Source organism: Rana temporaria, chromosome 11 (genome assembly GCF_905171775.1).
Source record: "Rana temporaria chromosome 11, aRanTem1.1, whole genome shotgun sequence".
NCBI classification, from domain to species: Eukaryota; Metazoa; Chordata; class Amphibia; order Anura; family Ranidae; genus Rana; species Rana temporaria.
The window spans coordinates 140,017,140-140,089,228 of NC_053499.1; positions in this window are offsets into that span (position 1 = coordinate 140,017,140).

A 72,089-nucleotide genomic window follows, 5' to 3' on the forward strand; every position below is an offset into this window, starting at 1 on the left:
TGATCGGTTTGTAAGGTGTGTTAGTCAAGCAGTATCATTCATAATAGACTGAAGGGGGATAGCCTATGTAAAGGTAGGCCAGTGAAGAGGGAGTTGCAGTATTCGGGGTGGGAAATAACCAAGGAGTGAATACCTTGTTTTGTGGTGTCGTTAGTCAGGAAGAAGCAAATACTGAAATTGTTGCGGAGGTTAAGGCAGCAGAATGTAGCCAGAGATTGGATGTGGGGGACTGTAAGAGAGATCAGAGTCTAGGATTACACACAGCACCTTGGTGTGTGTGGCTGTTGATCTCATTGATCTCATGTGATCAGGATGGAAAGTGAAGGAGCATGCATGCTCCGAACGTGAGCTCGTCCATGCCTCCTGTCCATTAGACATGTGCATTCGTTTTCGTCCGAATGCATTTTCGTCCGAATTTCAGGTATTTTCGTTATCGTTTTAACAAACGATAACGAAAGCACAGAAAACGAAAACCGAAAGATCCGACATAAACAAATGCTTTATTTTCATTTTCGTTGCGGTCGAATGTGCCTAACCTTAACTCTATTAGTCCAATATTATTCTACATAAAGAGAAAATATTCGACATAGAGAGACATGAAGATTCGACATAGAGAGACATGAAGAGTCAAATTTTTTCAATTTTTTTTTAAAGATTCTGTTGAATCTTTTTTTTTTTTTCTTAGAACATTCGACAGACACCATAAGCCTTCAATGACAGATTCGACATAGAGAGACATGAAGATTTGACATAGAGAGACATGAAGATTCGACATAGAGAGACATGAAGAGTCCAATTTTTTATTTTTTTTTAAAGATTCTGTCGAATCTTCTTATTTTTTTTTTTTTTTAGAACATTCGACAGACACCATAAGCCTTCAATGACAGATTCGACATAGAGAGACATGAAGATTCGACATAGAGAGACATGAAGATTCGACATAGAGAGACATGAAGAGTCAAAATTTTTTGTTTTTTTAAAGAGTCTGTCGAATCTTCTTTTTCTTTTTTTTTTCTTAGAACATTCGACAGACACCATGAGCCTTCAATGACAGATTCGACCTTAATTTGGATTTCCGGACGAAAGCATTTTTTTTTTTACGAAAAACGAAATAAATAAAAACGTATTTCGGGAGGAACTAAATAAAAAAAAATTCGGACAAAAAAGAAATTACGAAACAAAATATTTCAGTGTGCACATATCTACTGTCCATCACTGCTGATGTGCTTGTTGTGTGAATATCTTCAGTCTTTGAGCCTCGGGAACCACCGGAGCTGCCTGGAACTGCTGACCACCACCGCTGCCCAGCTGGACTACAGGAGCCCAAGCTACTTATGCCATGCACATTATATCTCACCAAAATGTGAGTTGATCTTACTTTTATTAAACATTGAATTTTAACTGACATACTGCACTCAGAGTGGTGCCGCTCCTCTCCTCTCTCTCTCTCACAGCCTAAGTAGAAAAGCCTGTCCAGTACCAGCAGCCGCATAGTAGGACTCTTGCTTTCTGTATCTCAAAGCAGAAGTCCGATATACCCCTACTATATCAGGCATATAGCGCTGCAATCAGCAAAGCTTATGCTCCCTGCTGATTGGAGAACTCTAGCTATGACCCAGCAGGGGGCGTGTCAGACCTCTGCTATGAGACCACTGCTTCCACACTGAAAGATAGGGTCCTATCTGCAGTGAACAGGCTTTTTCAGGCTGGGCCAGATTTTTTAAAGAAAACTATAAGATTTTGAACACAATATGTTTTGATGCAGGTGGAAACTATTTAGCTAATTAAAACTTTAATAAGGCATTAACTGATTTGCATGTACAATCAGAGAGCATATCACGATCACCCCCGCACAGTAAAGATTACCCAGCACACACATCCCATAGTGGCAAACAAAAAACAACTCTCCTGGGACCGGTACATGCTCAATTCATCTTCGCTTTAATGGACTTTTCTCCTCTATTAGTGGAAAAGGATCAAGCCAATGATATACCGCAACTAGCAGACAGTTAATTTTTAGGAGATATTTATCTTCATTCTATCCCCGGTGGCAGCTTTCAATTTTCTGTTTTATGTAGCCCTTGTGATAAAATAACAATAAGACACTTAACGATTGTATGCTTCTGCATCTTTACATAAGACTAACAATGAGCAAAGGGATCTCACTGATAAGCTTTGAAGAATGTTTATGAATCTAGAAGTCTCTGAAGAAGTGTTCTATCCATTATTACCAGAAAAAATAAATACTTTTAGATCTTCGGTAAAGCAACATTGATGATAGTATGCAAACTTTAGAAACAATTCACAGATCTTAAAGAATTCAAGTACATAAACTAAAATCTGATTGGTTATCACTTACTGCACTATACACATCACAAAAGTATAACTAAGGCCAACTCTTTTTTTTAGGTTGAGAAGAGAATGATTACATACCAAAATCTTTTATTTTTTTACCCTCTGTGTCCCATTTTGGTGATCTGACATGTGTGTGATAGCGATAAACCAGTGGTCTCCATTCTGCAGCCTAGGGGCCTAGGGGCCTTTGCCAGCATATGTCTGGCCCTTGGGGGCACTATTACTCCCAGTGACACAAATAAGGGGGGGGGGCAACTGACACCAATGATGAGGCATTATTCCTTCCCCTGATAGCAATGATGGGGCACTATTTTTCAGACTCAAACCAATACTGGGGCACTATTCCTACCTCTGACACCAATGATGGGGCACTAGTTATTCCCCCTTTACCAACAATGGTGCACAATTCCTCCAACTGGCACCAACATTGGGCACAATTCCTCCCACTGACACCAATACTGGGACACCATTCCTCCCACTGACACCAATGACGAGGCATTATTCCTTTCCCTGATAGCAACGATGGGGCACTATTCTTCTGACTGAAACCAATACTGGGGTACTATTCCTCCCTCTGATACCAATGATGGGGCACTATTTCTTCCCCTTTTACCAACAAAGGGGCACTATTTCTCCAACTGGCACCAACATTGGGCACAATTCCTCCCACTTATGGCAAGTGGAAAAGAAGATTTATTTTTTCTGCCGGGCTTATTTAACCTGTAGTTTTTACTTCTCAAGGATAGGGCTTATGTTTGTTCTGAAAAGGTTAATTTCCAAGCCCGGAAGTCAGCTGAGGTACACAAAGGTGTGGGGATGCTCATGACATTAATGGCCTAATATGGCCAGATGGCCATGTTAGGTCATGTAATTGATCTAATGTGACCATTATGGCCATATTTGGTCAATGATATCATGAGCATTCCCACCCCTTTGTGTACGCCTGCTGTTGAAATCCCCCACCCACAGTATATTGACCCTGGAATGACAGCTGACTTCTGGGTTCGGACATTTGGAGCAAACACAAGCTCACCTCTACTCACAAGGGTTACCATCAGGGCTCAAGTCCTGCAGGAACGCGTGGGAACGGAGTTCCTGCACTTTTTTTACAGCAGGAACGCAGTTCCCTTTGCAGGACTAGAGCAGCCGAGCCACCCGAGCCAATCCTTCACTGAGCGGCAATGCCCAGCTTAACTCACTGTTATGCCCCGTACACACCATCACTTTATGTGATGAAAAAAAACGACATTTTCTGTGAAGTAAAAAATGACGTTTTTGAAACTTCAATTTTCAAAGACGAAGTTGCCTACACACCATCGTTTTTCTCACAATGTTCTAGCAAAGCGAGGTTACGTTCTCACCACTTTTTCCATTGAAGCTTGCTTCATAAGTAGCTTCTGGGAATGCGCGGGTGAAAAAACGTGTGAAGTAAAAGTTGATGTTTTGAAAAACGACACATAAAATTGAAGCATGCTTCAATTTTTTTTGGTCGTTTTTTAGAAGACATAAAACGACGTTTTCCCCCACACACGGTCAATTAAAGTGACGTTTTTAAAAACGTAGTTTTTTTACATCGCATAAAACGACCGTGTGTACGCGGCATTAGGGGCAGGCGAACCTTAGTAATCTTTTATGTTACTGGCTGCTTCCTGAATATGGATTCATTGGGTAGTTTGCGGGTATTCCCTCACTTCCTCGATGCCGCAATGTCTCCTGGGAACTTTTGTCATTGTTCCCAGGAGACATTGCGGAGGTCTGCCGTGAGTTATCGCAGGATTTAGAAAGAACATGCGCTTTAGTAATTATGCATATGAGTGTATAATTTTTTTTTTTGGTGGGGGAGTGGATCTTGGGTGGGATTTCCCACACTTTTTTCCCCAGGACTTGACCCTTGGTTACCATCTGCAAGATGTCTACTCTCTAGCTCCTGGCACTGCCCATGTTAGCCTTGGAATTGCACTAGTCTCTTTACATCAAGGGTGTTTCCGCTCTTCTGGTTGCATTCATCATAACATAAAATAAAAGGAACTGGCAGGGGAAGTGGATCCTTTCCTAACTGCAGGTGTGAAGACTAAAGAGAATAGATTTCCCTAGCAAAGTTTCTGACAGACAAAAGAAACCGTTGAATGATTTAACTCTCCATCATCTAATAAAATCTGAAATAACAGTTCTGGGTTGACTGTTCCCTTGAAATCTCTCAATCTTCAAACCTTCTTGGCAGTTGGGGGGTGGAATATAAATGTGCGGATTTCGCTTTGAATCCGGCTTTGAGCTAAAGCTTGTTTAGATGTAAATAAAAGGAGTTTAGAAAATATCCACGACTGCTGAAGAATTATGAATGCCTCAGTGATTATTTCACAAAATATAGTTTCTTCTTTATAAACTTAGCTTGTTAAGAAGTAGCGATACTGCATAGCTATTAAATTCCTGTGATTAAAGATAGATTGGATTGGGTGGATTGTAATGGTAAAAATATTGAGCTGCCAGCGCAAATGAAGTCTTTTAATTGATTGTCTTAGAAAATGAACAGGTGAGCAGGTGTAACACAACACTCCGAGAGTGTTTGGAATGTAGAACAAATTCAATTGCTATGCTCTGGATTTGGGTTTGTGTAAAGCTGAACTCCAGGCGGATATAAAAGACTCAAATTAATACCGCTCTGTAATCATAAATACATCAGTAAAGATAGGCCCGTAGCTATGAAAGAAGGGAAATAAGTACATGGCTGGGTGGAAAGGGAATTTGTCAAAGTTGAGTTGATTGGTTTAAAAAAACGCTATAGTAGTGGTCACCTTCTGGATTGGTCAGTAGAAGCAAGCTGATGTGGAGGAGGGCTGTGGTAGGGTAAGCTTCAGTCCGAGATCTGCAGTCGTTGAATGAATGAGTGAATGTCCCTCCCTCCTTCTCGCCATATTTTTCTTTTGACTTTGGACAGCCTGGATTTAGGTCATATTAGATATTGACAGTTTGGGTTTTTTGAAGGTGGTTTAACCACTTGCTGACCATGCTATAGCCTAATCATGAATACAGCGTGGTTTTCCAGTTCTAGGATGGCATCATATGATCCCAGTCAGTGGCTCCTTACCATGTGATCAGCTGTGTCCAATCACAGCTGATCACAATGTAAACAGAAGCCAGTTATCAGCTTTCATTTCCTCATGCTGACTGCATGAGGAGAGGAGAGTCGATAACTGGCTTGTGTAACAGGGACATGGACACTGATAATCAGGGCACTTATTATTAGTGTCCTGATTATCAGTGCAGTCCCAACAGTGTCCATCAGTGCTGCCTATCAGTGCCCACTAGTGCTGCCAATTGATGCCCACAATGACTGCCAATCAGTGCCCGCCAGTGTTGCCAATCAGTGCTGCCAATCAGTGCCCATCAGTGCCTCCTCATCAGTGTCACCTATCAGTGCCGTCTACCAGTGTCCATCAGTGCTGCCTACCAGTGCCTATAAGTGCCCATCAGTGCCGACTATCAATTCCCATCAGCGAACATCAGTGAAGGAGAAAAATTGCCCGTTTGCAACATTTTATAATAAACTATAAAAAAAATCAGCCTTATTTTGGTTATTTACAAACAAAATTAAAACCCAGGGGTAATTAAATATGACCAAAAGAAAGCTCTAGTTGTGTGAAAAAAAATAATAAAAATTTCATATGGGTAGAGTGTTGCATGACTCACAATTGTCACTGAAAGTGTGACAGCGTTGAAAGCTGAAAATTGGCTTGGGCAGGAAGGGGTTAAAGTGCCCAGTAAGCAGGTGGCTAACCTAGTGTTTTTGGAGAAAGGTTGGGGAGTCTGGGGACTAGAACCAAAAGCGATAACCCCAAGCCAGACTCGGGATCGCCTCACAGTGTCCACAGGCAGGGAATTACCTACCTTGTCCCTGGATCCTGTGATGCCTCCCCGCTGTGTGATCAAGCTGTGTCCTCGCTCGATTAACACAGTGCCTGTGTGCCGCCGAGCTCCGTTCCCTGCGACATTACGACGCACGGGGGTGGAGATCGGTGCCAAATTCAAAAAAGTAAATACACACATTACATACAGTATACTGTAATCTTATAGATTACAGTACTGTATGAAAAAAATACACACCCCCCTTGTCCCTAGTGGTCTGCCCAGTGTCCTACATGTACTTTTATATAATAAAGGAAAAAATTAGGAACAACTGCGCTAAGGTGAAAGATTAGGATTGATAAGCAGCAATTAGATTGTGTATAAACAAAGTAAATAACGAATAAAAAAGTGTAATTGCGCTAAACCCAAATGTGCACTTATATCAAATGAATAATTGAAACATGTGACCAAGTGCATGTGCTAAACAACTAAATATAATAAAAACTGTTCTTTCTGCCTGGAAACTGGAAATTGTCCATAGCAACCAAAAAGTGTCCTTTTACACCAAAAGTGGTTTTAGAGCAGCTAGAAAACAGCGATAATAGATTAGAATCACTTGCAGAATTGAGCGATAGCGATTTATGGGGAAATTCGTCATCAAACAATAAAAGTAATGACAGCGACAATTCTACAACTGAGCAAATTTCAGTGTTTTTGATTTGATTACATTATTGAATATTTTTTATTATAATTACATTATTATTTGTTATAATTATTTATAGTTATTTATTATATTATAATTTATAATTTTGTTTTTCAAACTTTATCATACCCGGGATGTCTACTAGACTCTTGTTTGGGCAGATTTAAGTGAGTTATTCCTAAGAATTGCAGGCCTACAATATAAAACACCAAATGTCCATGCAAAATAATGGTACCGCTTTCAGCACCTAAAATCTGAAATAATCATACCGCCAGGGAGGTTAAATGAGGTGTATGCCCAAAGATTGATGCAATGAACATATAAGAATACATTGCTCCATAAAACAAAGGTGGACATCAAAGACAAACTTTATTAAAACGTCTATCAACTGTTAAAACCATGTTGCAACAGGATCAAAGCGTTACAATGAAACCGTTTCTTCAGCAAAGGTACAGCAATTAAGCATAAAACAATCATGACAGAAATAGTTGGGTACATAATGTTAAATGTTAAAAACCAAGAGAGTTGGCACACAACATTCTCTACGTGTTTCGGGAACCATCACTTCTTCAGGAGCAATCGCCAATCATCCGTCTATAAAGAACATATGAGTATGCATAAGTACCACTGTAATCTAGGTAGTCATAAAGTAGAGAATTTAGCCCAAATGAGAGCAAAGATCAAGGATTGATTGTCGTTACTCACAAAAATGGCTACCATCATGAGCACCAGGTGCCGACAGCCAAAAAGTCACTCCATGGGTGTCCACCACGGGAACTGAGGGGGCCATACCGATGCACAATGGGTTGCAGTATGAGGACCGCAAAGGGCAAAAGGAATGTCCATAAGAGGGTCACCGGTGGTCAAATGACCATCTGGGAGATTCTATAAGAAAGATATAATATGTAGTATTTCAGATGTAAGTATTGTATATAATTATGTTACAAAAGTATGAATTTTAAATATATTACATCAATAAGTAATTAAAACCTATACATATATAAGCTGATAGTGACATATCAACCCAAGAGAGAGATAGTAGGTGAATATATAGTGAAAATCGGTGCTAGTATTCCTGGATATTGAAGTATCCTAAATAAATATAATAGGGTGTAAGTGTGAAAAGTATTAGAATGACCATAAGAGATTAAATAAAAGAATGAAATAAAAACCAAAGTGCAGAGTGTAGAGATGGCCCTGATTCCACGTGACCAATAGACCTAAACTGAGGAAAGTTTAGGTGATGTAGTGAGTATTTTTTTTGGCAACGCCACAGGGATGGAGAAGTATGTGCGCCTCATTTAAAGTCCCAAACTCTTTCCCATAGTACAACTCCTGTTTACTTTCCATATGTGGGGGGAAAGAAGACCCTTGCCCCAGTGGAGGGTAGTACTTCCCAAAAAGCCCAGGAAAACCTGGCCAGCAGAGTTAGCTATTGCTTCTCTTACCAACTCTGGAGGGCTACATAACTAAACCCACATTGCCATATGCAGTAATACAGGGAATACCAACAGGGCACAATAAAAGCAAAACACATTACACTCACAACATTACAATACCTTCTTAAAGCGGGGGTTCACCCTAAAAAAAAAAAAAAAAATCTAACATGCCATCTAGCATAGTAGCGTGAGCTACAGTATGCCTTTATTTTATTTTTTGGCGCCGTACTCACTGTTTAATCCCGGAGATAAGTTTCAGTCTAGTAGGCGTTCCTAGTCAGAGGGAAACATGGCGCATCACACCTCATGGAAATAGCCGAAATAGGACGTGGCTCTTCACGCCGCCTGCGCAGTCAGCTCCGATGTCTGTGCCCAGGCGCCGTAAAGCGCCGTGAAGAGCCAAGTCCTACTCGGGAGGTGTGACGCACAATAGCTGGCCGTCAATCATTGTCCCCTCTGACTAGGAACGCCCATTCCCCGCGGGGAGCCTGAAACTTATCTCCGGGATTAAACAGTGAGTACGGGGCCAAAAAAATAAATAAAGGCATACTGTAGCTCGCGCTACTATGCTTGATTTAATGGTAGAATATTGTTATTGAGGGTGAACCACCGTTTTAAGCACCCACTTAGAAGATAGGCTGGGTCATAGGTGTGCGCAGCCTATTGCATTAGGGTGTGCCCCCCAAAGCCCAAATACACAGTAGAGCAGTAGATGTTGTCGGTAGAGCAGTGGACGGTGTCAGTAGGGAATGAGATTGGTTTCAGTATTATTTTTCTTTTTTTTAGAATATAATTATTTTTTTATTTTTTTAAAACAGCACACCCTGTGCGCACGCCTATGGGCTGGGTAGAGGTATGCCTACAAGAAAGGAGTTGCAATAGTCAACGAAAAGGTTAACAAGGGAAGTGAATGAGCAATTTGGTGGTTTCATTTGTTATATGAAGTTGCATATTTTGGATATGTTACAGAGGTGAAGCCACCATATTTACAATGTTCCAGTTCTTCACCTCCCTCTCTCTCTCTATATGCTGTGTCAAGGTTTACAGGAGTATAACATAAAAACAGATTGAAGTGCTACTTAATAACAATTACATTCTTTTTTAAAGAATACATAACTGGATTAAATGTAGGTCATCTATATATGCCTGGAGATTTGCTTTAAAAAAGCCTATGGTATCTGTTTAATCTCTTTCAAGAGAGTCATTGTTTTGACTGCAGCTCAAGAACGTGGTCTTAACTGACATGACTGAAAAGTGAGACGGAGCCTTTTGTGTATATTATCTGGAATATTATGGCAAATAGCATATGTTCCCCCTGGAGGATTCCTACATTTGTATGATATGTGATAGATGACATTTATACCACGTTTCACCAGAACAACTCAAATATCATTAGATTGTGGATTAACTGAACTGTCATCTACACAGCAGCGAGATGCATTCACGGTGGTTGATTTAGGGGCTGATTCTATAAGGTCGCAAGAACAGATGGTAATCCCAGTAGCTGACAACCTTCTCATTTAAAAAATCAGAAAGTGTTTTATAATGTCTAGTGCTAAATGTCAGATTAGCAATGGAGACAAGTTGAGCTGGAAACTTTAAAAAATACTTTATTTAAAGCTGTAACCAGGGCCGATCCGCCCTATAGGCTCACTATGCAAGCCGCTTAGGGCCCCGCAAAGCTGTGGAGGGCCCCCCAAATTACTAGAGGCCCCTCACCCCGCTTCTCAACTCTCTGGCTGCATGGGAGAAGAGGTAAGTCAGCACCCCCCGCTTCTCACTTTAATCTTTAATGTGAGGTCAGGATCGGCACTGGCTGTAACCGACATATATGAAGCATTAACTTAGGCATCAGCAGTACAAGGGTTGTTGGATGGTGACAGCTGATGTCACATCTCTATATACAGTGATAGCCCATCATGTGGGTTTTGAAGCTGTGGGTAATTTTTTGGAGTACAATTCAAACTTACCCAGACGACAAAATAACTTTATCTTGGAGCTTTTGAAGTTTGCAGCCTCTCAGAATTATTTTTGGTTTGGAGGCCAGTACTATTTACAAAACAAAATGGGTAGCTATGGGAGCTAAATATGACCCCAGCCCCAGAAAAGTTCGATGTGAGCTTTTGGTCAGAAGTTCTGATCGTGTGTAGGCTCCATCTGACTTTTTCTGCTAGAATTTCCGACAGCAAAAATTTGAGAGTGGTTTCTCAATTTTTCTGACAAGAAAAGTTCTTGTCGGAAATTCTGATAGTCTGTATATGCAATTCTGACGCGCAAAAAAACATGCATGCTCGGAATCAATTTGACGCATGCTCGGAATCATTGAACTTAATTTTTCTCGGCTCGTTGTAGTGTTGTACGGTTCTTGACGGTCAACATTGTGTGACTGTGTGTATGCAACACAAGTTTGAGTCAACATTCCGTCTAAAAAAAATCCACGGTTTTCTTGTCGGAATTTTCGATCATGTGTACGCGGCATTACATTAGCAGCAAGAATTGCAACTGCAAGATATTGGGACCAGTCAGCAGTGGCATTCGATTATGTTAAATAAAAACTGAATTGGATTATGATCAATGATAAACTCTCACGTACCCTTCAAAATAATCAAACCAAGTTCAACAAGATGTGAGACCCTTGGATTTGATACATGTTGGTGGCTGGTGAAGCTTCGGGGACACCTCTTTTACATATTCTGGTATTTGGCTATAAATGGATAGAATTATACAAATTCCTTCTTGATGGCCTTCCGTAAGGGCTTGAAAACATTGCTTTTTTCACAAGCCTACGGATAAACACTGGGCCATCCAACTCTTAGGCCCCGTACACACCATAGAATCTATCCGCAGATAAATCCCATCGAATGGGTTTCAGCGGATAGATTCTATGGTGTGTACACTCCGGCGGATATTTATCCGCGGATAAATCTCCCCTGGGATGGATTTTCAGCAGATGAATATTTGCTGACATGCTCAACAAATCCATCTGCTGAAGTTCCTCCCAACGGATGGATCCGCTCGTCTGTACAGACTCACCGGATCCATCCGTCCAAAGGGATTCCCCGCACGCGTCATAATGATTTGACTCATGCGTGGAATTCCTTATATGACAGCGTCGCGCCCGTCGCCGCGTCATAATAGCGGCGACGGCGCGACACGTCATCGCCAGAGAATTTCAGCGCGGATTTCAATGCGATGGTGTGTATACGCCATCGCATAGAAATCTGCTGAATTCCTCGAGAGGATTTAACCGCAGATACGGTCCACTGGACCGTATCTGCGGATAAATCCTCTCGTGTGTATGGGGCCTAACAGTAGGACGCTGCCTTAATCCCAGGCTGCGGTCCATGGTCAGGGAGTAGGGATAGGCTTTTTGTGTCCCCCCCCCCCCCTCCCCTCCCTTCTTTCTATACTTCTGTTTACTTCTTGCTTGTTCCCCTCTATTACTTACAGTAGATGTCCTAGTTTCTTCTTTTTGCTCCTGGGAACTGGATACCCCCAGCTTGTTGGTAAGCGCTTAGACGCGAGTTTCACAACTCGCATTCGGCGCTCTATAAGCATTTATTCCAATCCAATCCAATCCAATTGCAAACCAAAATTCTTAGGAAAAATCTTACAAAAAGTTTCAGAACATTTGAATGTCATTTAAAAGATTGTGTTTGCTACTTTAGCCCAGGAAGATTTACTGCCCTTCATGACCAGGCCTATTTTTGCAATACAGCACTGCGCTTCTTTAACTAACAAACACACAGTCATGCAGCTCTGTACCCAAATGAAATTGATGTCCTTTTTTCCCAGAAATAAACCTTTATTTTGGTGGTATTTGATCACCTTTGCATTTATTTATTATTTGAGCTACACATTTTTTTTTTATATATATATATATTTTTTTACCTTCTACACTTCTGCACGTCGTAGTGTTTTACGTCACCGCGTTTTGGCACGGTCGGATTTTTGACTGATGGTGTGTAGGCAAGACTGATGAAAGTCAGCTTCATTGGATATCTGATGAAAAAATCCATCGGATTAGATTCCATCAGATATCCGATCGTGTGTACAAGGCTTTAGACATGTATTTGTTTGAGAAAAAATGTCTAGCCTGCTCCTTTGAATTTTCTCATCACTGCGGTTGAAAATTAAGGTTGATTTGACCTGCTAATGAATAGAAAAACAAACCATCTTTCATAGAACATTTTATTCTTAAAGCGGGGGTTCACCCTATCGACGGGAAAAAATTTTTTTTTTTTTTTTTACCTTAAAATCAGGCATTGTAGCGCGAGCTACAGTATGCCTGTCCCGAATTTTTTCCCCCCATACTCACCTTGTAGTCGTCCATCGAAGATACCGGGGAATGGGCGTGCCTCTGGAGACGGAGGATGATTGACGGCCGGCTCTGGCGCGTCACGCTTCTCCGGAAATAGCCGAAATAGGCTTGGTCTTCACGACGCGTGCGCATAGCCTGTGCGCAGGCGCCGTGAAGAGCCGAGACCTACTCCGGCTGTCTTCGGGGAGAGTGACGTGCCAGGGCCGGCCGTCAATCATCCTCCCTCTCCATAGGCACGCCCATTCCCCGCGGGAGCCGAAATCTACGATGGACGACTACAAGGTGAGTACGGGGTTAAAAAAATCGGGACAGGCATACTGTAGCTCGCGCTACAATGCCTGTCTCGATGGTAAAATCATGGGATTGTGGGTGAACTACCGCTTTAAGTATTTTGAAATTCCATTCATCTATGGCCTGCTTAACTCTCTCTTCTTTACTATACTTTGATTCTCTTCAGTTCTCCTCTTTCCCCTTCTGCTCTTTTTCTTTTTGTATATTATGTACAGCAACGACATATGATAGCCCGTTAGCTTATCAACTTGCCTAACTATCTATTTTATGGGATACGCGGACAAATGTAGAGCAAATTACATCTGACTGCTGCATTAATAATGCTTTTGACAATATTGCAATTAATATGATATGGCACTGATTCATTGTAACCAAGCGGACAGCACTATGTTAATTAACTTAGCATCTTTCCGTATTCTGTATGTTTACGCTTGTTGCTATTTTTGTACACCACAGATTGTAATCTTCCACCCATTGGGATATTTTTTTTTCTTAAATTTGAATTAAAAGATTGAAATATAAAACATTTCTGAAACAATTGGGAAGAAAGGTATGGTGCTACCTCATAGATAATTAATTCATAAAAAAAACATATAATAATACAAAAGTTCAAAAACAATCAATAAATATGTATAAAAATATATATGAAAAATAGTCCAAACAGAAATCCTTAATGTATCTTTTCAAGGAAAGTCCAATCCCTGTGATCCAAAGAAAAGTGCAGAGGAAAAATGATATCCTTTAAATAGAGCTCCACCACAAATCGTACATATAAAATGCAAACTCACCAGAACTTCAAAGTAAAAATGCCTTGTAGCAATAAAACATTTCTCTCAACCAACAGCATACCTGGAGACGATACCTCTATGCCACAACGTATATCTTTTGGCAATAATCAAACAAGTCAGCACCAACATGTACAGCTTTTTGGATAAATGTGCTTCGCCATAAAAAAAAAGTCTGTCTGATTGCTCTGTAATTTTATTGGGGCTTTAAAGCAAATCTAAACATGAAAACAAACGTATTTTTTAGTGTACTGCTTACCAGTTCTTGTGATGGAGGTCTGATGGTTACACTAGTTGATAAGGCTCCAGTTGATAACCATTTATGAGGCTCCAGTTGATGACCATTTATGAGGCTCCAGTTGATGACCAATTGATGAGGCTCCAGTAGATGACGATTGATGAGGCTCCAGTTGATGACCATTGATGAGGCTCCATTTGATGACCATTGATGAGGCTCCAGTTGATGTCCATTTATGAGGCTCCAGTTGATGACCATTTATGAGGCTCCAGTTGATGACCATTGATGAGGCTCCATTTGATGACCATTGATGAGGCTCCAGTTGATTTCCATTTATGAGACTCCAGTTGATGACCATTGATGAGGCTCCAGTTGATGACCATTTATGAGGCTCCAGTTGATGACCATTGATGAGGCTCCATTTGATGACCATTGATGAGGCTCCAGTTGATGACCATTGATGAGGCTCCAGTTAATAGGCTTTTTTTTTTTGTTTTGGAACAAGTGGAGAGAGATTTGAATGTCTATTAGGTTATTACTATTGTCTGTGCCCCTGTTAGAGAGATTCACCCCAGTTGTCCCCAGAAATTAATAGAGGGGGAATCTCACAACGGAGACCCTAGTTCTGGTGACCTGGGGAGCCCCAAAGCATTCCCTTAATTTACATGGATTTCCTCTCACTTCCTGTTTTGGCTATGGGACAGGAAGTGAAGGTAAATCTCCCCAATGGGACACAGGTGGCAAAAAAAAAAAAAACTGACAGGGGTTATGACTTTTCGTTACTCTACCCAAAATAAAAAAAATGCCTATAGTCCTACTTTAAAAAAGAAGACCAAGGCTGGCCATGCACATAACGATTTCTCTTGTTCAGCCTGTCTTTGGGAGCAGTGATCACGGTCATGTCACTTACAGCCCAGCCCCATCACAGTTACAATCACTCCCTAGGAAACACTTAACCCCTTCATTGCCCCCTACTGGTAAACCCCTTCACTGCCAGTGTCATTTACACAGTAATCAGTGCATTTTTATAGCACTGATCGCTGTATAAATGACAATGGTCAAAATGTGGACAAATGGACAAAATGTGGACAAATGGACAAAATGTGGACAAATGTCAAATGCGTCCGGCGCAATATCGCAGTCACAATAAAAATCGCAGATCTCCACCATTACTAGTGAAAAAAAATTATAATAAAAATGCCATAAAACTATCCCCTATTTTGTAGACACAATTAGCCAGATTCAGTAAGACTTACGATGGCGTATCAGTAGATACACCGTCGTAAGTCCGAATCCGTGCCGTCGTATCTTTAAGCGTATTCTGAGATACGCTTAAATGTTGCTAAGATACGACTGGCGTAAGTCTCCTACGCCTTTGTATCTTAGCTGCATATTTACGCTAGCTGCTAGGGGCGTGTACGTGGATTATGAATATACATAGAATATGCAAATGAGCAAGATACGCCTGTTCACGAACGTACTTGCACCCGATACGCTGTTTACATAAGGCGTTTTTCAGGCGTGAAGATAAACCACCAAAATTATGGCACAGCCCATGCAAGGTATGGACGTTGGAAGTGCCATCGAATTTTACGTCGTTTGCTTAAGCGTATGTGAATGGGGCTGGGCGTAGGTTACGTTCACGTCGAAAGCAATGAGTATTTGCGACGTGATTCTGAGCATGCACCGTACAAACGGCCCTCATTTACATGGGGTCATGATTGATTACCATACAACACGCCCCCTACCTGCCTATTTTGAATTAGGCGGGGTTACACCGGGCCATTTGCGCTACGCCAACGTAACTTAGGAGGCAAGTGCTTTTTGAATACAGTACTTGCCTCACTATGTTACGTCGGCGTAGTGCAAACGGGATGCGCTACGCCGGCATAAAGATATGCCGCCGTACGTGAATCTAGCTATATAACTTTTGCGTAAACCAATCAATATACACTTATTGTGATTTTTTTTACCAAAAATATATGGAAGAATACATATCGGCCTAAACTGGGGGAAAAAAATAATTTATATATTTTTGGGGGATTTATTATAGTAAAACGTTAAAAATATTGTTTGTTTTTTTTTCAAATTTGTCGCACTTTTTTTGTTTATAGAGAAAACAATAAAAACTGAAGAGGTAATCAAATACCACCAAAAGAAAGCTCCATTTGTGGGGAAAAAAAAGGACGTCAATTTCGTTTGGGTGCAACGTCGCACGACCGCGCAATTGTCATTGGGCAGCCAATTCTTCCGGAGGCTGAAGTGATTAAAAATAATGGCAATGGAAACTCCTATAATTCCATCATCCCTGGCTCACTTTAGAAAGCAAAGCCAATCACATGAGATATAGGTGGTCTCTAGAGGAGGCATGTTCAAATCAGAATAGGAAATACATTCATCATAATACAAAACAGCAAAGAAAAATATGAATGTCACATAAACATGACTTTCAGGTTAATGTTACCGTCATAGCTGAAAATGTGGACTTGCTGAATATATTCTGTCGTTTTCCTTTAATGATGCAAAGAAATCGTGAACTTTCTGTACAGGAGAGAAAGTGGCAAGGCGATTTAAAAGGTTGTGTCAATAGCTTTCTAAGTTTAGATGCATACAACTCTGTTTGCCTGAATCTCACCCAGCAGGTGCTTAACATTTTACACAGCTACAGAGACCTTTAGCTTTTGTGTGTAAATGAGAGGAAAAGCTTGTGAAACATTATAGCGTTTCCAGTTTAAAGGTCTCAATTACTTCCCTGCATATGTCTGGGGTTCTTAAACAATGATGATTTTTCAGTACATTAGCAAGTCATGCATTAAATGTATATATATATTATCCTTCTGCTTATTATTTTCCAGCAAAGAAATCAGGAGGAACTGACCATTTTCTTGTATGAAATTCAATAGTAATTGACATCATGGGCCGGTAGATAGCCAACTGTAACTAGTCCTGGGTCTGAATCCCAACCAGGGCGCTACCTGCATGGAGTTTGCAGGTTTTTGCACGTGTATGGAAAAATTCATAGTTCATAATGGATCCCATTCAATAGTAGTGACAGAGAGGGTGGCTGCTGTGTGCCATTATGTTCCAATCATGGTCTCAGTTCCTCCCAGGTCATTGGCCTCACCACCTGCACTCCTCAGTAGAGGTCAATGGATGGACAAAACATCACACCAAGCACCAAAGTCAAAAGCCTCAGAGTCATCTTTGACTCAGACATGACTATGGATGCACAAATAGGATCAGTAGTCAGCGGATCTCACTATCTTCTCCGCTTGCTGCGCAGACTCATCCCGTTCATCCCGGAAAAGGACACAGCAGCAGTAGTTGGAACAATCATAAATTCCCGTCTCGACTACGCAAACTCTCTCTACCTAGGTCTACCCAAATACCAGATTTCTCATCTACAAGTCATCCAGAACACAGCAGCACGACTGATAACAAGAAAAAAACTGGGAATCAATCACCCTGGCCTTGCGGACTCTCCATTGGCTATCCGTAAAGGATCAGGTTACATTCAAGACCCTCTGGCTCGCCCACAAATGTACACAAAGAAACGTGCCTCAAAATGTATGCAAGAAAATAAAACACTACACCCCTAATAGGGCCCTCCGATCAACTAATCAAAATCTCCTCCACATCCCCAAGTCCCGCTACAAATCTAAATAAAGAACAAAGATTCACAGTCCAAGGACCATGGTTATGGAACGCCCTACCCATGAACATCCGCATGGAAGAAAACCATCGGGCCTTCAGGAAAAAATTTAAAGTGGAGTTCCACCCATTTTTTTATGTTTGTCTGGGCTGCATGCCCTAATCTCATAGTATTCAGAATGGACAATTTTTATTTATTTTGTTGCTTGTAAATACCTTTATTTTGTAGTCCTTCATCACTTCCTCCTCCTTATTAGCCTAGGCTATTAAGTCACAAGGCTATTCGCAAGGGTTTCTGGGATAGGCATCATGTATCCCAGTAGTCCTTGCAAATAGCCTATTTGCATAGAGAATGGGGCTGCAACTTCCTCTGACACTCCCGTTGCTATGGAAACCTGACTGAAACCTATTACATCGCTTGTGCAGCACTGAGCATGTGCGAGATCTGCAAGGCTGAAATCCAGGAAGTCATACAGTCTGGCTTCATGATGCCCACACTTAAGATGGCCACGGTCTATTTCTAGATTATAAATGCTCTAACAACCTAACAAAAAGTACACTCCACCAGAGTAGTAATCCCCTCTTACATGCAATTTGGATTTCCTGTTATGTCTCCACTGGCTAGTAAGTGAATCTCAGAGTGTCACTGGAAGTGCAGAAATGAAATTGCCAAACCACTATGAAAGGAGTCTGCTGAGTCTGTTAGTTAGTTGGGTCACCAGGGTAAGAGGGGTATGACAAACTGCAGATTTTCTTTCTGTTGCAAAAAAATAAAAAGTTAAAGTTAAACAATATATAGATCAGTCTTAATCAACCTTTAAGTAACTTTCTGATTCCAGGGAACCCCTGCTAATAATTACTATATCTACAGGTTAATGTACATTGGTATCATGGTCATAGGGGATAATGCTCCTTACATTTGTGATTATTGGGAATAATTTGTTACAGATAGCTTAAAAGATTATTATTCTCAATGGTTACCTATCTGAGAGCCAGAAATTGTTAATTGCTCATGGAACCTCCAGCAACCTCTGCAGAAATCATAGGGTTCCACAAAACCCTGGTTGAGTAAGCCTTGCATAAATGCTTCCTTTATCCTCCAAGCCCAAGATTTTATTCTGACCAGAGTGTATATTCAAAAGAAAAGAAGCAAAATATACAATTAATATGCTGTTTCATCTTCGCCTCCTGTTGATTTGTAACCCTATGCACTTTATTTTTTTTTATATAATTTATAATAAAGGTCATGTAAAATTTACTTGGAAAAGAACTGTTGACATATCAAGTACTGCTCCTCTGGATTTATTGCTATGTTGCAGAGTGAGATCAGGAGGCCTTACGAGGGTGAGAAGAATATTCTGTTATGTTGTGTTTATAATGTATATGTATGCACTGTTCATTAACAGTATGCTTATTGAAGAAGGGATTACTCATCTTGCAAGCAAAATTGTAGTTAAAGTAGAACTAAACTTTAATAAGAAGAAATATACTTAAAAGAGAAGCATGGGAATTTTTTTTTTTTAAATCATACTTACATAGGTGGATGCAGCATCAGTCCAATGTTGCATCCCTTCCCAGCCAGCTCGAAGGCTGAGAATCGAGCAAACAAACACTGCTGATCGCTCAGTTCTCAGAGCTCCCGAGCAGAGCTGATGACTGTCAAGCCCCGTACACATGTCCGAGAAACTCGACGGGCAAAACACATCGTTTTGCTCGTCGAGTTCCTTGTGAAGCCGCCGAGGATCTCGGCGAGCCGAAATTTCCCATTGAACAACGAGGAAATAGAGAACATGTTCTCTATTTGGCCCGACGAGATCCTCGTCGGCTTCCTCGGGCAAAAGTGTACACACGACCGGGTTTCTCGGCAGAATACGGCTCCGATCGAGTTTCTGGCTAATTTCTGCCGAGAAACTCGTCGTGTGTACGAGGCCTCAGTCACCGGCTCTCTGCTCTGCTTCCCCGTGCTCACTGGAGCGCTGGGCTGTCCAGGAGGCAGGAGTGGACGGCTTAGGCTCTCAGCGGCTCACTGAGAGGCTGAACCATGTGTCGGTTCAGGTATGTGGGTGGATCCTAATCATATGATTGGAATCCTTCCTGAGTCTAGACTAGCCCTGTTAAAACGGATCACCGGAGTACAGGAGAAGTACAGTACACCCAAACAAGCTTTAGCTGTACTTCTCCTTTAAAGTGCTCCACAATATTTGTTTGTTAGAGCACTCTATGTAACACCGGATTGCATTTGTTGCTAGAATGTTTATGTTTTCTCTCTCTCCATTGTGCACATCCTGTAGAATCTATAAAAGTCTTATGGAAAATGTGCATGAAGCTGAACTGAGTGATGGTTAGTGTTGATGGCATCTGAAAGGTAAATACAGCATTCTCTTGACAGTTTGGGATTCTTTTGAGATCATTCACAATTCATTATGCAGTTGACCTGCATTTGAGCTGCTTCAAACTGCTATTGTATTCCCATGAATGTAGAGAGAACCAGTAAATTGGAACCCATAGACAGTGGTCCTAGGGCCCTAGGGTCTGTAGATCCACCTTGATAATATGATTTAAAAAGGTTGTAAACCTCAAGCAGGAAAACAAAGCATATCCCTCTACAGAGGAACCTCAGAATATGAGCATAATCCATTCCAGGAGAATGCTCGTAATCCAAAGTACTCGCATATCAAAGCGAGTTTCCCCATTGAAGTCAATGGAAACAAAAATAATTTGTTCCGCATTTACTTCAATGGCATGCAATACTGCATGCGGCTAGAGGTGGGGGGGCCTGGAGAGCCTCGAAAACTGCTCTTTCTGGCATTTCTGAACGGCACCAATCGGCTGCGACCGGCGCCGTTTGGCTCTGCTCGGCTCCGGCGCCCCCCACCTCAGGCCAAACGTGGTATTAAGCACACTGCTTTGGCCTGAACAACACCGAGTTAGGATTTTTTTAAATACAGTGCTCGTATTGCGAAGCGCTCATTAACCGTGTTACTCGCAATCTGAAGTTCCACTGTATATGTGTACTTATCTCAATCCTGAGCACTAAGTGTCACCTCTGTCTGCTGCCTCATTATTCTGTTATCTGCATGAGTCTCTTCTGACAAGTTTTCCTGACACCAAAAGGTAAAAAAGTGACAGGGGAGGAGCTCCAGCACCCAGCCTGTGGTTGCTTCAGCTTTGTTCCTATGTGCTGTGTGAAGGAGGGTGTGTTCTCTCCAATTAACTCATAGCTCTCCTCACTGAGCTCTGCAGGGTGTAATTCCATCTCCCTGCCCCCTGTTTTTTTGAAAGCTCAGGCAAGCTGTATACATTTGGTACTTTGAATGACTGTAGAGTGAAGAAGATTGCATATAAACATGTAAAATTTATATAGGAATATTTGATTAACCTCTGTGTATCACTGGAGGATAGTCACTTCATTGGGTATATGTGAGGATTTACAACCACTTTAACTAAAAGCAGGATGATTAAAAGAAAAGTAGTGTATTTTTTACTTTACACAGTAACATGTGCAACAGCATATTTGATTTAAGAGTTTGAATTTAGATACACTTTAACTGGTTTCCAGCTATCAGTTGTAGGTAGCCACCCTGGGGGTATTATTATGTCAGATTTTTGCATAGAAATTTGGCGTTTTATATTTTAGGCCTGTAATTCTTAGTAATAACTCACCTAAATCTGTCCAAAAAATAGTCTAGTAGACATCCCGGGTATGATAACGTTTGAAACACAAAATCATAAATTATAATATAATAAATAACTATAAATAATTATATAAAATAGTATTATAATAATAATAAAATGTATTTCCCCACAATTCACTATCGCTCAATTCTGTAAGTGTTCTAATTTACTATTGCTGTTTTCTAGCTGGTCTAAAACCACTTTTGACGTAAAGGGAAACTTTTTGGTAGCTATGGACAATCTCAAGTTTCCAGGGAGAAAGAACAGTATATATAATATAACAGTGCATGCATGGCACTGGACAAAGTACTAGGAACAAAAGGGATGATAAATGATTTCATACAGTAATGTTATCTGTAAGATTACAGTGTACTGTATGTGCTATGAATTTTGTACTTTTTGAATTTGGCGCAGGTCTCTGCCCCCATGCGTCTCAGCGCTCGCAGGGAACGGAGCCCGGAACACAGAGGCATTGGGAAGCGTACACAGGCTGCAGACACAGGGGGGGGGGGGACATTGCAGGATCCTGGGGTCAAGTTAAGTAACCTGCACCAGGATCCTGAGATGCAATCCCGAGTGTGGCTCGGGGTTACCGCGAATGGTACTGAAATTTAACCCCAAGCCACACTCGGGAATACCGCCAAGGAGGTTAATGCTTGGGGGGTTGTTGTTCTAAGTAGATATTAAAAAACATCCTGGTGTTTACCGTTGGTTTGCATGCACAATGCCTCTGATCCTGCTGTCATTAGATAGCAGACATCATAGGCAGAAGGCACGGAACTGATCAGAGGGGCTCTGTGCCTTTTGATCTTTATGATAATTCGTTGCAGCAAAACCCAAAGTATGGACCCAGTACAGATAAATCACTGCTTTTTAAAATTAATTAATAATTAAGATAAGATCTTCAATGTTGTCCTTTCAAACTTGGTAAACACCTTGCTCTTTAGCTAACAGTGTATGAAAACAGGTTAATATGGCAACCTTGTGCAAGCTTGCTTGCTCCCAGTGCATCATTTTCAATGAAATGTCTGCTGAGAATTGTGAGACGAAAATATGTAAAAAATATTCCAGGCATTTATACTAGCAGCTTTTTAAAGCACATTACTGAAATACATTCCAGTGAATATATAACTGGATTAGAGGTTACTCTTGAATATTTACCTAGAGCTCTACTTTTAAGCCAACTACAAATACGAGAACCTATAATCCCTTCAGTCAACTACAGAAAATGGGAAAATGTATAACTAATGCCCTGTACACACGATAGGTTAGTCTGATGAAAACAGTCTGATGGATTTTTCCATCAGTTATCCGATGAAGCTGACTGATGATCAGTCGTGCCTACACACAATCAGTTAAAAAAACGATCGTGTCAGAATGCAGTGATGTAAAACACAACGATGTACTAAAAAAAAATTAATTTCAATGCTACCAAGCATGCGTCGACTTGATTCTGAGCATGCGTGGATTTTTAACCGATGGACGTGCCTACAGACGATCGTTTTTTTACTATCGGTTAGGTATCCATCAGATAATTTTAAAACAAGTTCCATTTTTTTAACCTATGGATATTAAATAACATACGGGGCCCACACACGATCAGTTTGGTCTGATGAAAACGGTCAATCAGACCGTTTTCATCAGACTAACCTATCGTGTGTACACAGCATAAGAGTAAATGGCCACCATCAGGGAAAAAATAGGGCCAAAGATGACCTTCGGGCAGATTTAAAAAAAAAACAATTAAAGTAAATAAATGTATTTTATTATAACTAGTGTACATTTTTTTTTTTTTTAGAAAACGCTTTATTGTTTTTTATAAAGGACAGAGAAAATAACAACAAATAGGTAGCCCAGCACACTCAGGAGCAGAATATCCAAGTAAAAAGGGTTTGAGTACCGCAGTACTATGAAAAAATAAAAGAAATAAAAATAACAAATCAAAATACTTTGTGGCTCGTGTGGAAGTTACCATGACTCACTTGAATGTTAACCCAACACAGGTCTCCCTGTGGGAGACAAGAAAACAAAGGGGTTACAACCCCTAAACAGAGCCTACCCCCCACCCAGGCCCTAATAAAATAAGCAGTTATGCTATGGTGGCATCTTCCAGCCACTTGACACATATTTTTGAAAACTTGCTACTACAGCCCTTGTTTGTGTAGGTGTCTCTGTAGAGTGGTAGGTTGAAGTTGACTAGCTGCTTCCAATAGGTGAGAGGGGGTTCCAATAGGTGGGAGTCGAGGATTTCTCCAGTGTAGTGCTAGTTCCTTCCTAGCATAAAATAAGAGTAGGCCAATTAAGGTTCTACTATCTGTGGTGGGAGGGAGGACTTCGACAAGGCCTAGACAACAGATTCTGGGAGAAGAGCAAAACAGAATCTGAGCCACCGAGCTAATGATGTCAACCACTGCCGCCAAGAATGTAGTGATGACAGGGCAGGTCCAGAAAACATATGTGAAACCCCCAACATACTGGGTTTAGCATGTGGATCCTGGAAAGCGTATAATAAGCTCTATGCAAAATGTTTTATTGGATGAGCATGTCTGATAGTAACCAGCTGCTTAAAGGGAGCACCTCCACATATGTGTCCAGCCATCATCATTCAGATCCAGGACATCCAAAAGCCATTTTTGTGTGAGAGTAGATAGATCCGGGAACCTCACTATAAGTAGATGAGTGTACAGCGCTGAGGCAATTTTCTCAAGGGTATCCAAATGGAAAAGTGCTTAGAGATCTGGTGAAATTAGCCACTAAAAGCATGAGCAATCTGCAAGTGTAGGAGAGGGGGTATTGTATTTAGAAAGGTGGGTGGTATAGGACAATTATACGTAAGATAGATATAATTTGAGGAGGAACCATGGTTGAGATGGTCTGCTAAAGAATATCACCTATATGACTGTTCCTAGTTTGTTGGAGCTGAGGACATCACATCTAAGATGGTGGCACCCAGTAGCATTCTCACAAAGTAGACTCTAAATTACAACAAATGGTAACTGAAAATGTATTTTTCGGGAGATGATTGATAAATTGATTGTTCTGACTCTTTGGGCCAGATTCACAGTGGAAATACGACGGCGTATCTGCTGATACGCCGTCGTATCTCTGTTTCTATCTATGCGACTGATTCATAGAATCAGTTACGCATAGATAGCCAGAAGATCCGACAGGTGTAATTGTTTTACACTGTCGGATCTTAGGATGCAATACCGCGGCCACCGCTGGGGGGAGATCGCGTCGTAAACCAGCGTCGGGTATGCAAATTAGGAGTTACGGCGATTCACGACGGATTTTCGTGTTCGCTACATCGCCGCTAGTCTAGTTTCCCGTCGCAAAGTTAGTCGTCGTTTTAGGTGCCCTAACTTTAGTCAGCAAGCGTATTGCTGTCTAAAGTATGGCCGTCGTTCCCGCGCCGAAATTAAAAAATCAACGCCGTTTGCGTAAGCCGTCCGGGAATACGGAATTACGCTACGCGTGTCGCCGTTCGAAAAAATGACGTCACGGCGCGCAATGCACGACGGGAGTTCGGAAACGGAGCATGCGTGGTAGGTCCGGCGCGGGAGTGCGCCTAATTTAAATGGCACACGCCCATTTAAATTGGCCCGCCTTGCGCCGCCGGCGTAGGTTTTCATCGCAAGTGCTTGGTGAATCAGGCACTTGCGATGAAAAATTGCGGCGGTGTAACGTATCTACGATACGTTACGCCGCCGCTCTTCTTTCTGAATCTGGCCCTTTAGGTCTGCGTGGTTCTTTTCTTAACACTGCACCATCTTCTGAATTCCATGGATAAATAAGGCTTAGCCATAAAAAATGCTATAATGACTTTGGATGATAGGATAGCATAGCTAAAAATCAACACTTTTTTATCCAGATATCATCTGGATTTAAAAAAAAAATTAAAAGATGTAAAAAAAAAGGGGGGGAAGCACAATCCTTTTATTCCAGGATTGGTTGTCCTTTAGAGAATTGTATTATCGCAAGTGCACTGAATAAGTGTCATCTGTGAAAAAAAAAAAAGACTACAGGGAGGTCAAATGCTTAAGATTTCTCAATATATCTGCTTTAGCTGGGAAAGAAAAATCTTTTTTTCTGCTCCATTTCAGAGTATTATTTAACATTGTCATAGCTTCGAACATGCCATATTGAGATAAGGTTTCTCGCAGACACATCAAAATGGAGACTATTGATGAGTGCAAGGTAAATGTTTATTAATCTTCAGAGGAATGTGAATGGTAAGAGCCTTGGAAGAAAAGAGCAAATGTTTGCCTCGACCGCGCGATGGGAGCCGTATGGTTGTGTGCGTCTAATCAGAAAACGAAAAGCAAAAAATCCAGCAGAGCAGTCTTTACAATATATACAATGTCTGCTTCATTTTATCTGATGGACTGCATCGAGGCGGCGGAGACATGTGAAGTATTGGACGGCATTTAAAGGCTTCAGTCTCTAGCAGTCATTGTTGAATCTGTCCTCGTGGCTACTGTGTTAGGTGCAACCACTTGTTGACACAAATAGCCAAACGGTGAATCTTTTGACTGTGGCTCAAGGATGAAGCTTATGGTCAATAGTAAGGATGAGTGGAGTGATTTTGGCTAAATTGTTTTTGCAGAATTTGCAGAAGTGGAAACTTTCAGTTTTGCTCATTGAGCTGCTTAGGTGACATTTGTGTAATAAAAATTCTACTTGGAAATAGGTTAGTAAAAAAATGAATTAAATGATTAAATTACAATAAAATGTTCTAAATAAATAAATAAATAATTTTAAATATTAAAGGGTAATATTTGGTGTATATTAGTTTATGTTTGGGTGTACTTAGAGTAGTTTTGTTTATTTCATTTAATTGCATATTTATTTAAGTTTAGTTTGCTAGAGCATGTTTTACGTTACAGTGATCGATTAACCTGCAGTGAATGTCTGGTGAATGTCACAAATATGCAGCAGCCTCCGTCTTCCATATTAGGCTTTTGGTGGGTAATTGGGAGTGGTAAAGATGCTGCCGAGTCACCTTTTTTTTCCCGTTTGTGTGAGCAAGGCTATAAAGTCAACTGCACCTTTACAAAACAATCAAAAAATACCTTAGTGTGGCCTTTCCCAATTATTATTATGAATATTATACAGGATTTATATAGCGCTAACAGTTTGCGCAGCGCTTTACATAAGGGAACATTTTGCAGAGGTCTCCTAGATTTTGCAAAAGTTTCAGCAAAATAGAAAATTAATTGATCATGGAAGGATTGTTGATGCCAGATGTATCAGTTGCTAAATCTCTCCACTCCAATTTTAAAGGAAAAGTACAGCCAAAACTCATTTGTGACTGTGATCTGTTTTCAGCAGACAGCGGGCTAAATTCTGCTGTCTGCTGATGTCACCGAGCCACTCCAGACTTGGTAAGGATCGCGACCATATGGTCAGGATCCGCCTACATGCCTGAATCAGCAACCGGCTCAGCCCCTCAGCAAGATGCTGAGAGCCGGAGCTGCCCTGCTCCCGCCCCCTCCACAGCCCAGCACTCCAGTGAGCAGAAAGCTTATGACGGAGTCACCATGTGGAGCACACTATGTCAGGAAGCTCTGAGAACCGAGTGATTGGTGGTGTTTGATCACTCGGTTCTCAGTGTTAGAGCAGGCGGGGGACAGATGCAACATCGGGCCAGTGCTGTATCCACCTAGGTAAGCATGATTCAGGGAAAAACCCAAACTCCATACTTCTCTTTTAATGTACTTTTGTCCCCTATGTTTACAGAGACATGAGAAAAAAGCCATAAATAGACAGACAGTAAGTTCTGCAGGTAAAAACCACTATTAGCGAGAGGTCAGAAGAGGATGGACAGACTTTTTCAAGCTAACACAAAGTCAGCTGAGGTGTACAGAAAGGGGTCTCTGAATGCACATGACATAATATCGTGAACAGGACAAGCTACAGTATCCAATAACTAATCATGAATCTACTCTGGCTAGCCAAAAAAAAAAATGGAAATTGTGCCTTTAGTGAATGGTTTCTCAACCAGGGTTCCAAGGAACCCTAGAAATCCTCCAGAGGTTGCCAAGGGTTCCTTGAGCAATGAGCAATTTCTGCCTCTCAGGTAAGTACTCACTGACACCACAGATCTTTTTAGCTACCTGTAAGGGGAGAATTCTTCCCAATGACCACAAGGGTAAGGAGCAGTCTTCCCAATGACCATCATACTAATGTATCATTACTGTAGATATAGGATTTTCTTAGCAGGGGTTCCCTGAGACTGGAAAGTTATTTCTAGTCTCAGTGTTCATCTGTGTTGAAAAGTTTGAGAAAGTCTTCTTTAGCGATTACCAACACCCTTTTGTATGTTTTGTCTACAGTTTGTAAATATCATGCTTCACTTCTGTATTATAGCATGGCTTACTTCCATGAGTACTGCTAGGGATGTATGTATGTATACTATATATATAATAGGTATTGGAGGGATAGCCTGTGATCCATTATATGAGAGGTGTAATGGGATCTTTGTGAAAAACTTGACTCTTGCAGTACAATGATTGTAGAAAGGTTTTTTGAAAGCCAAGCTTAAAAGTGATTTCCCTTAGGGCCAGGACTGAGTCAAATCTTTCATCGGATTGTAAAGAAAGGCCATCTGTTTTTTTCTCCCAACCATGGGCCACAAAATTCAAACCCACCTGGAGTCATTTTGAACAGTAATTGTTGAACGGAATCTGATTTCTAAGCATGCCTCTATGACCGATGCCAAAGACTTTCATTGTAAATGAGCACTCGTTATCTAGGCACGTACGCTATGCAAATACAAGTTAGGGATGTTCAGATGGTTTGTAGTACTAGGGAAAATCACATAGTGAGCAGATGGCCTAATCAAAACCCAATGTATCATTTCATTTGTTTGTTTACCATTATTTTTAGGGAAATTATTATTTTTGTTGTTGGGTTTTTAATAACTGTTGCTGTTGTGGACTTCAACTTTTGAAATCTACAAGGGAATCCTGAGCCAAAATGTTGGCACTTTTTTCCTAAAAGTTTTGTATACTCAGTGGTCTTATCAGTACCCCTAAAAGGGTGATTGTACCCAAAAAGGACATTCAAATTAGTGGGGGGAAACAGCGATGAGAATTAAAGCATCTGTGAACACGCTGCACCTAAAGTACCTTTTTGTAATGCAATTCATAGGTCTGTCCCTTGACTGTATATGCATTTTCCTAAAATAGTAGTTGAAAGCTGAACTATAGGCAAAACTTTGTTAGATTTTGTATAGAGTATAGGAGGCTTATAGCCCCTGTCATTTTTTTTTCACCATCTGTTCCCTATTAGGAAGATTTCCCTTCAATTCCTGCCATTTATGCAAACAGGAAGTGAGAGGAAATCCCTCCAAAGTGAGGGAAATCCTTAGTTGTCACCAGGGTCACTGGAACTGGTGTCAGTATTGGAATATATCTCTTCTTTTCCTGTTCTGGGGACAACCCTGATTTATTTTACTTTCAATGATAATGGTAAACAGAAGAAATAGAGAGGGTGAATCTTTCTAACAGGGACACAGACAGCAATTAAAACTTGAGGAATATGGAAATATAGCGCTGGACCCATAGGTTTATTTTACTGGTATAGGCCCCGTACACACGACCAGTTTCCTCGGCAGAATTCAGCTTCCGACCGAGTTTCTGGCTGAATTCTGCCGAGGAAACTGGTCGTGTGTACACTTTCGGCCGAGGAAGCCGACGAGGACCTCGGCGAGGAAATAGAGAACATGTTCTCTATTTCCTCGTTGTTCTATGGGAGCTCTCCTCCCGCCGAGGTCCTCGGCGGCTTCAGGGCTGAACTGGCCGAGGAACTCGACGTGTTTGGCACGTCGAGTTCCTCGGCCGTGTGTACGAGGCCGTATAGTTATCTTAAGGTATTAATGTTGGTTTAAATGATCTGGTTCCTGGGCAGGTCGGCTTCTACACACCAGAGAATCTCTACAGTCTCCTTGGCTTGTATTGTAATTTAAGGGTTGAAATGTAAACGCCACATCACTGCTAAGAGGTGCAGATACAACTTTATTCTATTCAAGATCAGGGGTAGAAGTCAATAAACAGCCAACACATTGTGGGGGTCTACTGTACATGCCCCCTTCATCAGAGCTTGATTGGCAACCAAGTGAAGAAATGAGTAGTGACTCAGATACTACTTTGGCAACCACTGATAAGGGCTATCTATGCGTAACTGATTCTATGAATCAGTCACATAGATACTCTCAGAGATACAACGGTGTATCAGGAGATACGCCGTCGTATCTCTTCTGTGAATCTGGCCCTTAGATGCAGAACAAATTGGGGGTTACTAAAACTGGAGCACTCAGAATCTGGTGCAGCTGTTCATGGTAGCCAATCAGCTCTTAACTTCAGCTGTTCAGTTAAGCTTTGACAAATAAAACTGGAAGCTGATTGGTTGCATTTAGAGCTGCACTCTATTTTGCATGCTCCAGTTTTAGTAAATCTTCCCCACTGACTTGTATGATCTTTATAAACCAAGATGGGGGGCACAGTTTGGAATCTTCACCCTAGGATAATATTGTCCTTAAACTGTTTTGGAACAATTAACATTTCTAGGTGTTACCTACAATACAAAATGGCAAATCTTCACTTTTTGAACTCAGGTCCATTTTTAAGTGTAGTACTACCCCCTAAGGCCGCGTACACATGATCGCTCAAAACCGATAAAAACGGACTGAAGGACCGTTTCATCGGTTAACCGTTGAAGCTGACTGATGGTCTGATGTGCCTACACACCATCGGTTAAAAAAACGATCGTGTCAGAACGTGGTGATGTAAAACACACGACGTGCTGAAAAAAGCGAAGTTCAATGCTTCCAAGCATGCGTCGACTTTATTCTGAGCATGCGCGGCTTTTTGACCGATGCTTTTGCATACTAACGATCGGTTTTGACCTATCGGTTAGGCGTCCATCGGTTCAGTTTTAAAACAAGTTCTCTTTTTTTTGACCGAAGATTAACTGACCGATGGGGCCCACACACGATCGGTTTGGACCGATAAAACGGTCCTTCAGTCCGTTTTCATCAGTTTTGACCGATCGTGTGTACGCGGCCTCAGGGGTTGCAGATATCCCGGTCCACACTGCTGCACAGCCAATCATATTTCTTTCATTCTCTCAAAACACAGAAAATCAGTCTGGCTTTTTTTTTTGTTGTTGTTTTATTATGGGATGATAACTTGGGTGGAGTAGGAAATTGTGGGATGCCCAACTTGAAAATGTCCATAACACAGAACAAGGGACAACTTCCTCCCTATTTACAAAGAATCATCTTCTTCCTTCCTCCTGCACAACAATCTCTTTGTTAATTCAGCAACAGCTCATTAAAGGCTAGGATAAAGTAGCACATGTGGAGTGAACAGTATCTCCTTCTGCTTCCCTGTAGACACTGAGCCCAGTTCTACCACTGCAGAAAATACCAGTCCACCTGACTGCTTTCTTCCCCCAGTCCTCCCAAACGGCACACACACATGGAGACCCCTCAGGGCAAGGTGAATGAATACCTGGCGCACCACAGTCTTCAAAAGAGCACTGTTACCAATGACAGTCTCTACCCTTGTCTTGTCCCTGGACCTGCTGATCTGCTCACGGTCTCTCCTTGCTCTCTCTGTTGCCTTCTGTCTTGAATCCCTCTAACTGCCTCCTGTGGTGGGATCCTTCCAGGTAAGCCGCCTGAGCTCCACCCCAAGGTAAAACCCCTCTCGGCAAGGGTCCCTCAAGGGCCACTGACAGCCTCTCCTCAGCACTGCTTCTCTGTCTTCTACCCAACACCCCTGCTGACATGGCCCATGTCTATTTATGAGTTTCCCAGTACCCTGCCAGGCCCACTCCTGGGGATTGGCTAAGGGGCCCATAAATATTCAAGGCAACCCCTCCTAGCCTCCACCCATTGTATTCTAGAATATTCTCCAACATTCTAGAAACAGGGGGCGGGAACCAGAGAGCTGCCAGGATAAGTCATCTAGCCCTGAACTCTTGTAACCCTGACCCAATTACAGACTCACCAGGTAACATGAGTCAGAGTATAGTTTACCTACTTTCACTACTAGTGGCACACACTACAGGGTGCTACATAAGCAAAGTTCACTAACAGCAATGCTTACTGCACCTCTGAAAAAAAAATCCACCATAGCCTGTTTAAATTCTGTAAATGCAACACCACCACTCTGCAATTGTGTGCATTACATATGGCTGCAGGGAGGTAGTGGTGTGGCTCCATGTCCTTGAATGGGTCATGCATGGTAGCAGTGCTGCCCATCAAATGCAATGAAGGGGATTACTATGCTTCTTGGCCTTGGCATGTGTACTCCCCCACTTGGCTGCCTTTGCAGCTTAAGGGAGGGTAGTTGTAGGGCAGTAATTAAAACACTGCTGTTTTTACGCACCCCCTGACCACAAGGGCTCTAAGTTTAACATTCTGAGGGAGATTAGATCAGCATCATATTATAGGGCAGGGTCATCATTACCAACCCAAGATATCACACAGGTAATGTTTTCATATATATCAGTTTTCATACAAAGCTGGGAGAGCAATGTAGATAACGACTAAAATTAAATTGTGTTCTTGCAAAGTTCCCTTTAAGAAGAAATCCAATCCTATCGCCTGTAAGATGAACAAAAGTCTATGTCACCAGCCTTTCACTGTTCATAAAATATCAATCTTTGATACAGTAATTAGATCAGAATTCCAGAAAAGGCCTAATCATACCGCTAATGCGCCCTTCCCCCATTTGATCTGTCATGTTAGCTGTTGAATATATATATGCTTAAATATTCAGAAATTCAGCAGATTTTCCTGAGCCTGGATGCTTGCACCTATCCCCAGACATCATTAGATCCTTCGACTTGACTAATGAATCTGTGTCAGTCGAGAAGCTCTAATGCCAATTTTGGATGGGAACAGCTGCCATTCCTTATCTATATCTCCCCAGTTATTGAGATGTACTGTACATTGCAGAGAACACTGCAGTGCATTTAGACTGGATCTTCTTAGCCCAGAAATTAAATTATCTAGCCTTAGAGTCTATATTTAGGTTATAATATTCTAAGTGTTAATTTATATATATTTTTGCTATATTTCAGTTATACCTTGTGTGTCTAAAAAAGCCATTTTGGGATTCTTCATAGCTTTTTGCTTTTCGGTGCTATTTTTTTTCACACTGCAGGCAAATTTAAAATGTAGCTACAGCTAGACATTCAAATCTGAAATGTTTTACTTTAGGCCTCCTTCACACTTGTGCAAAGGAGGCCTAAAGTAAGGAGACTCAGCAGGGTTTCCTGTGAACAGCTGTAAATAGAAAGCCCCATTCAAAGCAATGGGAGGCTGACAGCATTTGCATGTTGTTGAACATGCCTCTATTGCCTACAGATGGTCGATCCTGGACGCAGACTGTCTGCATCCAAGTAACTGATGCATGTTCAAATATATGTGAACAACTGCCTCTCATTGCTGTTCACAGAAACCCCTGATAAGTCTTCACTCAATACATTCTCTGCTGGGCAAGTCTTTGATGACGAAACGCGTCAAGTGACGTCAGACACTCGGAACACCCAGAACTACTGGGATATTTTGTATTGCTTATTGCAAGTATAATATGTACAATAAATGAGCTTGTGTTTTACATTATCACATAAAAGTGATTGTGCTTTAAATGTTTGTATTATGGTGATGAGCAGAGGAAAAAAATGGCTAATTGATGCTATAACCAGAGGAGAGAGGTTAGCAGCTGATGGTGCTTTCTTCACTTATCTGTGAGAGCATAGTGTGGAGTGAGAGCTTTGGTGGAAAAATGAGTAGTCTAGATGCTGCCATACTTACCTGCATAAAGCGTTTCATGACCAACTTAGGAAAAATAGGTCATAAAGATCTGGTGGGCGTTGAAGAAGTCATGAAGGTCTGGCGGGGCTTGTAGGGGTCATGAAGATCTGGTGGGCCTTGTAGGGTCACGAAGGTCTGGAGGGCCTCGTAAAAGTCATGGAGATCTGGTGGGCCTTGCAGGGGTCATGGAGATCTGGTGGGCCTTGCAGGGGTCATGGAGATCTGGTGGGCCTTGTAGGGGTCATGGAGATCTGGTGGGCCTTGTAAAGGTCATGGAGATCTGGGGGGCCTTGTAGGGGTCATGAAGGTCTGGTGGGCCTTGTAGGGGTCATGAAGGTCTGGTGGGCCTTGTAGGGGTCATGAAAATCTGTTGGCCCTATTTTTTTATTTATAATTAACTGTATGGAGCACAGAGGTGAAAGAATTGGCACAAACTGCAATTGTTTAAATGAGGGGTCTTCAGAAGGTCTCCATACTTTTTTATGTTAAAGGGAGTTAAAAAAAATGTGGGACATTTTTAAAGAACCCTCATATAAAGAACTTGTATCACTTACACTGTTTAACTATATTCTTTCACTATATTGGTACAATGATTTGTGGGTTGATGTTATATGTTGCTTTCCTTTAAAGAGTATTTTGCACTGGTATATATATATATATATATATATATATATATATATATATATATATATATATATATATATATATATATATATATATATATATTTATATATTTATCTATATCTATATATCTATATATCTATATATATATATATATATATATATATATATATATATATATATATTTATATTTATCTATATCTATATATCTATATATCTATATATATATATATATATATATCTATATATCTATATATATATATATATATATATATATATATATATATATATATATATATATATATATATTTATCTATATCTATATATCTATATATATATCTATATATTAATATATATATATATATATAGATATATATATATATATATATATATATATAGATATATATATATATATATATATATATATATATATATATAGATATATATATATATATATATATATAGATATATATATATATATATATATATATATATATATATATATATATATATATATATATATATATATATATATAGATATAGATATAAATACAGATAAATATATATATATATATATATATATATATATATATATATATATATATATATATATATGTCTTAATGAATAAAGAGCTGAATTCACATCTTATCTGCTGGAAGTTCAGCTTAAATGACATGCAGTACCTTGCCAGGAAGTCTCTGGGTTTTGCACGTTTTCACGCTCTTCATTTTGCTAATTTTGCCTGCTTTTGAGTCTGATGAGCAGAAAGCTGACATACACACGTCAAATCGGCGCATAATATATCATTGTCCAGATGTATTGCAAAGAGGGACTGACAAATAAAGTTAATTGACATGTAAAGAGGCTCTCGCATTTTTATGTGTTGCTCATTGCAAGCTGTCAATGGCCTAGCTGTTTCCCCAAAATGATTTGGAAGAGGTGAAAATCTTTTTTTTTTCCTTCGTAGGCAATTTTGTCCGGCTATCCTCTTTGAATTGTTCATCAGCTCAGCTGCTGCACACACATTAGTTTAATGTTTTCTTGCCTTCAGCTCATTCTCTGCTCTGATTTTTGGAAACATGAACTGGATGGAGTACAATGGTCATTTGCCAGTGGGCATATAGCAATTTTTGTTTTATGTTCTCTAGCAGGAAAATACTGGCCTCTGAAATAATGTATGATTGTGAAAAATGTAAAAGTGTATTTACAGAAAAGATTGCACTAAATAACAGCTGGACAATGGGGAGAAAATACACATTACGAGGAGTACAGTAGGCGAGACATGAAATGGCTTGTCTAGTATGTCTAGCATCAGAAAAACACAATTGGCTCACCGGCTGATCAGTGGGTTTTATTGTATGAAATGTTCAAAGTGCTGCTAGGCAGAGCTTACACCAACAAAAACACGCAAAATCAAATTTTTGCCGCAAACAATAACATGAATCACCTGAAGGATTCTTATAGCTCTCTAGTGGTGTCTAAAATGCATTGATAAATGATTGATTTATTTTCCAATCAATCTCATCCTATAGGAATAATCAATATACAGTTGATGACCCTTTTATTTAATGTGCTACCCAAGGGGAAGTGAATTTTGATCAATAGTTAAAGTGTTTGTAGACCTCTAAATGAAAAATGAACACAGCATATCCTTCTATAGTGTGTACTAGCCTCAGTCCAATGCACCTAGTGTGATTTCTGTCCTCCCTGTCGTCTCTCTGTTATCTGCATGAGTCACTTTTGACAGGTTATACCAACAGACAATCCTCATACTCAGGTGACAGGACCTGGTTCACCTGCTGGTGGCACTGTGTTTCCCTGGGTGGAAAGCTGTAGTCTTGCTGTCCATCAGCAGGTGTCTCCCAGCAGTCAGCAGGTTCAGCAGGGAGAGGGTTCTTAAAGAGGAAGTAAACCTTGATGGGTTTTACTTCCTCTTTATTTCCCTGCAAAGGTAAAGCATAATGGGCTACTATGCATTGCTGAAACTGAAGCCTGCAATGTCACCGTTGTCCCCTGTTGCAGGAAGCGTCCATTCTTCATCCCTCTTCCTTTCCCGGGGCCATGAACTCCGGCTCTGTGACTGGCTGGAGTCGCATGACGTCACTCCCGTGCTTGCACAGGAGCCGCCAGTCACGGCATGACCTTCCTTTATAAAGGCACGATTGCCATTTCTAAAGTGCGCCAGCGCCATTGTCAGCTGCGCATGCAATGCGGACATCGGCGCTCGTCTCTATTGTAAATATTTTATTTCCTGCACCTTAATCTAGGCTTATCTGTAGGTAAAAGTGGTTGTACAGGATCAGGGTCGCCATCAGGGGGGTACAGGCAGTACACCTGTAAGGGGCCCGGATGGCAACCCCCTTTAAAAATATATATATATTTTTCTTAAAGGGCGCAGCCAGAGGCCATGGCAGCCTCCCCGCCTCTCAATTTCAGGCGGCAGCACCCCCCTCCCCCCCCGGTTTTCTATTCCAGGGGGCCCATGCCTGAAGCTGTGTAGGGGGCCCCATAATTCCTGATGGTGGCCCTGTACAGGATGTACAACCACTTTAAGCCTGTTTCTACTAACACACCTTGCATCAGTGTTTTGATTGCCTTCCTTTCTGCCAGATTCTGAATGCCAGTTGCTCCTGCCCTAGCTTGCCTTCTGTACCCAGTCATGATCCCCCCTCCTTTTTCCTTGCATCCTTGGTATTTCCGGTTACTTGTGTCCCTCCCTTAGTTTGTTAGGTTTCTGTTACTTAGCTTTTTGGGGTCTATGTTTGCTATTTGCTGGTGTGTGCATTTCGTTTTGCTTGCCGTTAATACATTTACTTCATTATACATTGCTTGGTCCCAGTTTCCTTGTGTAGCTACATATATCTGGTCATCTCCTGTGCAGATTCCTGACATCAGGTCTCAGATTACACTCAGCTCTCTGCTCTATGCAGTGTGTGACTTCAGATCACCACCCCCTGCCTGCTGAAGCTGAGAAAAAGCCTTTTATCTATGTGTTTTAGGAGGCTGTAAAGGATAGAGGGCTGTAGATAATCAGGAGTTTTTATTTTTATTTCTGTGTATCATCTGAGGCTGGTCACTTCAGTGGGTATATGGGAGGGTTTACAACAATTTTAAGTTATGATCATCACTAGGGTTTTGACTCTTAGGCCCCATACACACGATAGAATCCATCCGCAGATAAATCCCAGCAAATGGGTTTCTGCGGATAGATCCTATGGTGTGTACACGCCAGCGGATCTGTTTCCGCGGAGAAATCTCCTCTGGGATGGATTCCAGCAGATCGGATATTTGCTGACATGCACAACAAATCCATCTGCTGGAATCCATCCCAACGGATGAATCCGCTCGTCTGTACAGACTCACCGGATCCATCCGTCCAAAGGGATTCCCCGCACGCGTCGTAATGATTTGACGCATGCGTGGAATTCCTTATATGACAGCGTCGCGCCCGTCGCCGCGTCATAATCGCGGCGACGACGCGACACGTCATCGCCAGAGGATTTCCGCGCGGATTTCAATGCGATGGTGTGTACACTCCATCGCATAGAAATCTGCGGAAATCTTTGAGAGGATTTATCCGTGGAAACGGTCCGCTGGACCGTATCCGCGGATAAATTCTCTCGTGTGTATGGGGCCTTAGGGCATGTGCCCTGAGTCTTCTTCTGTGCAACCCGATCTCCTTTTCAGGAATTGTTTATGATTCCATCTAGTGGCGGCTGTTCATACGGGGCTCAGGGGTACTCTCAATGTGCCTGGCCCTTAATCTCTATATAGGGCGCCGGACGCATGAATTTCTATGAGTTTTTTTTTTTTTTAGAAGCATATGAGTTGAGCTCTAATTGGCTTCAAAATGGGTGGGCTCGGGGGGCAGAGCACTGGGACCCGAGCCCACCTACTTGTGTGACATTTGCAAATTAATATTCGCTAATGTCTTCCTGCTTCTCGGTCATTCAGGTCTTAAGCGAGAGGAGAAGAGACCGGGGTGGCCAGTAGAAGAAGCAGTCACCAAAGTCTCTGAGGAGAAGCAGCTGTGAAGCCACCAAACCCACCAAGGAGGAGAAGTAGCTGGGAAGACGCCCACAACCTAAATTGGGTAAGTGAGAAAGAAAACCGCCGCTCCAGACAAATGCACTTCAATGGTGAGTATGGTTCAAAACCTGATGGGTGCAGGCAATGCACAAAGCATAAATGAGAGGGAGGAGATGATGGACAGCCGCACTCCAATAAAGTGTAAAAAATGGTGCCTTTTATTCCAGTAAAACGAAAACTACAACAGCATTTCACATCGATAACCGATGCTTACTCATGAGTAAGCATCGGTTATCGATGTGAAACGCGTCAGCTCTGTTACCCCACTGCTTGCAGTTTTTTTGCTGTTGTAGTTTTCTTTTACTGGAATAAAAGGCACAATTTTTTACACTTTATTGGACTGCGGCTGTCCATCATCTCCTCCCTCTCATCTAAATTGGGTAAGTAGTGCGGGACGATCAATCGATTGGCCGATCGGGGGGATGGGGGTGGCGGAGAGGTTTGTTTGCCGACCCCCCCTCCCACAAAAAAAAAAGATTAGTCAACTCGCTCCATCACAATAAGTATGACAAAAACACCTACATTTTTAGTTGAACTTTGGTTTAGACATTTTTGGGGTTGATCTGCTAAAACTTGATGGTAGCCAATCAGCTTCTAACTTCAATCCAACTAAAATCAACCCCTTTGTGTATCTTCTATAAACGGTCTCAACTTCACTAGTAACTCTATTATTCCCTCACAATTTATGTTAGATAGATCATTTAATGAATTAGGCAAACTGGCATTTTAATGAATGAGTTTCTATGTTTACCTATACTTTGCAAAGCATATTTATTTTTTGATTAATAGAATAATGCCCGTGATTAACAATGCGATTATACATTCAATGCACAAAATCCTTGGGAGACAGCAAGCAGTTTATCATTTTTTTAAGTTAATTTTCTGGAATTTATTTACCCAGTGATCATACATTAGATTTTTTTTTTTTGTCACTGTATTTATGAAATCACTGATCTGATCAAAATATATTTTGAATTGCAATCAATGGTTGGTTATGGGGGGGGGGGTTGAGTCTGGCACTTTTCACTGCAGACTGCCTTCTGTCTGCTGAATGATGCCTAGCAAGACAGTGTCTTGGCTCTCTTAGGCCTCGTACACACGATCGAGGAACTCGACGGGCGAAACACATCGTTTTCCTCGTCGAGTTCCTTGTTAGGCTGTCGAGGAACTCGACAAGGCAAGTTTCTCCATTCCCGTCGAGGAAATAGAGAACTTGCTCTCTTTTTGGCTCGTCGAGTTTCTCGATAGTTTCCTCGACGAAAATGTACACACGACCGGTTTCCTCGGCAAAAAAATATCTCCAAGCAAGTTTCTTGCTGGTTTTTGCCGAGAAACTTGGTCGTGTGTACGAGGCCTTATGGTTCTCGCTTGGTTTACAAAGAACAGAACAGTCACATGACGGCATCCTACTGAGCAGTGAGCACTACAGGGAACCTTGTAGAGCAGTGGTCATCAACCCTGTCCTGCAGGGCCCACTAACAGGCCAGGTTTTATGTATTTCCTTGGGGAGATGCAGTCTAGAATACTGCAATCACTGAGGAGCAAATGATATCAGCTGTGGTGTATTTCAGTTATCTTGCAAACCTGGCCTGTTAGTGGGCCCTGCAGGACAAGGTTGATGACCACTGTTGTAGAGGACTGACTTGTCCTCTGCAGCGGGTTCCAAGTAGTAATTTTTGGGAAGTCCTGCGCCTATTAAAGACACAAGATTGCCATCAAGATTTGGTGGCCATTTTGATCCGCTCTCCAGCTATCTCTTTTGTTTTAAACCCCCATAGATGAGCATTTAAACCCAACTATGAGGAGAACGGTCTGAAGGACCGTTTTCATCAGTCCAAACGGATCGTCTGTAGGCTCCATAGGTTCTTTAACCTTCGGTCTAAAAAATTAGAACTTGCTTTAAAATTGAACCGATGGACGATAGGTCAAAACTGATCGTTAGTATGCAAAAGCATCGGTTAAAACCCTGCGCATGCTCAGAATCAAGTCGACGCGTGCTTGGAAGCATTGAACTTTGTTTTTTTCAGCACGTCGTTGTGTTTTACGACACCGCGTTTTGACACGATCGTTTTTTTAACCGATGGTGTGTAGGCGCGACGGACCATCAGTCAGGTTCATCGGTTAACCGATGACAACGGTCCTTCGGACCGTTCTCATCGGATGGACCGATCGTGTGTACACGGCCTAAGTGCCTGATAGGCTGGTGTAAGTATTTCAAAAACTGCTGACCTACTGGGATTTTCACGCACAACCATCTCTCGGGTTTACAGAGAATGGTCTAAAAAAGTGAAAACATGCAGTGAGTGGCAGTTGTGTGGAGGAAAATGTCTTGTTGAGGTCAGAGGTCAGAGGAGAATGGGCAGATTGGTTTGAGATAATAGAAAGGCAACAGTAACTCAAATAACCACACGTTACATCCAAGGTATGCAGAATACCATCTCTGAATGCACAACACATCAAACCAGCAGGTGGGCTACAGCAGTAGAAGACCACAGAAGGGTTCCACTCCTGTCAGCCAAGAACAGGAAACTGAGGCTACAATTTGCACAGGCTCACCAAAATTGGACAATAAAAGATTAGACAACTGTTGTCTGGTCTGATGATTCTCAATTTCAGCTGCAACATTCAGGCCTCGTACACACGGCCGAGGAACTCGACGTGCCAAACACGTCGAGTTCCTCGGCCAGTTCAGCACTGAAGCCGCCGAGGAGCTCGGCGGGGCGAGAGCTCCCATAGAACAACGAGGAAATAGAGAACATGTTCTCTATTTCCTCGCCGAGCTCCTCGTCGGCTTCCTCGGCCGAAAGTGTACACACGACCAGTTTCCTCGGCAGAATTCAGCCAGAAACTCGGTCGGAAGCTGAATTCTGCCGAGGAAACTGGTCGTGTGTACGAGGCCTCAGATGGTGGGGTCAGAATTTGACGTAAACAACATGAAAGCATGGATCCATCCTGCCTTGTATCAACGGTTCAGGCTGATGGTGGTGGTGTAATAACGTGGGGGATATTTTATTGGCATACTTTGAGCCCCCTACTATCAATTAAGTATCGTTTAAATGCCACGGCCTACCTGAGTATTGTTGCTGACCATGTCCATCCCATTATGACTACAGTGTCCCCATCTTCTGATGGATACTTTCAGCAGGATAATGCACCATGTCACAAAGCTCCAATCTTCTCATTACTGGTTTCTTGAACATGACAATGAGGTCACTGTACTCCAATGGCCTCCACAGTTGCCAGATCTCAATCAAATGGAGCAACCTTGGGTTGTGGTCGAACAGAAGATTTGCATCATGGATGTTCATCCGACAAATATGCAGCAACTGTGTAATGCTATCATGTCACTATGGACCAAAATCTCTAAGGAATGTTTCCAACACCTTGTTAAATTTATGTCATGAAGAATTAAGGCAGTTCTGAAGGCAAAAGAAGGTCAAACCCGGTACTAGCAAGGTGTACCGAAAAAAGAGGCCGATGAGTGTATTTCTATCTTTTTATGTCAGACGGGAGTTTAGCTTTAACCATCACAAACTGGAGCTAGAGGGTGCTTTAACCTCCCTGGCGGTATGATTATTTCAGAAAAAAGGTGCTGAAAGCGGTACCATTATTTGCAAGGAAATTTGGCGTTTTATACTGTAGCGCTGTAATTTTTAGGAATAACTCACTTAAATCTGACCAAACCAGAGTCTAATAGGCATCCCGGGTATGACATTTTTTTAAAAACAAAATTATAAATTATAATATAATAAATAATTATAAATAAGTATAACAAATAATAATATAATTCTAATAAAAAATATTCAATAATGTAATCAACTCAAAATCACTGAAATTTGCTCAGTTGCAGAATTGTTGCTGTCATTATTTTTTTTTTATGACGAATTTCCCCACAAATCGCTATCGCACAATTCTGCAAGTGATTATAATTTATTATCGCTGTTTTCTAGCTGCTCTAAAACCATTTTTGACATAAAGGGACACTTTTGGTTGCTATGGACAATCTACAGTTTGCAGGGAGAAAGAACCGCTTTTATTATATAAAAGTACATGTAGGGCACTGGACAGACCACTAGGGACAAGGGGGGTGTGTATTTTTTACATACAGTACTGTAATCTATAAGATTACAGTATACTGTATGTATAGTGTTTGTTTACCTTTTTGAATTTGGCGCCGATCTCCGCCCCCGTGCGTTGTAACATCGCAGGGAACGGAGATCGGCGGCACAGGAGGACACTGTGTGAATCGAGCGAGGTCCCGCTCGCTCACACAGCGTGGTGGCATCGCTGGATCCAGGAACAAGGTAAGCCAGCATGCGCTGCAGGCTTTGCATAGCTACCCCGAGCGTGAGTCAGGGTTACCGAATTTGGCACAAAAAATCCACCCCGAGTCACGCTCGGGAATACCGCCAGGAGGGTTAAAGGCTTTAGTAAAGTTGCTTGAAGCTTACAAAAATCTTTGCAAATGTTCTTAAAAAAAAAAAAAAGAACACCTTTTTGTACACATTACTCTTCTACAAGCTGAAGCTCATGTAAACAAAACTTAAGTAAGCAATACACCATATGTTTACATATGTTACTTCCAACAAGAAACCATATTAACACTTAAAGTTAGCTTTTACCCTGCTTTTATAACCCTATATTGAGTGTAATGCCAAAACAAGTGTTTATGCAACAGTAATTATGCAGTGTATATTATTACAATAAAAACAGAAAGCTTAACATTTCTTGGCTTAGATGATAGAAAATCTCAGGTGTCGCTATCGGCTGATCAGCACCAGGTTGGTGCACAGGCCCGGTGTCAGCTTGCTATCAGGCAACATATGGTGCAGGTTCGAGGTTGCCGCAAATCACAAACATGAACCATAGAAACACAAGAGATTTGACGATGACAAGAATGAAAAGCTGAAACCGTTAGTAAATGAGCCAAGCTGTCATACGATATGGGCCAGGAGTTCTGATCTTATGGAAAATCTTGCAAAATACAAGTTGAGCTTGTTATCACTTTTCTGGTTCAAATATGGATTTTACTGTTAAACCTTGCGGTTTACTCCACATCTATAAAATGTTCAATTTGATACTATGAGATATTCATTTCCAGCTCCTTTTTTATTTAGAAAGATGAGTGAAAAGGAATGTGCCTAACCTAACTCTATTAGTCCAAGATTATTCGACATAGAGAGAGAAGATTCGACATTATAGAGACATGAAGATTCGACGAAGCAGCTAAAAACATACGATCGCTGCAAGTGGACATTTATGGTCAAATGCTCCGCTCATAGGCTATAGAAGAATTCTAATGTTGGTCGACTAGTAATAATAATTGTTACTGTAAATATAATTATTACTAGTCGTACATCATTAGAATTCTACTATAGATTGTGGGCGGAGCATTCGACTGGAAATGTACGATTGCGTCGTCGTACAGTTTAGCTGCTTCATCAAATTTTCTTAGAACATTCGACAGGCGCCATAAGCCTTCAATTGACAGATTCAACCTTAAAGGGGTTGTAAAGGTAAAAAAAAAATCCCTAAATAGCTTCCTTTACCTTAGTGCAGTCCTCCTTCACTTACCTCATCCTTCCATTTTGTTTTTAAATGTCCTTATTTCTTCTGAGAATTCCTCACTTCCTGTTCTTCTGTCTGTAACTACACACAGTAATGCGAGGCTTTCTCCCTGGTGTGGAGAATGCCTCTTGAGGGGGGAGGGGGCGAGCAGGCAAGTCAGGACACTCTCTTATTTGCAGATAGAGAAAGGAGCTGTGTGTTAGTGGGCATCCTGACTATCCTGCTCGCCCCATCCCCCCTCAAGAGGCGTTCTCCACACCAGGGAGAAAGCCTTGCATTACTGTGTGGAGTTACAGACAGAAGAACAGGAAGTGAGGATTTCTCAGAAGAAATAAGGACATATAAAAGCAAAATGGAAGGATGAGGTAAGTGAAGGATGACTGCACTAAGGTAAAGGAAGCTAACTGTATTTAGGAAAAAAAATACCTTTACAACCCCTTTAATTTGGATTTTCGGATGAATGCATTATTTAACTAAACAAAATAAATAAAAATGAATTTCAGGCGTAACTAAATAAATAATTTTTTCGGACGAAACTAAAATTTCGAAACAAAATATTTTGCGTGCACATGTCTAACAAACACTACTTTGATAAGGGCATCTAATTTACCTTAAATTAAGTTCTTAGTTAATTGTGGCCACAATCCTTGGAACATAGCATGTCATAATGCATTATGCAACTTGAATAAAGCAATCCTGTTGGTCCCTTAAAAACTATGGCCTGGATTTACGTAGAGCCACGTAAAATTGTGCGGGCGTAACGTATCTGATTTACTTTACGCCTTCGCTACTTACATGGGCAAGTGCTGTATTCTCAAAGCACTTGCTCCGTAAGTTGCGGCGGCGTAGCATAAATCGTCCAGCGTAAGCCCGCCTAATTCAAATTTGGATCAGGGGGGTGTGTTTTATGCAAAACTTCTGTGACCCGATGTGATTGACATTTTTGCGGAACGGCGCATGCGCCGTCCATGGAATTTCCCAGTGTGCATTGCTCCAAAGTACGCCGTAAGGACGTCATTGGTTTCGACGTGAACGTAAATGACGTCCAGCCCCATTCACGGACGACTTACGCAAACGACGTAACTTTTTAAAATTTCGACGCAGGAACGACGGCCATACTTAACATTGGCTGCGCCTCATATAGCAGGGGCAACTTTACGCCGGGAAAAGCCTAACGTAAACATCGTAACTTTACTGCGTCGGCCGCGCGTACGTTCGGGAATTCGCGTATCTAGCTAATTTGCATACTTGACGCAGAATTCGACGGAAGCACCACCTATCGGTCAAAAAAGAATAATGCAGTTTAGATCCGACGGTGTAAGAGACTTACGCCTGTCGGATCTAATGGATATCTATGCGTAACTGATTCTAAGAATCAGTCGCATTGATATGACGGCGCAACGCGTAATCTCGGTTGTGAATCTGGGCCTAAATGCCAGTTCTCTGCAATAGAAGAACTATTATATCCACTTCTCCGGTGACTTGTGTCTCCTACATTTTCCTACTTTTTTATGTTCTGTAGCCTCCATCAGTCTCTTCAACAGTCAACACCATGCTGTGGTTTCAGCCTCTAACCCTTATATCATTAAAACACACAGCAGGCAGTAACATAGGGGTTGAAGGATGGAACCACAGCATGTGGTTGGATACATAACCATATGCCATTCCTGGAAGTGTTGAATGCTGAAGTGGAGCACTGAGGGAGCAATGGTAAGGTGAGAATAAGAAGAATGGCAGGGGGTTGGAAGGCCTTGTATAGACACTGTCACTTTGCCCTGGATGGGAGAGGTGACAGTGTGTCTTTAAACTCGGATTGCACACATAGTCGATTCACCACTCAAGCGGAACAAATATACCATCCGTATCACCTCCTTATGGACTATACATTCTTATGTACAGAATTTTTCAAGCTGTATAAGTTCCTTTATCATAATGATGTGTTTGTCAACAGAGGAAGGTGTCAAATAAATTTCCACGCAAAGAGGCAGTTGGGGCCAGACGCCAAGTTGAGTTCTTCATCTCCACCTGGGATGTCATCATCTGAGATACGATGTACCCGGTGCTTCCTCCACAGGATAACACTGCTTCGAAAACAGCCATAACCCAGATAATAGTTCAAACCTATAAGTATAGTAAATGATGGCACTAAAAAGTAATCTATTTCTGTTTATGCCAGAAACAGTCCATAACATTAATAACAGAGCCATTTGCAATGCACTTTATATCAAATGGAATGAGTCGCATGAGGACTTTGAGATGTTTATTAAGTCAATGCTGTTCGTTCAAACAGAGAAAATCATATTCGGAAATTTGCCTATTTGTTTTATGTACCATTTAACAGCAAAACAGCAAATGTAAGTTTACTGAATAAACAGGCTGTAATTGACAACGTTTAGCCTGTCAATAATTTTGGAATTAGTCTGTACGCCTACAGAAGTATGGAAGAAGCGGCATCATCACTTACAGCTAAGAGAGAGAACATCCATCAGCCAAACATTTTACCTGTACTGCCTCACACAAGTATAATTGAAGGGGTATTAAAATGTTATAGCTGAACTCCATTCATTTAATATAGATTTCTTTATGGCAGCCACCCTCTTTATATAGTAAGGGCCAGATTCACAGTGGACTTACGATGGCGTATCTCAACGTACACCGTCGTAAGTCCGAATGTGAGCCATCGTATCTATGCGCCTTATTCTTAGAATCAGTTACGCATAGATTTGGCCAAGATACGAGCGGTGTGAGTCTCCTACGGCGTCGTATCTTGGGTGCATATTTACGCTGGCCGCAAGGGGCGCTTCCGTAGATTTACGCATCAAATATGTAAATTAGGTATATACGCCGATTCACGAACGTACTTGCGCCCGCTACGCCGTCTACGTTAGGCTTACGTCCGGCGTAAAGTTACCCCTGCTATATAAGGCGCAGCCAATGCAAAGTATGGATGTCAGCAAGCGTATCTTTTTACGTCGTTTACGTAAGTCGTACATGAATGGGACTGTGTGTAGGTTACGTTCACGTCACAGGCATTGAACCTGGCATATCTTATGGAGTAAATTCGACGTGATACTGAGCATGCGCCGTTCGTTAGGCGCGTCATTTACGTGGGGTCACAATTCATTTACATACAACACGCCCCCTACCAGAGCAAGTGCTTTGTGAATACTGCACTTGCCTGTCCAAGTTGTGGAGGCATAGCGTAAATAGGATACGCTACGCCCGCACAAAGATACGGCCAGATACGTGAATCTGGCCCTAAGGGTCCAAAGCTCATTTAATCTAGGGGAATACAATAGAGAGGAATACCTACCTAATTCCTTTCTTCCCTGGCAGCTAGCCCGTAGGCAGGTGCAGTATGTACTCCACACTGTAGGTGGAGCTTGACCAAAGCTACAAGGAAGTTGGAGATGGAAGTCGTGAAATAACTTGGTTCCTCTATGATTTTCTGCAGTCACCAGGGGAACAGCTGTCTGATTGCACACTGGTGCCCCACGTGACCTCAGCAGCCATCTTTGTTCTGGGCAGGGTATATTTAAGGCTCTAGCTCCCAGGTTTTGCGCACTTTGTGTGAGTGGCTAGTGTAGGGATAGGTTCTGCATCTGGCAGGAACAGTGCATAGTGACAGGAAGGGGTTCAAGAGGAGTAAGAAAAGTGCAAGGATTATACTATGTCCACTTAGGAAGCCCCCTGTTTGGGTGTGGACTGGCCAGGCTGCATTACTGCTCCTGGCTGCTGAAACTGTTGGCATCATCTCAGGATACGCTCCTCTGCTACAGTTTCGTAAGTGGCTCCGGTCAGGTGTGCCAACCCACCAGGCCTCTATTTGCATTGTTGGAGCTTTCTTAAAGCGAAGTTCCACCCAAAAATTGAACTTTCGCTTTTCGGAATCCTCCCCACCTCTGGTGTCACATATGGCACCTTTCAGGGGGGAGGGGGGAGCAGATACCTGTCCAATACCAGTGCACAAAGTAAGGTCCATAAAGACATGGATGAACAAGTTTGGGGTGGAGGAACTTGACTGGCCTGCACAGAGTCCTGACCTCAACCCAATAGAACGCCTTTGGGGTGAATTAGAGTGGAGACTGCGAGCCAGACTTCTCATCCAACATCAGTGCCTGGCCTCACAAATGCGCTTCTGAAAGAATGGTCAAACATTCCCATAGACACACTCCTAAACCTTGTGGACAGCCTTCCCAGAATAGTTGAAGCTGTTATAGCTGCAAAGGATGGGTCAACTCAATATTGAACACTACGGACTAAGACTGGGAGGTCATTAAAGTTCATCTGTGTGTAAAGGGAGGTGTCCCAATACTTTTGACAATATATTGTAGTTATAATTTAAATAGGAGAAAGCCAAAACCACCCCCTATTTATTTTACCTTATGAAGATTTATGCATGCCTGATTTTTTCCTCTGTGAGGGTTCATTGCCAAATGATTAAATAGTCTGCCTTAACGCAGCACACCTTAACGCACGGTAGTGTTGACCCAGGTGCGTTAAGTCAATGCTTAATTTAAAGGGGCTGTCGGCTCATCTCTAATAAACACCAGTTGTGTGCAGAAGCAAAGAAATACTTTCTGATGTTCTATATTTCTCCTTGAAGTGTTCTACATTATGCATTTGAGGAACATAAATAAACATTTAATTCAGAATGTGTCTCATCTGGGAGCATTGTCCCCAAATGACTTTCTAAGCTTCTGTTGATCGATAAATTAATCTCCAGTGTTTAGTATTAACTAAGATTAGACCACTGCCTGTGCAAGCCTTTTTTTTCCTTAACAGTGCCTTTAGAAAGTGTTTAGTGTGCCCCTGCTTTACATAAACAGCATGGAAGCTTTCAGAGTACCAGTTATATACAGCTTTTAAGTATGCATACTGTTATAAAAGTTTATACGCCTTCCTTTAATAGAGAAATTCCACTTAGTACTATTTGTATCTAAAATGGTCAGAACATGTTCTCTATCCTTAATGCATTAAAGACTTGAACTTTTGGTGCTATATAATCTGTGCTATAAGTCAGCATGATGCAGTTAAAGCTGAACTCTAGGTAGCTTTAAAAGACATAAATAATTCAAATAATTACACCATTAAAGTGGTTGTACATATACCCAGTGAAGTGACTGGCCTCAGATGATGTACAGCGATAAAATCCTCCTACATACGTAGTCTCTGCATATCTGCAGCCACCTCTTCTCTACAACCATTCAAAGTACAGCATTTGTACAGCTTGTCTGAGCTTTCAGAAAGCAGGGGGCAGGGAGCTGTGCCCCTCACCTGTCCCACTGCCACCCACCTGCACCATTCCCCCCAACTGTCACACTCCCCCCACCTGTACCACTGCCCCCCCAACTGTCACACTCCCCCCTACCTGCACCATTCCCCCCCAACTGTCTCACTGCCCCCCCAACTGTCACACTCCCCCCACCTGTACCACTGCCCCCCCCAACTGTCACACTCCCCCCCACCTGTACCACTGCCCCCCCACCTGCCACATTGCCCCTGTCATACTGCCCCAACCATCACACTGCCCCCGTCACACAGCTCCTGCCATACTGTCCCAACCATCACGCTGTCCCCCATCACACTGCATCCTTGTCACCCTGTCAAGTACTCTTGACAGGGTGACCCCAGCAGGCGTTATAACCCTTTAGGCCTCGTACACACGACCGTGGCAGAGCTTTTTTGCCGAGGAAAACGGTCGTGTGTATGTTTTTCATCGAGGAAACTGTTGAGGAACTCGACGAGATAAAAAGAGAACACGTTCTCTTTTTCCTCGACGGGAGTCTCAATTTCCTCGTCGTGTTCCTCGTCGGGCTGGTTTTCGACGAGAAACACGTTCGTGTGTATGCTAAGAAACCCGCACATGCTCAGAATAAAGTATGAGATGGGAGCGCACCTTCGGTAAAAGTAGCGTTTGTAATGGAGATAACACATTTTTCACGCTGTAACAGTCTGAAAAGTGCAAATTGGATCTTACCAAACTTTTACTTAAAGCGGGGGTTCACCCTAAAAATTTATTTTTAACATCAGAGCCAGCATACTAAGGACATTTACTTTCGGCAGGTAACTTTTTTTTTTTCTTCGTACATACCTTGATATTCTGATTTTGTCCAGGGCTTCCGCGTTCTGATGACTCCGGGACTGGGCGTTCCTATCCCTGCCTCAGGGTTCAGATGACTGCGGGACTGGGCGTTCCTATCCTTCGGTTCGATGATTGACGGCTTGTAAAACATCAAATAGCCGAGCTGCGAGTCGGCACTATACGGCGCCTGCGCCCGCCGTGTAGAGCTGACTGCGCAGGCGCCGTATAGTGCCGACTCGCAGCTCGGCTATTTAACGACATCTGGTGACGCGCGTTGTGCGTCAGGTCACCTGTTTTACAAGCCGTCAATCATTAAACCGAAGGATAGGAACGCCCAGTCCTGCAGTCATCGGAACCCGGAAGCCCTGGACAAAAACAGAATATAAAGGTATGTACGGAGAAAAAAAAAATTACCTGCCGAAAGTAAATGTCCTTAGTATGCTGGCTCTGCTAGATGTAATGTTAAAACAAAATGTTTTGGGTGATCCCCCGCTTTAACACGAAGTAACATGAAATTAGCAAAAGCAGCCCCAAGGGTTGTGCCAGTGGAATTGAACTTCCCCTGCTGTCGTATGTACATCACTGCGTCTGAGAACGACGAGATTTGGTCTTGACAGTGTGTACGCAAAGCAAGCTTGTCAAGTTTCTCCACAAGCCTGACAAGGAACTCGTCGAGGAAAACAATGTTTCATTTACGACGAGTTCCTCGGTCGTGTGTACGAGGCCTAACTTACTCTATCTAAAATGAAAATATATATATAGTTCCACCTCAAGTTCATTTCATTCACCTACAGCAGGGGTGCCCAACCAGTGGCCCGCGGAGCCCTCTGATGTGGCCCGCGACCTCCTGCTCTGGGATGGAATAGATTAGAGTAGAATACTGCTATTAAAGGTACGTTTATTACTAAAATCACAGTGTATATATGGGCATATCTGTTCTGCAGTGGTTACTGGGCTGCTTTCAAACTGATGCGCAGGTGCAGAGCAGCGCACCTGCGGGTTACCTGCAGTGAGCCATAGACTTCTATTACCTGCAAGTTTGGTGTGCTTTCTGAAAGTGCACCACACCTATAGGATATAATAGAAGCCTATGGCAAAGTGCAGCTTACCTGCAGGAAAGCCACAGGTGAACCCGTGGTGCGGGTAAACAGTGCATCAGTGTGAAAGCAGCCTTAGGCCCCTTTCACATTGTCAGTCTGACACAATCGGACTTGTGTCTGTTTACAAACGCCTGCCTCCAATCTGATCCACAAAAAAAAAAGACTTGAGTGGGCTCTATAGAGTAGAGCAGGCTACCGTTCACCCACTCCGCTCATTGTGGCCCACCACTGGTTACCAAGTCGCTTAAGTGGCCCTCTTTCGTCAAAAGGTTGGGAACCCCTGACCTACAGACAGTACAGTATATGTTTTCAAACTTTATAAATGATAGAAAGGTTTTATATTAATAAAAAAGGATTTGTCAGGACTTTTACTCTCATCAAAACAACATTCTGAAATAAACAATTTTAATTATCCACAATTCAAAGCAAGTTTTAGCTTTTGACCAAAAGGAACATTATGGGTTGCTTGGTTCCTAGGCAACAACTTGCAATGTTCTTCTCCATGAAAACTACTGTCTACTGGAAAACTCCAGGTACAATTTTTGTTTTCATGGCATTGACTTGGCCCGATCAAATAGTCTTTCTAATGAATTACTTTATTTTGCTCTGAAAGCAAATTATTAGGTTTTATTTGGAGAACAGCGACTACTTACTTGATGTAACTTTCCTCTCTTCTATTATTTATTATTTCAAATTTACCGATATGTTGGCTTAACCATTGATGAACAGATGAGTCACTGAGAGCAAGGGGTGGCCATTATTTTTGTGTGCCACAGTCAGGGCCTTGTCCCCCATGAGGGCATATGAAGTGTTCACCTTATGGGACCCTCACGGAGCCACGATGAGAGGGGGGGGGGGCATCCTCAGTGCATGTTTATCCCTCTGGCCACTTAGAGGTTGATTTACTAAAACTGGAAAATCTGGTGCAGCTGTGCATAGAAACCAATCAACTTCTAAATTCAGCTTGTTCAATTAAAGGGGTTGTAAAGGTTCGTCTTTTATTTTCTAAATAGGTTCCTTTAAGCTAGTGCATTGTTGGTTCACCTACCTTTTCCTTCCATTTCCCTTCTAAATGTTTTTTTTCTTTGTTTGAATTTCTCACTTCCTGTTTCTCCTCAGTAAGCTTTCCACCATCATCCGAGCGGTGGAAAGTCACTTAGAACAGCTTACTGAACACCTTAATGAGAAGGAACAGGAAGTGAGAAATTCAGACAAAGAAAACAAAGAAAAAATACTTTTAGAAGGGAAATTGAAGGAAAAGGTAAGTGTACCATCAATGCACTAGCTTAAAGTAACTTATTTAGAAAATAAAAAATGAACCTATACAACCCCTTTAAGCTTTGACAATAAAACCTGGAAGCTGATTGGTTTCTATGCAGAGCTGCACCAGATTTTGCACTCTCCAGTTTTAGTAAATCAACCACATAGCGTCATTAGCTGTGCAGCCAGGCCACCACCTTCCTAACCATTACCAATGCTGTATGGACAGGCTGCCAGCAAACTAGCAGACTCAAATGTTGTGTGGCCAAACCACCAGTGTGCTAGCAACCAATAAAACTGTGCAGTTAGGTCACCAAAGTCTTACCACCCTACGACAGAGGTGAGAGAGTGTGGTGGTTTGGGCATCAAAAATGTCAACCTCATGCGGCATCTGCCTTGACCACATTGTTCTCCCCAGTCCAACCAATGGGTGAATGCACAGTGGCAGCTTTTCCACCCAGAAAGTGAAATGATCAGTGCACGGTCCTGAGCCTTCCTAAAGGCCCATTATTATGATAGGCAGCCTTGCTGGTCAATAGTGAACTTTAAGAGATGAGAAGAGGTTGGGCCAGTCTCACATTTCCAATTAAAGTATTAGAGCACACTCAAGCTTTGTGGGATCCTGGGATGCCCCTAAGGGAAAGACTTGAAAGTGCCTGCTGTGTGTTCTGGATTAGGTAAAACATAGGTAAAGTGATTGTAAAGGTTTAAATATTTTTTTAAATAAAAACATGTAATACTTATCTCCACTGTGCAGCTTGTTTTGCACAGAGTGGCCCCGAACGCCGTCTTCTGGGGTCCCCCGGCAGTTCTTGTGGCTCCTCCCCACATCAGATAACCTACTAGGAGAAGCGCTCTCCCGGGGGCTTACCTTGTTGGTGCGCTCCCGAGTGCAGCATTTGGCGTACATAGCTGCCGAATGCAGGACTCTGCCCCGCCTCCCAGCGCCCGCATCATTGGATTTAATTGACAGCAGCGGGAGCCAATGGCTGCGCTGCTATCAATCTATCCAATCAAGAGCCGAGAACTCTGGGCAGAGAGACAGCGCATCCTTGCCATGAGACATTCCAGGGCTCAGGTGAGTAAAACGGGGGGCTGGGGGGCCGATGACTGCCAAAAGTTTTTTCACCTTAATGCGTAGGATATGCATTAAGAAAAAAAAACAGGAGGGTTTACAACCCCTTCAAAATGTATCTGGCATCATATTTTCAATGTTAAGTACATAGATGCAAGGTTATGAGTATGCGTTATGCTGCGTACAGACGATCGGAAATTCCGACAACAAAACCGTGGATTTTTTTTTGAGGGATGTTGGCTTAAACTTGTCTTTCATACACACGGTCACACAAATGTTGTCGGAAATTCCAAACGCCAAGAACGCGGTGACGTACAAGACGTACAAAGGCACTTTTAAAGTCAATCTCAATACCAGTCGTGTTAGTAGAAGTTTAGTGAGAGACGATTTGCGCTTTTCAGCCTCGTGCTTTTCAGTCCATTACAGCGTGACGAATGTGCTATCTCCATTACGAACGCTAGTTTTACCAGACCGAGCGCTTCCGTCTCGTACTTGATTCAGAGCGTCCAGGACCATAGCTGCCGACTGTATCACTCGGCCCCACCCCTGGTACGCCGCGTCATTGGATGTGATTGACAGCAGTGCCAGCCAATGGCTGCGCTGCTATCAATCCGTCCAACCTAGCCAATCAACGGCCAGGCTGGGAACCGAACAGGATGACGGGGACGCACGCGGGACTTTCGAGGGGTGAGGTAAGTAAACGGGCGCTCGGGGGGGGGGGGGCGGTGAAAAAAGGTGAACGGTGAAAAAACATTTACCTTTACAACCCCTTTAAACATAAGCCTTGTACACACGATCGGAATTTTCAATGGAAAAAGTCAGACAGACTTTTTCCATCGGAAATTCCAACCGTGTGTATGCCCCATCAGATTTTTTCCATTGGAAATTCCGAGGAATTCTGAGTTTAGATAGAGAACGTGTTCTCTTTTACTCCGACTGAATTCCGACAAAAGTCAGGCCGTGTGTATGGGGCTATACTGCACCTCCCCAGTGTTGTACGTAAATCATAACAGCATAACATTTTACATCAAAACGCGTAGACAGAAGCTTTTGTGCCTAGGTTGGGTCTTTATGCCTTTGTTGTGGGTCTAGGTTTTTAAATATTGGATTTTATACTCTGTATTTATTACAAAAATTAATACAATGTAATGTTCAAAGTTCAATTTATCTCCTACATGGGGGATTTTCAGTTGTTTTCGGACTGACAACTCATGGGGCCCCCTGGGAAATAGAAGATTATGGGCCCCCCCCCCCCCCCGGGCTTATAGATGGCCACCACGCCAGGAGGGAGTGCAGAGGCAGGGCAGCTAAAATCTCAGGATTTTCACATCAAAAGCATGTCGGTTTCGGACATATCAGGGACAGATGTAAAAAAAACACAATGATTTTTACATACTGTCCCTGGTTTTATTGAGCCTGGCAACCCTGATGGGGCCCCCTAGTGGCACGGGGCCCTCGGGCAGTGCCCGAGAGCCTCAATGGTCAGTCCGCCCCTGTGCCTAACAGTTTTTTTTTCCTTTGGAACGATTGAGTTTTCTATTTTTCATTACAGAGACATATCAACCATATATTTGGTGCAATTAATCTGCCATTATGGTATTGGGCTTTGCAAGGCAACCTAAGCATCCAGAGAAAAACCCGCACAGACACAGAAAAATATTTGTACTCCATGCAGATAATGGATTCATTACTTCATCTGCAGAATTAATCTTCATTAACTTCCAGAAGCGAGTGACCTACTTTTGTTAGCTTTGGTTTTCTAAATGAGCCACAGAATCTCTGGTAAGAATTTTACCAAGGACCCCAAGCTATGCAAGGCAAAACTGTTACTGTTTAGCCCCCATGCTAACCTTATTAAGTGAACCTTAAAGTGGAGCTTTCAACAAGTGTGCATGAATATATTCCTGACATGTCTCAGTATAGAGCAACAGTATATAAAAAAAAGATAACAGTAATAAGAAAATTATTAATTGAAATACATTTTACTTAGATACTTAGCTTATCTTTGGCAGCCAAATGGTCCGGGGCGGAAGTGGTTAAAGTCCCATTTATCCCCTAAATGGGGGCTTTTTCAGTTGTTTTGATATGTCTTTGTATTACTGTGTTTGAGATATTAGATTCAGGGACTGATTAATTTGGTCTATTTGGAATGTTTAAAGTAAATAAAACAAAAATCAATTAAAAACCCCAAAACATACTTGTGGCCACTATACTGTAGTACCTTGAGGATGTACATGGTGGCCAACAGATCTACTTACTGAAATACATTAGGTAGGTATTGCTTGTCTCTACTGAAACAAGGGCCACTATATACTAGCCAGTGCTTTTCATGTACCCCCTCAGATGGCTTAGTTTGTTTCAGGTGGCCTTTAACATAAGTGCATTCTTTTAGGTAGATTCAGATAGAGTTAGGCCGACTTATCAGTAGATAAGTCGGCCTAACTTAGAATCTACGCCGACTTATGTTTAAGCGTATGCTCAAAGAGAGATACGCTTAAACATATCTAAGATAGGACGGCTTGCGCCGTCCTATCTTAGATTGCAATATTTTGGATGGCTGCTAGGTGGCGCTTCCATTGCGGTTGGCGTAGAATATGTAAATGAGTTGATACGCCGATACACGAACGTACGCCCGTCCGCCACAGTCGATTTACGCCGTTTCCATAAGGCATTAGCAGGCCTAAAGTTATTCCATCTATTAGGTGGAATAACAATGTTAAATTATGGCCGCCGTTCCCGCTGTGAGATTCAAATTTTTTACGTCGTTTGCGTAAGTCGTCCGCGAATCGGGATTTACGTCCACGTCGAAATCAATAGGCCCGTGCGGCGTACTTAGCCGCAATGCACACTGAGAAATGTAGGCGCCTGGCACATGCGCAGTTAAAAAAAAACGTAAAAAACATGAGGTCAAGCCTCATTACCATCAAACAGGCCCCCCTCCAAGACATTTGAATTTGGCGCCCTTACGCCCGCCCGCTTTAGGCTACGCCGCCGTATATTAGCAGGCAAGTACATTAAGGATCATGTACTTGCCTAGCTAACTTACGGAGGCGTAGCCTAAACAGGCTAAGCTACGCCGCCGCAAGTTTAGGCACTTCTCTCTGAATCTACCTATTTGACTGTAACCCTTTAAATACATATCATTAGTCCACATAAAATCTATTGGCCCTGTTTTCTCAAACTGAATTAGCTCTTAAGGCATGCTATATGGCGCTTAAAGCACTCAAGCATGAGGTGATAATATTGATTGAGAGACCACTTTTGCAAGTTTTAAGCACTCTTAAAACTGTCTTAATTGCTATTGCAAGTTGATGAATTGGGTCATTATATTTTAACTAATTCGTTATTGCTTTTCCATATTCAAAACATAAATTAAATTTATAAGGCGTACTTGATAGTGAATAAAGGTCTGAACTGTACGTTAGATCCTTACATACTTCTGATCTCATAGCCTATTATATTGCACATGTTAAAACTTAAATGAATCTCACCAGTTTTACTAGAAGAACTTCACCCTTGGCGTTTCTTCAAGTGTAGACCATTCTGCACAAGTATCTCTCCAAAGGTGCAACTTCCTGTGTGGGAAAGGTATCACCGCTGTGTATTATCATTTTATTCTTTGTGCAGATCTCCGAGACAGGAAGAGAGCAGCTTACAGGGAGGAGGCATTCTGCAAACTTTATCTAAAATTGTCTCTTCTCTACATTTATCAAATAACATTTTTTGGCAGTTATAAAAAATCATTGGTGAAGGCAAACTTTATTTTAAAATGACACTAAATTACCGTATTTGCCGGCGTATAAGTCGACCCCCTAATTTTACAGCTTTTTAAGATTTTTTGCCTGTACTCACCGTATAAGACGACCCCCCTTCCGAGGCTTCCGACGCTTCAAATTTCTTTCTTCTGGAGCCATATTCTTCTTCATTCTTGCTGGAACAGGAGCCATATTCTTCTTCCTTCTTGCTGGAGCTGGAGCCAATCACGGCGAGCGATGTATTCTATTAAAGGGGTTGTAAAGGTAAAAAAAAAATCCCTAAATAGCTTCCTTTACCTTAGTGCAGTCCTCCTTCACTTACCTCATCCTTCGATTTTGATTTTAAATGTCCTTATTTCTTCTGAGAAATCCTCACTTCCTGTTCTTCTGTCTGTAACTCCACACAGTAATGCGAGGCTTTCTCCCTGGTGTGCAAAAAAGCCTTTTGAGGGGGAGGGGGCTAGCAGGAGTGTCAGGACGCCCACTAACACACAGCTCCTTTCTCTATATGCAAAGTAGAGAGTTTCCTGACTTGCCTGCTCACCCCATCCCCCCTCAAGAGGCTTTCTCCAAACCAAATCTTGAAATGATTCTTCGATACCCCGATGCATTTCAGGTTAAAGCTCTTTGTCAGGGGTATTGGATAGGAGAATATATAATAAAAGAAAATTCAAATGGGTAGAGCAGTAAAATGGTGCAATATTCACTGAGCTGTACAAGCAGGAATCACAAGGATCACTGCGGAAGATGGCACCACCAGAAAGCCTACTGGCAATGCACCAGAAGCCAAGGACTGGGTATTTTGTGGAGATCCCCCACACACAATTTAACTGGTCACAGATCAAGATAGTATGCAAGATGCAACGGGATGAGCACATGGACATATGGCAGGTATAATGAGTGTCAAATGAGTATATATATATATATATATATATATATATATATATATATATATATATGAGCCTTGGCGTTGGGTCCTTTGAGTGTACGATCGTCAGAGATAGATGACCAATAGCCCTCTTCCTGTGGTCTCCCATTGGTGCTGCCTGTCTGTTAGGACGCCATCCTCCCTAGCAATAATCACTGTGTTCTCTCTGCGGCGACGGCTTTCCCTGCTGGAAGAACACAATCGCTCTGCAGGAGGGATTTCCCTGTTAAGACTGTCTGGGCTGGATTCAGAGACATCAGCGCATCTTTGTGCCGGCGTAGCGCATCTCATATGCGCTACGCCGACGTAACTTGGAGAGGCAAGCTGAGTATTCACAAAGCACTCGCTCCCATAGTTGCGCCTGCGTAACGTAAAAGGCCCGCCTAATTCAAAGTAGGCAGGTAGTGGGCGTGTTGTATTATAATGAATCGTGACCCCATGTCGCTGTTGCGACGTTTCCGACGTCCATACCTTAACATGCCTTACCCCTGCTTTATGAGGGGTAAATTTACGCCGGACGTACGCCTTACGTAAACGGCGTAGATTACTGCGACGGGCGTAAGTACGTTCGTGAATCAGCGTATCTTGCTCATTTACATATTTGACGTGTAAATCAATGGAAGTGCCCCTTGCGGCCAGCGTAAATATTCGCCCAAGATACGACGGCGTAGGAAACTTACGTCGGTTGTATCTTGCCAAAATTCAGGCGTATCTTGTTTCCTGAATCAGGCGCATCCGTGGACTTACGCGTCGTATCATTAGATACGTCGGCGTAAGGTCGGCGTAAGTCTTTCTGAATGTGGGCCTCTGTGTTTATGGGAAAATTGAGTGGTTGCAGGAAAGAAATGTATTTCCGTCAATGGCCAGCCTTAGGTTTCCAAGTTAAAATGTCAGTGGGCTCAGAACAAGACTGCCATAATGGGGCAGACATGGGCAGGCCAAGCAGTGAAGAGATGCTATTTACTAAAGTCAAAGACTTATGTTATGTTTCTCGATGCAAAGGGAAATAAGGTACTAATATTGATGTATTTTCGAAGTACCCTTGTCCTTTAATTAAAAACCACTGCATTGCTCTCTAGTGATGAGAACATCAGGAGAATCACTGGTTTGCTAAGTTTTGATTCCATTGAATATTTTTATCTCTCTGTTCTGCAACTCTGACAACCAGCAATCATAATTCATGAACTGTATAATTCGGAGGCTATAAAAATCTACTTGCATATATTCAAATGAAGCAAAAAAAAAAATTACAGTTCACCTGATCATTCAATGAGTTTGCTTAGTCCTCCCCTTTATGAAAGTACTTTGCACCAGAACTGGAGAAAAGAATCTTATTTCCTAGAGTAGCGGTTCTAGTCTTACTTCTCTTTTGTTTAAATTTAGAAGCACATGTTTTACGCCAAAGCCAAAACGCCCAATTTCTAATGTGACCATTCTGAAAATTACAGCCTTAAGGCTAAAAAAAGATTTCTGTCCTTGTGTTTAAGCTTTCGGAATTAAGCCAAATTCATTAACATGCTGTTACTAAGAACTATTAAGTAGATTCAGGTAGCAGAGCCTATAGTTATGGCGGCGTAGCTTAGCGTGTTTAGGCTACGCCGCCGTAAGTAAGCTAGGCAAGTACATGATTCTCAATGTACTTGCCTGCTAAGTTACGACGGCGTAGCCTAAATCGGCGGGCGTAAGGGCGCCTAATTCAAATGTGTTGGGGGGGGGGGGCATGTTTAATGTTAATGAGGCTTGACCTCACGTTTTTTACGTTTTTTTTAAACTGCGCATGCGCCGGGCGCCTACATTTCCCAGTGTGCATTGCGGCTAAGTACGCCGCACGGGCCTATTGATTTTGACGTGGACGTAAACAACGTAAATCCCGATTAGCCGATGACTTACGCAAACGACGTAAACATTTCAAATTTTGCGGCGGGAATGACGGCCATACTTAACATTACTATTCCACTAGGGCCTAGCTCTAACTTTACGCGGCCTATCTCTTACGCAAACGGCGTAAAAGTACTGCGTCGGCCGGGTGGACGTTCGTGAATCGGCGTATCTCCTCATTTACATATTCTACGCCGACCGCAATGGAAGCGCCACCTAGCGGCCATCCAAAATATTGCAATCTAAGATAGGACGGCGCAAGCCGTCGTATCTTAGATATGTTTAAGCGTATCTCTGTTTGAGCATACGCTTAAACATAAGTCGGCGTAGATTCTGAGTTAGGTCGACTTATCTACTGATAAGTCGGCCTAACTCTACCTGAATCTACCTATATAGCTACTTATCCTCAGGGCTGGAATTCTCCATAGCCATGACCTAAGATAGAAGAACTGGCAGGGGCTTCAAATAGCCACTCACACATCATATTTCTGTCAATAACACATTGCCATATCCCCATAAAGACTGTTGCGCTGCCCGCCACAGTTGTCTAGTTGGGTCCTTGGTGTTGTTGCCCGTACAAAGTTGGTGCATTTTCTTGGTGAAACTGCTTAGAACCAAACTAGTAGCAGAATAGGGTGACAGTTTGTCTCTCTTGACTAGTCAATAGTTCTTGGTGTACAAACTGGACTTACAAAGTCTGGAGTGGGAAAGCTGTCTCTTTTATCCTCTTTGCATCCAGCCTTGATTTTTGATCATGTCAATGTTGCTATTCAACTGGTATAGGAGAGAAAAGATCAAAGCAGTTGACTTATGGAAGCAGGAAATAAAAATATGGTCTTTCTTCTTCTCAGCCACCACCACATGAAAGCTTGAATCTCATTGGTGATTGTGGGTGAATAACTTAGTGGGAACATGTTGATATGTAAGGTCCTTTGCAGTTGATTCATTAAAACTGGAGAAAAGAAAGTAAGCACAAGCCTTGGGATATAATTTACTGCAGGGATAAGCAATTAGCGGACCTCCAGATGTTGCCAAACTACAAGTCCTATGAGGCATAGCGAGACTCTGACAGCATCAAGCATGACACCCAGAGGCAGAGGCATGATGGGACTTGTAGTTTGGCAACAGCTGGAGGTCCGCTAATTGCTTATCCCTGATTTACTGGATACCTCAACATGCATAATAGTTTTTCTTTTTTTCTTTTAAACAATAATCTGTCATTAAATCTTTCCCCCCACACCCAACAGCCATATCTGTAAGAACATTACTGTAAGTAATTATTTTTAACGATGTCCTACAGCAATTACCACAAAAAGTTTTTTTGTGACTTGTTACTGACTACATGGGCAGGGCTAAGGATAAGTTTGTAGTGTTCTTAATAGACCTTGCTTTGTGAACTGGTTCAAATCATTTGGTGGAGGGGGGATTATGGTGTAGGGTTGTTTTTCAGGGGTTGGGGTTGGCCCCTTAGTTCCAGTGAAGGTAAATTTTAAAGCAAAGTTCCGCCCACATTATTTATTTATTTTCGGTATCCCCTCTGCTTGTCTACATAATATACATTAAATCATGTCTGTAATTCAATCCCATTTCGAGTACATATTTTTTAGAATTTACTTACGGTACCTTATATTTTGTCTTCCTGAGCACTTCCATCTTCATTGTGGGTATATGAAGCCCACTAGGGCTCTTTTTCGGGATAAGGTGCTGCTGGTGCTTAGATCTGCCTTTCATCGCGTCATTTCTTGTTTAGAAATAACACAATGCAATCCTTCGGCGATGCTGAGGCCTCGTACACACGACCGAGTTTCTCAGGAAAAACCAGCAAGAAACTTGCTGGGAGATATTTCTTTGCCGAGAAAAACGGTCGCGTGTACATTTTCGTCGAGGAAACTGTCGAGAAACTTGGTCCGCGGGCCAGTTTCAGCATACATGTTTGGTCGTGTGTAGGCGCGAGCGGGCCGAATTCCAGCAAACATTTGCCCGCCGGGCCTTTTCCCAGCGGGCAAATATTCCTGGACGTGTTTTAAAACTGTCCGCTGGAATCCTGCCCGCTCGGACATGTACGGTCATCAGTACAGACCTACCGTACATGTCCGAGTGCCCGCCGTCCCTCGCATGCATCGAATGACTTCGACGCATGCGTGGAAGCCTTTAAATGGCAGGCCCGCCCACGTCTCCGCGTCATCGCCGCATCATCGTCGCGGCAACGACACGGACACGCCCCGCGTATTGTTTACGCGCGGACTTCTGTACGATGGTTAGTACAACCATCGTACAGAAGCCCTCTGGCAGGCATGTACGGTGAAAGCGGTCCGACGGACCGCTTTCACCGTACATGTTTGCTCGTGTGTACCGGGCCTAATGCCGCGTACACACCATCACTTTATGTGATGAAAAAAAATTACGTTTTTAAAAACGTCACTTTAACCTTCCTGGCGGTGTTCCCGAGACTGACTCGGGGTTAGATTTTCCTGCTACGATCGGTAACCCCGAGTCAGACTCGGGCTTGCCTCGCTAGATCCACAGGCACTTTTTACTTACCTTGTCCCTGGATCCAGCGATGCCACCGCGCTGTGTGAGCGAGCGGGACCTCGCTCGATTCACATAGTGCCTCCGTGTGACGCCGATCTCCGTTCCCTGCGACGTTACGACGCACGGGGACGGAGAACGGCGCCAAATTCAAAAACGTAAACAAACACCTTACATACAGTATACTGTAATCTTATAGATTACAGTACTGTATGTAAAAAAAACACACCCCCCCTGTCCCTAGTGGTCTGTCCTGTGTCATGCATGTCATTTTATATAATAAAAACGTTTCTTTCTGCCTGCAAACTGTAGATTGTCCATAGCAACCAAAAGTGTCCCTTTATGTCAAAAATGGTTTTAGATCAGCTAATAAACAGCGATAATAAATTATAATCACTTGCAGAATTGTGCGATAGCGATTTGTGGGGAAATTCGTCATAAAAAAAAAAAAATAATGACAGCAACAATTCTGCAACTGAGCAAATTTCAGTGATTTTAATTTGATTACATTATTGAATAATTTTTATTATAATTATATTATTTGTTATAATTATTTATAATTATTTATTATATTATAATTTATAATTTTGTTTTTAAAAAAATGTCATACCCGGGATGCCTATTAGAATCTTGTTTGGTCAGATTTAAGTGAGTTATTTCTAAAAATTACAGACCTACAATATAAAACGCCAAATTTCCTTGCAAATAATGGTACCGCTTTCAGCATGTTTTTTCGGAAAGAATCATACCGCCAGGGAGGTTAATTGACTGTGTGTGGGGGAAAACGTCGTTTTATGTCTTGTAAAAAACGACCAAAAAAAATTGAAGCATGCTTCAATTTTATGTGTCGTTTTTCAAAAGTGCACTTTTTACTTCACAGAAATTGACCGTGTGTAGCAAAAAACGTCGTTTTCTAAGACGTTTTTTCATCCACGCATGCCCAGAAGCTACTTATGAAGCAAGCTTCAATGGTAAAACGTGGTGGAACGTAACCTCACTTTGCAAGATCATTGTGAGAAAACGATGGTGTGTAGGCAACTTCGTCTTTGAAAATTTAAGTTTCAAAAACGTCATTTTTTACTTCACAGAAAGTGTCGTTTTTTTTCATCACATAAAGTGATGGTGTGTACGCGGCATAAGAGTCAGATTTTTTTAAAGATTCTGTCGATTCTTCTTTTTTTTTTTCTTCTTAGAACATTCGACAGACACCATAAGCCTTCAATGACAGATTCGACCTTAATTTGGATTTTCGGACGAATGCATTTTTTTAACGAAAAACAAAATAAATAAAAACGAATTTCGGGAGTACCTAAATTAATTAATTTTTCGGACAAAAACGAAATTACGAAACACAATATTTCAATGTGCACATGTTTAATATATAGATATAGATTTGTCATGTCTGCATAAACAAACATTTCAAATGTAGCGTCTCAGATGATTACTCTGTTTACAACAACTCAAGTAAAAAAGTGAAGTTGGCTTTCCTGGTGACCTTCAAAATTCCATCAATGTTTTTCTATAAACTGCAAGGTGAATCTAGGTGCTCTGACATAAATATCACAGTGCCAATTGACACGCCATATAAAAAAAAAAACAAGCACACAGTTGAAAATATAGTTTTATTCTATTGCCATACAACATCCTGTTGTGTTTCATCCAGGTATATTTGGAAACCTGAGTGACATGTTGTTCTGACCACAGTTGGTCATTTACTGCCTTTTTCTTGACTCGTCAGAAGACTGATCTTTTATCAATACACTTTATCAGTTGAATGCTAATAACAAGAATAAGACATACTAGTACTGACAGAGTGGTGAAGATTTACTAAAACTGGGGAGAGTAATGCCTGTAGCAAAAAAAATTCAATGGGGTTGTAAAGGTACAATTTTGTTTTACTAAATAGCTTCCTTTACCTTAGTGCAGTCCTCCTTCACTTACCTCAACCTTCGATTTTGCTTTTGAATGTCCTTATTTCTTCTGAGAAATCCTCACTTCCTGTTCTTCTGTCTGTAACTCCACACAGTAATGCGAGACTTTCTCCCTGGTGTGGAGTGTCGTGCTCGCCCCCTCCCTTGCACTACAGGAGAGATGTCAGACCAGTTAGACCGTTTTTGTCAGACCATTCATCCCAAGCATTTATTTACTTTAATTTGCTCCTTGGCGATCCATTAAGTGCAGGGAGCTAAATAAATACTGTATACGTACAGGTATAGAGGAGCAAGTAATGTATTTCATATGAAAACCATGGGCCAATCAGTGCTGTCACTCAGGAAATCCATAGCCCTACAAAAGCAATGGCTCCAGTGGCTTGTAGCTTTCACAGGATGTTCTTTGAGGACTAAGCTAAAGTGAACCTGTTACTTTGGCCTACTTGGACAAGGTACAGGTTTACATAAAAGTAAATCTATTGTGGGAGAAATATGGGGGGAACCATCCGTTCTTTCTTTTTTTTTTTTAAATACTTAATTTAATCAGGGAATTTGGCAATGCAATGCAAAACAGCCAGCACATATTAACAGGTAACATTGCCCTGAATGGGAAACAGTCAGTAGAGGAAATAAGATAGGTACTGTAAGGTACATCCATCATAACAGGACATATAATATACAGAAAATAATAAAAAGAAAAACAATGCCCCTCTGGGGAAGACAGCGGAGGGCATACAGGGACATGTGAGACGCCTGATGGCATTTATTTTCTCTCTGAAGCAAGGATTTCTACTGCACAATCCTGGAAGTCCCCCACAAGCTCCCTTGACCTTTTAAAGGCCAAATTGATGTTGATCATGATAAATGAACGATTGGTGGCCATTCTCCGGAATGAGCTGGCCTATTTCAAGAAAACATGGGATTCTTGAATAAAATACTTTCTAGGACCCTCCTAATCTGGGTGGAGGGTTTGGTCCAACGCACAGCTTGGTGCACGTCTAGAACTTAGTCCCCTTTTAACCTTTTCTTCTGCTTTGTTCTTTCCCCTTCTCCACTAGATCTTTCTTCTTCTCCTATTAATTTGACTTTCTACAAATTTTGTCTTAGATGCTGGTGTTACTTTTAGGCCACTGTTGGTCTGGAGTGACATCTTCTTTAGTTAGTATAATGCAATGGAAGGGCTCTCGCGCTATCGAAGTTCTAAACCTAGGGGGCACTGCTGCAGTTACCTGAAATTGGTCCTAGCCAAAAGTGAAAGCAAATGAAATGAGTGATAATAACTGCGCTGTGTGGGTATGGAGGGATAGGGCGAACAACAAAAAACAATAAACAAAAAAGCAAAACAAAACAGTGATCAATAAGTCCCACCAATAAACACAGTTATCAAAATAAATGTCCAGGATTGGTACTAAGGACCAAAGGTAAGTGATCCCAGCACATAATAAAGGGTAAATCAAGTGCAAATACAAGTCTCGCATCCAAAAAGCATATATTTAAAGGTGCAGTCCTTGATAGCTGTGAGTAATAAGTGATGAGAAACCAGGAAATCCAATATTTCAGAGAAGAGCAAGCTGCGGTGCACACACCTCTAGTGGTATAGAATGCTCACCTCAAGGCCATAGCACGGATAGCCTGGATACCACTCAAGGTGTACTCAAAGATTCAGCAGGATGAGGGCTAGATGTAGTCTCCACATTGAATGACCATATTGGAAGAAACAAGAAAAAGAGGAAGATATGGCGTAATACTGAAAGCAAGGATCTAAAAAATTATCAATCACATGCACATGCACTCAAAATGAGTGCATGTGCATGTGATTAATCGTTTTTTAGACCCTTGCATTTTGGTTTACATCGCTCTTATGGAATACCCATTGTTCTGTACAACCAGAGTTGATATTTTTAATCTGAACATGACATTGAGTTTTACTTTTTTGATGAATAAAGAATTTTTATAATAGATATTGCTTTTTGATTTTGATACCATTGCTGCTAAAAAAAAAAAAAACCTTGGGGGAAGTTCCCATATCATATTCAGTAGTTTAGTCCCTTGCCTTTAAAATGTTGGGGCTACATAAGGGGCTGATCTGCAGGTTTGCAATCGGGGGGGGGGGGTGAAGTGTGAAACATCATTACAAAAAGTTTTGTATGCGTTACACTGCTTTCCCTGGTGGGCTTCCATGTCAGATAAGAGATTTGACAACTGGAGGAATGCTGCCCCAATAACATAAGGAAAGGAGGCACAACTGCTCACCTGTACCCCATCCCACAATTAGGTCCTTCCAAAAAGCTGTCTTGTTGAAAGGTGCCTAAGCCTAAATTACCACCAACTAACGGACTTTTCAAAGTATACTAAGGCCTCGTACACACGACCGAGTTTCTCAGCAAAAAACAGCAAGAAGCTTGCTGTTTTTTTTTTTTGCCGAGGAAACCGGTCGTGTGTACACTTTTCAACAAGGAAACCGTTGAGGATCTCGTCGGGCCAAAAAGAAAGCATGTCTTCTTTTTCCTCGACGGGAATGGGAAAATTTGGCTCGCCGAGATCCTCGGCGGCTTCACAAGGAACTCGACGAGCAAAATGATGTGTTTCGCCCATCGAGTTCTTTGAACGTGTGTACGAGGCTTCAGAAGACCATGCTGTCCAGAGAATTATTGTCACAAGAATGCTACATGTTGACCCGTCATGGTACCTCTAATTCCAAACTTTCTATGATATTCCAATACAGCAAAGCAACAACACAGAGAACATTTTGTATACTTATAAATATTGCTCTTTATCTTCCTGCCATTTGCCACTCTCTCATTGCCCTTTCTCCTCATTTTATGCCACTTTGAAACAACATAAGCTGAAAAAAACAATATGAGCCTCCTGGATCCTAACAAGACTTTATTGGGTCTGGAATCTCTGCAACACAAAATCCAATCATTTTTTTCCCAGAACATGGAGATATCAATGACCAAAAAATCTTTCATAACTTGGTGGCCTGGGGTATCACATAATGCCATGGTAAAAAAAAAAAAATATCGATGAGCAGGTAGGCATATGATTTTGTTTATTTGTCAGGAGTATAGTTGTGATGCAGAGTAAGGAGGACTTTATAATGACTTGATTTCAAGGCCTATCAGCTAGAATCTCTGCATTTATTTGACTCATAGTTAACAGGACTCTTATAACACTACAGAGTATATGTCCAGGGCATTGTTTTCCGTAAATGGTCATATTATACAAACATTACCGCCTCTGCCCGCTGTCTCTCCTTTCCGTTCGACTACTTTCATTTTTCAAGAGACATGAGTAAGAACAGTTGAAAGCCTCCAGACTTCCATAAAGAACAGTAATGGTAATATCTACCATTCATCCAACAGCTTGGGAAAGCCAATTTGGTGCTGCAGATCTAATGTTCTCTTCTTTACTTGTCTCCAGCACATTCATCTGTTATGGGACTCTATCCATCTGTATGAAGCATCTATTTTCATCACACGCGAAAATTCTCTTATCACAGGGCTTCCAAGTTCTAAACACATGTGCTCTTATTTAAAGAATAACTCCAATAGGTAAACTGCTAAAAAAAAATAAGCAATAAGCATTGCATTTGAATTTGTTTACCTTAGTCTGAGGGGTGTATTTATAGTAAAATAAAATCACATAGCTGTCGGTTCATCAAAACTGCATGTAAATTCAATCTTTGCAAATGGGGCAAAATCAAATGTTCTCAGACTATATTCTCTACAGATCGAATGTGCGACAGGGGAAAATACTGCATTATGGTCACTAGATGGAGCTAATGAGCATACTTATTTCTTATAATGAACCAGTGTTTGTAATTGGTTATTGCTGTATTGCTAATGTTTTTCATAATAAGAATCATCTAAGAAAAAATGTATTCAGATCTGTTTTCATTAACCTCCTGCCGACCACGTAACACATATAGAAAAAATGGGGGACCGGGGAGTAGAGAGGTATCGGCTGCTAGTACCGCAAACTCACACCAACCAACACCCAGACAAAGAGGTATGTATGGACTTTCTCGGTACTGATAACACAAATCAATGTGATAAAAAATTAATTTATTACACATAAAATTATACAGCTTAACTGCTTCCCGACCACCGCATGTAGATATACGTCGGCAGAATGGCACGTACAGGCACATTGGCGTACCTGTACGTCCCTGCCTTTCCGCGGGTCGGGGGTCCGATCGGGACCCCCCGCCCCCCCCGCTACATGCGGCGGTCGAATTCCCTCGGGGAGCAATCCGGGACGACGGCGCGGCTATTCGTTTATAGCCGCTCCGTCGCGATCGCTCCCCGGAGCTGAAGAACGGGGAGAGCCGTATGTAAACACGGCTTCCCCGTGCTTCACTGTGGAGGCTGCATCGATGGAGTGATCCCTTTTATAGGGAGACTCGATTGATGACGTCATTCCTACAGCCACACCCCCCTACCGTTGTAAACACACACTAGGTGAACATTAAATCCTACAGGGCCCCCTGTGGTTAACTCCCAAACTGCAACTGTCATTTTCACAATAAACAATGCAATTTAAATGCATTTTTTGCTGTGAAAATGACAATGGTCCCAAAAATGTGTCAAAATTGTCCGAAGTGTCCGCCATAATGTCGCAGTCACGAAAAAAATCACTGATCGCCGCCATTAGTAGTAAAAAAAAAAAAAATAATAAAAATGCAATAAAACTATCCCCTATTTTGTAAACGCTATAAATTTTGCGCAAACCAACCGATAAACGATTATTGCGATTTTTTTTACCAAAAATAGGTAGAAGAATACGTATCGGCCTAAACTGAGGAAAACAAATGTTTATATATGTTTTTGGGGGATATTTATTATAGCAAAAAGTAAAAAATATTGCATTTTTTTCAAAATGTCGCTCTATTTTTGTTTATAGCTCAAAAAATAAAAACCGCAGAGGTGATCAAATACCACCAAAAGAAAGCTCTATTTGTGGGGAAAAAAGGACGCCAATTTTGTTTGGGAGCCACGTCGCACGACCGCGCAATTGTCTGTTAAAGCGACGCAGTGCCAAATTGTAAAAACCCCTTGGGTCATTTAGCAGCATATTGGTCCGGTCCTTAAGTGGTTAAAAAACAAAACTAGGACAATCAACCTTATACGTAACACATATGTGTGGCAGTAAGGGGGTGAGCCTTAATACCCACAAACAATACATATGTGTGACGGCTGAGGTTTCTGTGCTGAACGGCACTCTCTGCATGCACCCAAGGCCATGACCAAACTGTCATCTACAGCTCCAGGTCTCTAGTTATTATCGGGAGTTGGCAAGATGGTAGTCTGCTCATGTGACCACTTTCACAGCCAATCACAAAGGTCATCAGATCGCGAGGTTCATCCTGCCGTCCCAGAGTTAAAGTGTCACAACGAATATGGGAGAGGGATTACTGCACCTTTAAATGTATTTTTAAAAGCCAGACTTTGGGAAACTCAAATGTTCCCTTGCAGTGGGGCTGCACCCTGCACTGCCAGAGTTAACTGCTTGCTTAAGTATAGGTGACGTACAACACTACGACGAGCCGGGAAAATTAAGTTCAATGCTTCCGAGCATGCGTCAAATTGTTTCCGAGCATGTGTCTGAATTTTGAGCGTCGGAATTGCTACAGAACATCGTATTTTCCGATAGGAATTTTTTCCGTCTAAAAAATTTTTGTTGGCGGAAATTCAGACAGCAAAAGTCCGATGGAGCCTACACATGGTCGGAACTTCGGACCAAAAGCTCACATCTGACTTTTCTTGTTGGAATTTCCGATCATGTGTACGGGGCATTAGGGTGCATCAATTCTTCATGGCTCAACCTTTTTGTTCAAATTCTTAAATATGATGCATCTTGTTCTATGGGCATCCTATATTTTTATTTATTTTTTATGGGCTAGCAATTTTTATCTATTGTTTTTCAGTCCTGCTTTAACCTGAAAAAAAAATTGATGCCAGGTCTATTTTAAACAGTTTTTCAGAAAATTGCTAAGTAAGTCTTCTTTTATTTGCTATTTAGTTTCCTGTCTTCTCTCTCTCCGTGTCGTTATTTTTCGTCGCCATCATCCTGCCTCTCCTCTGTTTTCAGAGCATATCATTTCCTAGCACAGATTACAATTCCCGCTGTGACAAGTCCCCTTTAATCACAGTAGCTGACTACAAAAGCCCATCACTCACTTCTTTGTCTTTTTGGAATCCTTAACTTTAACAAAAGAATATTTACCCTGAAAAATATTATGTAACCAGTAATTAGCCTTCTGCCTACCTCTAGAGCATTACCGCTTACTCTAACAAAGGGTTGACATACGCAAAAAACAATCTATTTATTTCTGTTTGATTGTTAGCGCAGTGATCAACTTTACTCCAGAGTCTCACGGATGAGTCATTTTTCGGCTGAAGACATAAAGGGATTTGTCTAAAATTGTTGTGATTTCAACGAAGCAGAATAAGAGACTTCACAAGCGAGTTCAAAAAAGAACGTGGCGAGGATAGAGACGTATTTTCTTCACAGCGCTCGGCATGACAGCCTCAAAGTTTGTCTTAATCTTTCGGTCTTAGCGACTCCTTGGCATTTCTCTCGCTTCAACGCCAACCCCCTATGAAAATGCCGATCTCTCCCCGGGATTTGGTTTTCTAACTCCTTTATCAAAGGCCAGAGTCAATGGTTTATGAATGGTCTTGGCTACCAGGACTGGCGGCTAAGCAGGAGGGGGATATATTGTAACAACCACGATTGTTTTAAAGATCTCTAAAAAAAAGTTTGCCGCAGCAACGCAATCAGCTCACTCACCCATAAACAATTTCCCCCATTTCCAGACTGTTATGATTTCAGCCACAGCTGTGGTATTTTTCCAAATGGCTTCTCGAAAAGGGAAAGTTGTTAATTAATTGCATCACGTTTACAGGATATTGCTCCGTTTTGACAAGATAATGACGGCTATATCAGATTTTCCTTCGGCGGTGTTCTCTACATGAAATGTTTACTTAGGAAAAACATATTTTTTTCTTTTGAGTCACATAAATTTACAAATATTTGGGGCTGGACTGCACGGGCTACTAAGGCTGCATTCACACCTGAACGCGGCGTATGTTACCGCGATTTGCCGCGACAAATTGCGGCGTTTTGTCCCGTGATTTGCCGCGACAAAACGCAGCGTTTTTTAAGCCTAACATACGCCGAAGGGGTGATCAACATTGTCGGCTATGCCGAACGCCGAAAGCCGCCTGAAAAAAAGGTCCGGGACTTGTTTTGAGCTTCAGGCGTACGGCGTTTCAGCGTTCGGCGTGGAGATGTGAACCATCTCCATAGCCAACAATGTTAAATCACCCCTCCAGCGTATTGCAGGCTGCAATAGCGTCGCGCTACAGGCGACAATACGCCTAGATGTGAATGGAGCCTTAATCTCAGGCAGCTTCATGATTAAGGCTGGGTTCACACTGGTACGACAAACACTCCGACATTGGGAGCACATGTAGCATGACGTGTATAAATCAATGGTTCCCTATGAGAGCTGTCTTAACTGGTGTGACACAAGTCGGTCCGACTTTGAAAAAGGGTTCTGCACTACTGTGGTCAGACTTTGATCCTACTTCAGCCCTTTGAATATCATTGAAGTCGGATCAAAGTCAGATCATCGTCTTCTTCACTGATCTGACTTTGTCATGCGATGCGACTTGTGCTCTTATGATCTTGAATGAGATCCCCAGACCAAATAAAATAAACGCACAAGACCCCCCTCCAAAACCATATCAGACCATACCAGCCCGAAGGGGCTGGGACCATACCAGCCCGAAGGGGCTGGTATGGATTTTAAGGGGAACCCTTGAAGGCGTGGGGTACCCCCCAAAATACATGGTAAGGTATGAATCTTAAGGGGAAACGCCACACCAAAATTAAAAAAATAGAGTCCCCCCCTGCAGACTCTCTCGGTCTGGTATGGATCTCAAGGGGAACCCCCACGCTAAAAAAAGGGGTCCCCCAAAATCCATACCAGATGAGTGCCCCCCCTCTGAACCATACCAGGCCACATTTCCTCAACATGGAGGGGTTGGATGCTTTGGGGCAGGGGGGCACCCCCACCCCAAAGCACCTTGTCCCCATGTTGATGGGGACAAGGGCTTCTTCCTGACAAC